This window comes from Pocillopora verrucosa, chromosome 8, assembly GCF_036669915.1.
Source record: "Pocillopora verrucosa isolate sample1 chromosome 8, ASM3666991v2, whole genome shotgun sequence".
In the NCBI taxonomy this organism is placed as follows: Eukaryota; Metazoa; Cnidaria; class Anthozoa; order Scleractinia; family Pocilloporidae; genus Pocillopora; species Pocillopora verrucosa.
In genome coordinates, this window is record NC_089319.1 from 23,583,823 (window position 1) to 23,655,911 (window position 72,089).

General features: G+C 37.5%; 3 protein-coding genes and 3 long non-coding RNA genes across 8 annotated transcripts in view; 4 read left to right on the forward strand and 2 right to left on the reverse strand.

The window, feature by feature from the left end:
• Positions 1-740: 740 nt before the first annotated feature.
• LOC131776678 (thymidylate synthase-like) lies at positions 741-7,411 on the reverse strand. The gene is given in 11 exon segments (XM_059092896.2): positions 741-761; positions 764-829; positions 831-881; positions 1,069-1,140; positions 1,360-1,434; positions 1,731-1,747; positions 1,750-1,830; positions 2,240-2,431; positions 5,213-5,425; positions 5,816-5,995; positions 7,295-7,411. Coding segments are annotated over 10 exon segments (945 nt in total). The 5' UTR covers positions 5,973-5,995; positions 7,295-7,411.
• Positions 7,412-12,479: 5,068 nt separating this feature from the next.
• LOC136283154 (uncharacterized) lies at positions 12,480-14,331 on the forward strand. Of its 2 annotated transcripts, none has more exons than XR_010718598.1 (2): positions 12,480-12,638; positions 14,144-14,331. It is a non-coding gene; the product is annotated as an uncharacterized lncRNA (long non-coding RNA). The 2 variants fall into 2 exon arrangements; XR_010718599.1 differs by having other exon boundaries at positions 14,172-14,331.
• A 1,101-nt stretch (positions 14,332-15,432) lies between these two features.
• On the forward strand, positions 15,433-18,904 carry LOC136283153 (uncharacterized). Its single transcript, XM_066171508.1, has 3 exons — positions 15,433-15,624; positions 16,502-16,560; positions 17,901-18,904. The coding sequence occupies exons 1-3, from the start codon at positions 15,441-15,443 to the stop codon at positions 18,057-18,059; spliced, it is 402 nt and encodes a 133-aa protein (XP_066027605.1). The 5' UTR covers positions 15,433-15,440; the 3' UTR covers positions 18,060-18,904.
• Positions 18,905-21,276: 2,372 nt separating this feature from the next.
• Positions 21,277-22,341, forward strand: LOC131776704 (uncharacterized). Its single transcript, XR_010718547.1, has 2 exons — positions 21,277-21,446; positions 21,701-22,341. It is a non-coding gene; the product is annotated as an uncharacterized lncRNA (long non-coding RNA).
• Positions 22,342-42,699: 20,358 nt separating this feature from the next.
• Positions 42,700-46,557, reverse strand: LOC136283088 (uncharacterized). Its single transcript, XR_010718542.1, has 3 exons — positions 46,444-46,557; positions 44,035-44,101; positions 42,700-43,575 (listed from the first exon to the last, which is right to left on the reverse strand). It is a non-coding gene; the product is annotated as an uncharacterized lncRNA (long non-coding RNA).
• Positions 46,558-62,122: 15,565 nt separating this feature from the next.
• The window catches only part of LOC131792565 (TNF receptor-associated factor 6-like), a 20,004-nt gene continuing 10,037 nt past the window's right edge, over positions 62,123-72,089 (forward strand). Inside the window, exons 1-6 of one of the 2 annotated variants that reach the window (XM_066171623.1) lie at positions 62,123-62,517; positions 64,214-64,265; positions 65,640-65,747; positions 66,321-66,482; positions 66,787-66,861; positions 67,767-67,844. In XM_066171623.1, the coding sequence (XP_066027720.1) occupies positions 62,252-62,517; positions 64,214-64,265; positions 65,640-65,747; positions 66,321-66,482; positions 66,787-66,861; positions 67,767-67,844 (741 nt within the window). In that variant the 5' untranslated portion in view covers positions 62,123-62,251. Of the gene's footprint in view, positions 62,518-62,540; positions 63,088-64,213; positions 64,266-65,639; positions 65,748-66,320; positions 66,483-66,786; positions 66,862-67,766; positions 67,845-72,089 lie in introns of those variants that run through there. The other variant, XM_066171624.1, reaches the window with a different exon arrangement.

A 72,089-nucleotide genomic window follows, 5' to 3' on the forward strand; every position in this document is an offset into this window, starting at 1 on the left:
GGGAGAAAGGAGTTTTCCTCAGGCACCTAAGGACCTCGTTAGCTTAAGACTCTGTGGGCTTAATTTAATGATTTATACCCCATCGTTGGGCATTGTACGGTAAACATACCTACATGTATGCATTAGGACCAAAGTATTTGCCTTAGCTCACCCAAATTTTCCCATAATTCTCTGGCTGACAGTATGATAGGAAACTTCAATGTTCATAGTATTAATCCTCATCAGAAATATTAATAGGATCAGCATGTACCTTGTTGATCAAAAGTAGTTTACAAAAAGGCAAGGGTGTGGCCTCTAGATACGCATTCCTGTATTAGACTTAATTATGCCTCTTGGCTTGAAATCAGCCACAGTTTGGGAAATGACCCCATGCTCAAGACAGTACAAAAAAGAGATCACTTTTAATACCAACTGTGCAGAAATAGGAAAGTGTACACTCTATTCTAGAAAAATACTGTTCGCAAATTGTAACATTTTCATTTTCAGTGTATGATTTTAAGTATCAAATAAGATCAGTTCTGCTTGAAATAGTTTGCAATATTTGACAAATGTCCTTCTTCCTTTTCTTTTCCTTTTCGTTTTTTTTTTTTTCAAGGACCATTCTCTAATTTGTGAATGAAGAAGTTTAGCTTGAAACCTTGAGGGCTTTAACAATCATGTATAATGCCGTATTCTTTTAACAAAACATGGTCCAATTAAGATTAATTTAAAGAGTAATGTATTCACAAGTGCATTGAACTTTAGACAGCCATTTGCATTTTGGAATAGTTGGGTGTGGGTCGTATCCAGTGATCTTAACTTTATCAAGCGAGAAGCTGTCAATATCTTGGGACATCATGTGCAATCTCTAAGGTTGGAAATGGGCGAGGCTCCCTTTTAAGCTGTGGAAACAAAAATTTCATGTGGTAAAATATCAGATGAAACAAACGTGTCTGTAAATTTCCTTTACAGATAGGGTGACAATCGTATTTGAGGCAATGGAGACTGAGATCAAGTTTTCACTGAGTTATGTTTTTTATTTGTCAAACACCATACAACCTTTCTTCCCTTTTGTGTAAATGTTCTCACCTGTTTCTTCAAAGCTTCAATGTGATTCAGGTACACATGTGCATCTCCCAGCGTGTGCACAAAGTCACCAGGCTAGAGAGAACCATTGATGGTAAAATTTATTTCAGTGGGCCGAAAAATTAAAATCAGTTGATGGTCAAGATGTTTGATTCTAGGTTTACCAAGTTGTCTGTGCTTGAAAGCTGGAGAGAGTCCCTTTGTCATGTCACAGGCCACATGTACAACACATACTTAGTGACAAAAAATTACAATATTTATCAACAAAATGCATTGAAAAGATAAGGATCTCACCTTCAAACCACAGACATGGGCAATCATGTAGGTCAGCAGTGAATAGCTAGCAATATTAAAAGGTACTCCAAGACCCTGGAAATGAAAAAAATCCATTATGCAATATAAGATTGTTTCTACCTTTCCCAAAGTGTCTTTTGATACTCTGAACATCTACACATAGCTCTAAATTAAGAATTAGGTTTGATCACTAATCATTCAATTCAACATTTTATTTAGTAGTGAGTCTATTCTGCAAAAGTGCCAGGTAAGGCACTCTGGTTCAATCTCCTCTCTCCGAGTTTGATAGATCTTGATGAAAATTTTACACAAAGACAGGACCACAACAAAGTAATTGTGATCTTCTCAACTATTCCTTGCAGATTACATACCATGTCCCCAGATCTTGATAAAGCTGACAGGAAAGTTCTCCATTACAGACATAGAACTGGACAAATGAGTGACATGGCGGAAGAGCCATGTTAGGTAAATCTGTTGATTGAAGGAGCAACATTTACAAATAATTATCATTTTTCTAAAGAGCACATAAGCTGAATAATCCACAGTATTATTTAAATTTTAAGTTACGGGAGGTTGAAATTGTCTCAAACATAATTATTTCTTTTTTCAAGAGATTTTACCAGAAGACAAAGCAGATTTTCTGTTAAGGGAGTCATGCCTGGTTTGAAATGAGTCTTAAAACAATCGAAAGTATCATTTAGATCAATTTATAAATAAATTCATTTTTTCTTTGTCTTTTATTAAGATTCCTCAAAATTATAGCCCTCAAACCCTAAAATTTCATCCCTTCCCCCACTCCCGAAAAAGCTGATTGGAGTTAAATTCTGATTGATTATCAATACACAGGTACGTATAAATAACACTGTTCTGTTTTTATTACCAACAGGATTCCAGGCTGACATTATAATCCGCCTGTTGTCAGGGTTATTTTTTATCTTGTCAATCACATCAGCCAACTGATCCACTCCTTGGCCATCATAGTTTGTATGCATGTTATCATAGGTGGCACCAAAATGACGCCACTGAAATCCATACACTGGACCAAGGTCACCAACTTCTCTGTGTTGCAAACCTAAAAAGTAAAAAGATCATAAACCTGGATGTTTGGTTTGAAAAATGGGCCAAGCCCCATCATAATACCCAACCTGTTTACCCTTTTAACCCCAAAGATCTGATTGTTCATTCTCTCCTCTAGCAGCTACACATTCCATTGCAAATTTGTTACAAGAATTGATGTTGGATCAAGATAACAGCTTCTACCTGATAAGTATTTTCATCACCTGTTTGCCAAATAATGTGTGAATATTATTGGGAAAAGTCACATAATTATTCATCACTTTTAAGTCATGCAATAACCTTATAATAATTATCATGACCAAATTTTTCCATCCCAGATTGTGGGATGGAAAAAATGAAAGTGTGGTCTTCATTGTATTATGATGCAAAGTGAAATTTAGCTATCTTACACTGACAGCTAACTCAATCTAGGATTTTGGCATTTTACTATTATATACTTCCACATCATTAAAATATTTAGGATCAATATTTTGCTTTTTAAGTATGGTACATTAGTTTTTAAATGGCAAGTATTAGATAGGATCATTTTGAGATAGTGGTTTACGGTCAACTCGCCGACGGACCAACTCGCCGACACCAACTCGCCGACGTATAAAATCGAGTAGAGACGTCGGCGAGTTGGTCGTCAATCCAATACAACTTATTAGAAGCTAAACATACAGAAAATTAAACGATATTTAGTAAAAAAACATTGGACATTGGTGAACATCAAACAGAAGCTTAAACATCGGTGAACATTGGTGAACATCACCAATGACTATAACAGCTTAAGACGCGAACGAGTTATTGTGCGACAACAACACCGTAAAGACTCATCATGTCAATCGCTCAGATTTTTAACGAAAACGTAGCTTTCTAGACGAGATCTTTAGTAAAAAGCATTTCTTTTTATTTGCAACAAAGTTTATAAGGATCTTAAGGCGAATAAAGCGAAGTAAACCTCACCAACGACTCTAACAGCTCAAGGCGCGAACGAGTTATTGTGTGACAACAACACCGTAAAGACTCATCATGTCAATCGGTCAGATTTTTAAAGGAAACTTGGCTTTATAGACAAGATCTTTAGTAAAAAGCAATTATTTTTATTTGCAACGAAGTTTATAAGGGTCTCAAGGCGAATAAAGTAAAGTAAACATCACCAATGACTCTAACAGCTTCAAACACGAACGAGTTATTGTATGACAACAACACTGTAAAGACTCATCATGACAATCGGTCAGATTTTTTAACGAAAACTTGGCTTTCTGGCCTCGTTTGAAAACAGCTGTGCGCCAGAAAACAAGGTCTTTAATCGCCTCGAGGCTCTCCACAGAAAACCGTCACTTTCGATTGCATTTTACAAAAGATCTCGTCTAGAAAGCCAAGTTTTCGTTAAAAAATCTGAGCGATTGACATGATGAGTCTTTACGGTGTTGTTGTCACACAATAACTCGTTTGCGTCTGAAGCTGTTAGAGTCGTTAGTGATGTTTACTTCGCTTTATTCGCCTTAAGATCCTTATAAACTTTGTTGCAAATAAAAAGAATTGCTTTTTACTAAAGATCTTGTCTAGAAAGCCAAGTTTTCGTTAAAAAAACTGAGCGATTGACATGCTGAGTCTTAACGGTGTTGTTGTCACACAATAACTCGTTCGCGTCTTAAGCTGTTATAGTCATTGGTGATGTTCACCAATGTTCACCGATGTTTAAGCTTCTGTTTGATGTTCACCAATGTTCGCCAGTGTTTTTTTACTAAATATCGTTTACTTCTCTGTATGTTTAACTTCTAATAAGTTGTATTGGATTGACGACCAACTCGCCGACGTCTCTACTCGATTTTATACGTCGGCGAGTTGGCGTCAGCGAGTTGGTCCGTCGGCGAGTTGACTGGTTACCGAGATAGTAATTTCAATGATGGTGAGATCTGCAGATATAAATTTATGTTAAGTTTTTTATTTATTTTATTTCAGTTGTTTTAAAGGGCATTAGATCATATCAAGATGTATATTGTGCTATAGAAGTATTAAAATTATTGTTATTCACAATTATTAAATTTCAAAAAATGAAAGTGTGGCCTTTTTTGTTTTATGTTGTAAAAGTGAAACTTTACCATCTTACACTAAGATGTATATTGTGCTATAGAAGTAATTATTGTTATTCACAATTATTAAATTTCAAAAAATGAAAGTGTGGCCTTTTTTGTATTATGTTGTAAAAGTGAAACTCTGCCATCTTACACTGACAGCTATTTGCTGGTAAATGAAACAAACTTGTTCCATTTTCATGTCGAAATTACCTTGTTTGTCAAGAAATTTCCTTGAGTCATTTGCATCCCAGATACGAATTCCCTTCTTGCACAACTCATTTGCATTTGTACAACCACTGACAAACCAAAGAAGCTCATCGGCAATTCCCTGCCAAAATACTCACTTTGTTGTTAGAAGGTGAAATACATTGTTGCATAGACTAAATCTCATCTGGACCCCAAAATGGAGTGGGTTCCTGTACCTGTGACTGATATTTTGTATCTCCAGATACAAAGTTATGTTCAGTGTTTTAATTGTTCGGTTTACTTATTTTATTTCAGTTGTTTTAAAGGGCATAAGATCATATCCATATGTATATTGCACTATATAAGTATTAAAATTATTTATTATTCACAATTACTAAATTTCAAAATATGAAAGTTTGGTCTTTATTATATTATGTTGTAAAAGTGAAACTTTACCATCTTACACCAACAGCTATTTGCTGGTAATTAAATGAAACAAATTTGTTCTATTTTCAATTTGAAATTACCTTGTTTGTCAAGAAATTCCCTTGAGCCATTTGCATCCCAGATATGAATTCCCTTCCTGCTCAACTCATTTGCATTTGTACAACCACTGACAAACCAAAGAAGCTCCTCGGCGACTCCACGCCAAAACACTTTCTTTGTTGTTAGAAGAGGAAATACATTGTTACGTAGACTAAATCTCATCTGGGCTCCAAAAATGGAGAGGGTTCCTGTACCTGTGAGTGGTTATGGATACTGGTAATTTAGAACAAATTACTCACTATACACTTGTTGACTGTAGTTTTGTATTCACAAATTGCTTGAGTAAAATGTTAACTCTCAATCACCAAAAGCTGAGATAATTTTGGTAGGAATGTTTTTTACCTTGTGATGTGCAGGCCAACAAGCTTCTAAAAGGTCAGATTTCTTGATCTATCACCACTTAAGATTTTCAAGCCTATTCTTTTCCTTGCAGAAGTAATTTCACTTTGAAAAATTTACTTTTATTGTTCCAACAATATTTTGTTATTGTTCAAAGGTGATGATCATGCATGCTCTAAAGCATGTTAAAAATTCTTTGACTAGTAAACAGTATGGCGCTGTATATTTTTGATCTTCCATCTCACCTGTTCTGTCATCTTTCTTTGACCCATGATCAATGATGTGTTGAATTAACTCCAGGTACTGCATTTCATCATGTTTTTGTGTCTTCATAGGTTCTTTCTTCGGTATGCAAGTTTCAGCATTGTCATTATTCATACATGTATCGGTGCCTGACAACATCCTGATGCAGTTGTATTAAAAGCCTTGTAGAGAGACAAGTCTGACTGTGAGTGAAATGTGTCAATCTGCTTAATTTGTACCCTTTTTTCCCAGCTTGAACTCTTTAACCTTTAAGAGTGACTACTGTCCTTTTTCCCCTTACAATGTCACCCCCAAAGCAAACACTTTTAAGGTCTTGAGAATAAAGGAAATGATCACCATATAAAGAAGCTCTTGATTGTTGAACAAATTCTTCTTGTCAGCATCTCAGGAAATATACAGAAAATAGTACGGAGAGTATGCATACCGATGTTAGGGTGTTAGGGGTGAAGTATATTTCAGAGATTTTCATCCACCCGAAGGGAAAACAAGGCTTCTCAAGCAATGCTTCCCCAGGCCTCCCAGCATACCATAAAATGTTCAAACAGTTATTCAGTACCCATTTATACTTCTTAGTGGAAATCTGCTTGCAGTCCTTTTATTTAGCAATGCAATGGAATGCTCCATTGACTGAGCTCTTGCATCATATGTCTGAATACATTTGTTATAAGACACAAATTTTTTGATTATTTTTAGTACATGTACTTTGTAGAGGTAATCACATGATTTCGAATGCAATTTGGAATAAATAAGCGCGAGTAAAATTTTTCGAAGACTAACAAAGTTGTACGAGCCCGTAGAGCGAGTGCAATTTGTAGTTATTCATTCCAAATTGCACGTGAAAAATCATGTCATTACGTATTAATGATATACATGAAAAAATACGAGATAGCTTATCACAATTATCCAGAAGCAAAGCGCGCGTATCAAGTGCAAAAATAATTTATTGAAACCATGCGAGTGACATTGTGCGTTCGGTCAAAACAACCGCGTGTCTTATTGAAGTTAGAATCGAGCGTGCAGGATAAATCAGCAGATACATTTAGCCATGCAAGAGATTCCAGTAATAAAAACGATATATGCTAAGTGCTGAATTATTGATGTCAGAAGAATGGCTACAGATCTGCTTTTAGCGAGCGCGTTCGTTTTACGTCCTTTGTCCCTTTCACAGAACTCCAATTGTTCGACAGCCGGGGTTTTCATAAGAAGCCGGTTACTGGCTGTCTATACTGCCGCCTGTAAGACCTTTGCAAGAAAGCTCTCGTGTTTGGGTTTTATGTGCACAGCCGCCGAGATACTTCACCATCGGCATTGCTTATCGAAGTTATCGAAACCCCCGACAACAGCATAATATTTTAAAACATTAAATTAATTTCCGATCTTGTCATTGAACTTCTCTCGAGCATTTTTTGGGCTCTCTACAGCGAAAATGATCAAATCATCAAATTATCAAACCTACTCACCTCGTACCAAACGTTTCGAATGATGAACTCACAGAATAATGTTCCAATTTGGCGGGAAAATAAGTAAGTAGGTCATGTATGAGGAATTATTATGTCCTATACTTTACATGCATATAATGTCCTATACTTTACATATAATATCCTACACACATATGTAGTGCAAAACAAGACTAGATACAGCCATACACAGCTATACAGCGCAATAAAGAGCCATAAACAGCTATACAGGGCTATGAACAGCTATACACAGCTATACACAGCTATACAAGGCCATGTAAGGCTATACACAGCTATAAAGAGCTATACAGAACTATACACAACTATACATAAATTGCCTTTTTTACGTGTTTATTTCTTTGATAACACACTTTTAAAACAAGTAAAAGAGAGAATGCCGTCAATGAGGGAATGCAGAACTATCACTGATATACGAGAAATTCAGAAAACTATTGTGGTTCAATTGCTGACATTTGAATTAACAACTAAGTATTGAATAACATTTTTCGTTTAGCTCTGCAGGTTTTCTACAATCACTTGAGCACTTAAGTGGTATTTACAGCCTATTCCGGAATAAGAATTCAATAAATTTTAAGAAAATCCATTTTATGGCATTTTTATACTCATCATGATGAAAAACTGATCCTTGAGTAACGTGTAACAATAAAATTATTAAAAGTAACGCTATTTCAATTCAAAGCCTGCAGAAATTATTGGTGTGCATAGCTCTGTTTAGGTGCATATAGTTCTGTATAGCTGCATATATCCCTGTATAGTTATGTATAGCCCTGTAAAGGTGTGTATAGCCTTGTATTGCTGTGTTTAGCTCTGTATAACTATATATAGCCCTGTATAGCTGTGTATATCCCTGTACAGCCATGTATTGCTGGGTATATCTCTTTATAGCTGTGTACAGCTCTGTATAGGTGTGTAGAGCCCTTTATAGTCCTGTTCAGGTGTGTATAGCTCTGTATATCCGTGTACAGCTTTGCATTGCTGTGTATAGCCCTGTATAACTATGTATAGCCCTGTATAGCTGTGCATATCCCTGTACAGCCATGTCTAGTTGGGTATAGCCCTGTGTAGCTGTGTATAGCCTTGTATAGCTGCGTATAGCTCTGTATAGCTGTGTATAGCCCTGTATAGCTGTGCATGGCACTGTATAGCTATGTGTAGTCCTGCATTGCTGTGTATAACCCTGTATAGCTGTGTATAGCTCTGTACAGCCGTTTATAGCTGGGTATAGCCCTGTACAGCCGTGTATAGCTGGGTATAGCCCTGTATAGCTTTGTATAGCCTTGTATAGCTGTGTTTAGCTCTTTCTAGCTGTGTATAGCCCTGTATAGCTGCGCATTGCTCTGTATAGTTATGTATATCTCTGTATAGCTGCCAGAAATTTTTGATCAGTAGAGCGTAGCGTACGTGAACATTTACGATAACTAAGTAATTCCGTGATATATAATGGTGCCATACCATTTAGGGCCTTATAAACTAACAATAAAACTTTAAAAAGAATACGAAAGTGAACAGGTAACCAATGAAGTTGAATCAATACAGGGGTGATATGATCAAATTTCTTGGTTAAAGTAACGACACGAGCAACCGTGTTTTGCACAGACTGCAAACTACTTATCATATGCTTAGGGAGGCCATACAATAAAGAGTTACAATAATCTAGTTTTGAACTAATAAATGCATGAACAAGAATTTCCGTAGTTTCCTCAGTGAGGTTGATTCGCTCCTGTGATTGAAGGGCTACTTTACGTTGAAGATTCCACCACTAACTGATTTTTGCGTACATGACCGTACATGGAATTTATTTGCACTTGTAGTAATATAGTCAACTGAAAAATTAAATTAATATGACAAAGAAGGTTATTACACATGTCGATTTCGGTTGAAGCGACGGGAAAAATATTATACTTACAATTTGTGTTCCATATGCGGCTAGTAAGCTTCGAAGTGCGATCTGTGGTGACACTTTTGAAATGTAAGTTGCGTAACGAACTTCTAGGTTTTTAAATAATTAGTCACCTGATCTATTTTTGCCGCGTTGCGCTAAGATAATTAAATATTCACAAAAAAAATGACAAACGGCTTGAGAAATGCAAATCAGAGGTACTTCCTAATTTTAGAAATGTTCCTTAAGTGGTAGTACGACGTTTTGCAGATCTTATTTACATGTTCCACCATATTACAGCATTCGTCAAATATGACACCAAGATTCCTAGCTGAAGATTTGGGGAGTATTTGTTCATCACCAACTGACACATATGAATTTCAGTTCAGTTTTCTCCTGATTGAGCTTTAGCATGTTGTTTGTCATCCACCAGTCAATATCCTTGACACATAGCTCAACAGATGTCTTAGCTTGAGCGAGGTCAGCAAAGCAGTCAGTTTTAAAAGAAATGTAAAGTTGAGAATCATCAGCATACAAGTGGTACTGTAGCCTATGAAAATTGATAATATCAGCAATCGGAGATGTATATAATAAATACAGCAAGGAACCTAACACAGATCCTTGAGGCACCCCATGTGCTAAACAACGTTGTGATGACTGACAATCTTCAATTTGCACAAACTGTTTGCGAGATTTAAGATACGAATCAAACCAAGCAAGGCCATTACCCTTTATACCAAAACGATGGGAGAGTCTAGATAACAGTATCAAATGGTCAACCGTATCAAAGGCTGAGGACAAGTCGAGTAGAAGGAGTATAACCGACTTGTTATCATCAACGGCACGCAGTATGTCATTTTGTACTTTTAGTAAGGCCGTCTCAGTCGAGTGCAAGACCTTGAAGGCAGACTGATACATCACATCTAGATGGTATGTCTTTACATGGTCAGTCAATTGTTCAGCAACGGCTTTCTCAATGATCTTTGATATTAGTGTCAGATTGGAGATAGGACGAAAATTTGAAAACTGTTTGAAGTCAGCATCAGGTTTCTTCAGGGACGGAGATAAAGCAGCGACTTTCAGTGCATTAGGCATTCTGCCAGTTGAGAGAGACAGATTGACAAACTTAGTTATCGTAGGTAGCAACACCGAGAAACAGCCCTTTAGAACCATTGCAGGTAAAGGATCCAAAACACATGACTTAGAAGAGAGCTTACACGCAAACACCTTTACTTCCTCTTGGCTAACCTCTCTAAAGTTATTGAACTCCACAGGACATGTTAGTGGTATTGGACGAAAGGGGCCCTACGATGATATTCCTCTGAACAAGTTTAGAGTGAATTTTATCAATCTTGTTAATAAAGAAATCAGCAAATGAATTTGCCAGAGCAGAATTATCAACAGAGGGTGGATAACGCTTCTCAGATGGTTTTTGAAGTAATTTATTAACAGTCGCGAATAATATCCTTTGATCTGAGGAATGTTCATTGCTGATTGAAGTGTAGTGCGCTGATTTCAATGTAGCAATTAGGTTGTTAACCAAACAGTATTGACGAACATATTGATCCCGGTCCCACTGTAGCCGCGAAACACGCCACCTCCGTTCCAGTCTTCTCTTTTCCTTTTCTCAGCAACGACATCCGATGTATACCACGGTGCAGATGGCCTTACAGTTACCAGACGTTTCTTTTTTTTGTTGGTCCAATAACTGTCGCAGAACCCTATCATACTGATCTACCATCATATCTAAGTCAGTAGCTTGATCTTGTAACAAAGGAGAATCCATAATGTCTTTACAAAAGGAGTCCATATTTAAGGAGTGTAATTTCCGGACGTTTATCAATTTTTTTCTAAATTGAGGTTTCAGAATAGATAACACACAATGAATTGCAAGATGATCCGAAATAACAGGATCCTTAACTTTGGTATCCTTAATAAGTGAGTCATCTGATCTTGTAATGACTAAATCAAGGGTATGGCCACTGGTATGAGTTCCACAATTGACATGTTGTTTCAGATCATATGACTCAAGAAGGTCTGCAAACCGCTTGGCATTAGCATTGTCAGGATCATCCATGTGGAAATTGAAGTCACCCGTTATCAATAAACATCCCGAAGGCTCAGCAGCAATTTGCTCTAGTAATCTAGAGAACTCTTCAAAGAAAAGTAAACAGGAGTTGTTGTCGGGTGGACGATAAATAACCAGGATCCTAATACACTGAAGACTTCTTAGACGGACATCCATGAATTCAAATGACTGAAAGGTGTCACACATTGAGGAGTTGATATCAAGATTGTCTTTAAATAATACACCAACTCCTCCTCCCCTGGAATGAGATCTTGGAACATGTAGGAACCTATAGCCGGTAGGACACAAATATCCCACTTCAACATCATCGGTATTTCCAGGTCGCAGCCATGTTTCTGCCAAAGCCATAATATCAATATCATTGTCCACAACATAGTCTTTCACTATCATCGCCTTATTCTTAACTGATCTTACATTAAGCAGGCAAAGCTGAACACAGCAGGAAATATAACTGCGAGATATAAAATCAGTTTGTCGTTGAACATTTCTCAAGTTGTCCAAGCCACACAAACGCGGTGAAACACGAGTGGCATTAGCAGGATAACAGTTTGTCGGACGTCGATTACTAATTACAACTGGAATAGCAGTGGGACCAGGATTAGTTGTAAAGCTGTTTATTACCCTGTATAGTTGTGTATCCTTGTATAGCTGTGTATAGCTCTGTGTAGCTGTGTATAGCCCTGTATAGCTGTGTATATCTTTGTATCGCTGTATAGATTTGTATGGCCCTGTATAGCTGTGTATAGCTGTGTATAGCTCTGTTTAGCAGGTAATTTAATGTTAACAACTGAGTTGAAAACGTAAATTGGCCACCGTAAAGAATAAAAAAGCTGACGTTTCGAGCGTTAGCCCCTCGTCAGAGTGAATTATCTGCTATACTCTCCCATCGACGCAGCACCACAGTTTCTTTAGAAACTTACCCCCTTTATAACTCTGTTTAACTGTGTGTAGTACAGCTGTTTATAGCCCTGTATAGCTGTTTATAGCTGTCTGTATTGCGCTATATAGCTGTGTATGGTTATATGTGTGTGTAGGATATTATACGTAAAGTATAGGACATTATATGAATGTAAACTATAGGACATAATATGTATTGGGGTGACAAACTTGAGCTGACCATGATCTTACCGCTGACAAGGTGCCAAAATGACCCTGGGCTCGAGATTAAGAGAGAGGTCAACATGATTCAAGATGGGTCAGCATTAGATTCCATCCACCAAAACCACCTTGGTCGAGAGGGACTGAGATGGAATGATGGAAAAAAATTACGAAGCTACGACAACATGCCGACTTATCCCGATGACCCAAGTGTATTATTTGTTTGGGAAATTGCGTCAAAACTTTTTACTAAAGAAATGGTAAGTATTAATTTATTGTTCGATTGTAGTATTATAAAACATTTTACGCAATTTTATGCAGATATTTCACGTATTTAAAAGGTGCTTAGATGTTACGTAGTTTTGGTGGATGTCATTAGGGAACATCCACTAAAACTTTGACCAAAACCATCAACAATATATTTTTTAAATTTTATCTATAGCCATTGTTAGATGTTCAGGGAGACAAAATATTTATACCACTAATTAGCAGTTAGTGCTCTGGCTAATTATTTTTTATGGTGCACAATTGCTGACCGACCAAACGTTCATAATGATTATCATAACTCTTAACACATAGAATAAGGTGGTTTTGGTGGATGTTTCTCTCCATCCACCAAAACCACCACAGAAATTTCTGCTACTTCCTTACAGAAGACTGATGTGACCTGCTATTTGGAGTACATAACCACAATCTATTTCTTTGTATGTAGAGATATTTTGGAAAGTTCTTGAGTCAGCACCTTTTATTATTGAAACCATAATCATAACATGGTGCATAATATAGAATACAAAAGGTTCTGGTGTGGTAATCATGTAATCTTGAAACAGGAGAGTTTTTAACTGACCTAAACTGATTTAAACAAACATTTGCAACAAAATTCCAGGTCCAGAAATTTCTTCCACTATTTCCGCCAAAATCATAACCTTTAAGTACACCAAATCAGCACATTAGTAATTGTTATCAGGGGTCTGAAAATCCTATAAATCTTTCACATTTATTTCAAGTAACCTTTAATTTCACATGGATGAATAAGTATACACTCAACATGCAGAATGTCTTACAGTTTACAAACTATTTCCCTTTTTATGGATAGACAGTGAAAGGCCTTTGTCACATTGGTGAATCAAACCATTGTATACCATGCATTTTGTGATAATTGTTTGTTTTTGCTCACAATACCCAGAAAAATGGAGGGGATAAATTTAAATAGCAAATTCTATGGTTAAAATTAAATAACATTGGAAGATCAAATTAACTTTGTACTGTTTAAAATTCAGTTTTGGTTTCTTGCTTATTCCAGCCTCTTGATATTCAAAAGCATTCCTTGTCATTTTTGTGTTCTTCTGTGTACATAACTTGAAAAATAAACACAGAGAAAGGAAACTACAAAGGATTAAACTTGAAGCTAAAGCAAAGTTTAAGTTGAGCCATAGCTGATCCAAATACTGAGCACTTTGTATTTTAACCCATTTAGCAGTAAAGTTTATCTATATGTCTGCCAGCTTGTCACAAGTCTTACCCCTCTCCTTCAAAAGTCTCTATAAATAAATTTTTCTTTGTGGTCCCTAATTGATGATTAGTATATTACAGCTCCTCAATTTTCCTCTCTCAAGTCAAGGTAACTCTAAATTTAACAAAGTAATGAACTTGATAAAACTCAAACTATAACTCAGCTGGCTGCTACTTGCAACCTTAATTTCTAGATATCAGTATACAATAATCAATATGTTATAAATAAGAACCCTAATGCTTAATTTTGCAGTGATCACCTTCCTCCTTTTCATTTGCAGACCAGACTGGAACCTCTATGGGTGTGTTTGCTTGTTTTGAGTGGGGATGGAAGAAAAGGAGTCATGCCGCATATCTGATTTATTAAATCGCATTTGTTCTGTTTATACATGAGTAGAACTACCTTGTTCTCTGAAAAAAATAAAATTTCTCGCATTTTTATCTATGCTTCGCAGTCAAACTTCCTTGTGTCTTGGACAAGAAATCTTATTTTCTTGAAAACAAAATCTTTGTTTCCAGCCTTCTGTAATAGGTAAATATAACAGTGTAAGATGAGTGACAGTGTATTTCTCAAGTTATTTTTTGGAATGTGACAAAACGGAAGTGTCATAGCGTGATAAGGAGCAAACATATGATTGCTTGATAGAATGCAAAAAATGCAGAATTGCATATATTTTCTCCTTTGTCAGCAGCATATGTTAGTGAAAAGTTCTTACAATTGTTAACTTCTAAACCATCTTCAATTTAGCCAAGATTGAACTGTTATCACGTTTGTCATAAAAGTATTCTGAGATCAATGTCATATGACCCATTCATGTATTTGACCTTTCAAATTAGCAAGCCATAGTTGACAGAAACACAAAGGTTGAGGATAAAAAGAAATTATTATATACAGTACTTCTTCTGTATCTTTTCGTTTCCTTTTCTCTCCAGCTGTTCAATCTATGCCGTGCTGGCAATTGAACACTTTCCTTCCCAAAATTAGGAAAGGCACACCAGTAAAAAACGAATTTTTGCTCCTTAAATATCTCATGCATCTTCCCCTAGTATTTTATGACTTCTGTCCGAGGAAGGAGGTGTAAGCATTAAATTAACCCGAATGATTCCACGATTGTGGTATCATCCAAGCCATGCCAGAGGACTTGAACTAGACAAACTAGTGAGAATGCACAATAGCGATAGCAAAGCTTTGTAATGCTAAAGAGCTATATCAAATATATATAAATATATGTTCCCGAAACCTTTGACAGCTTTAAAGAAAGAAAACTTCGTCGTCAATCCTGTTTCAAATTCCGCAATAAGTTTAAGCGCCTCATCAACAGAATTTACGTATCCTAAATTATCTGCATGTCTACCATCAATGGTTCGCGACTTAAAATTCTCGCTGTATGCTGTTTCTGTTTGTTCCTCAAGAATCATGGGATTTACAGCTTTTGATGTTCGGCTACATCACTTGCGGATTTCCGAGAATCTTCGGTTATGTTTTGCAAGTCATTAAATATTCCATCTCAGTCCCTCTCGACCGAGGTGGTTTTGGTGGATGGAATCTAATGCTGACCTTCAAGATGGCGGACAAAATGGCGGACAAAATGGCAGAAAAAATTACCCGGATCAGAAAGGAGAGATCATTCCCAGAAATTCCGGGAGTTCCAAACAGAAGCGAACTCATGAAGCCGCTAATATTCCCAAATAGTCAACGAGCCTTCAAAATATTTACTTACTTGGCTACCCTTGGTGAGTATTTAAAGAAGTTTGTGTTTCGACAAGGAGGTTAGGAATCGCGCTTGTTTTTTACTTGAAGAAACCACATGAATCAAAACAATAATTGATAAAATTTCCACACAGCCCCATACTATTATAAAAACAAATCTGTTTTCCCAGTGGCAATGTATTGTTTTTGTCATTGTTTTCTCTATCCAAGAACTGAATGCACAATGTAGTATGGGGCTGTGCGGAAATTTTACCCAATAATTTCATGAGTTTTCAAAACATATGACTGTAAGCGGAGGAACTATGACATGGATGTCTATCATAGGAGGGAGCATTTGTTTGTGGTTCCATAATAGGTAAAAAGAAAGAACTAGGCATGTTGGGCCCTGGAGCTCGAGATCTAAAACCTTGAAATTTTCTCCCTCTTTTGTAACCTTGTGTAGCACAGTAAAACTTCCCTTCTATCTAACGGCCTGTTTGGCTTCTCACTGATAGTAAGAAAATTCATGAGGCACTGGTATTTCAATCCCTACCAGTTTTACTTAATATTATACAAATCTACCCCCCACCCCCCCATTAGATACAATTTCATTAGCTCTTAACCTTACCTTTACAACCCATTACATCAATATGTATATTCTCCATAATGTTCTCTATACATTTCCTAAGGCACTGACAAGGAGCATCTGATTAAAAATTAAGGACTTCTTTTGTTGGTGATCATTTTCTCTATTATTGTGAGTCATATTGCTTGATTCAGGGGTGATATTGTAAGGAGAAATTAGATGCTAGTCACTCTTAGGGATCCAAAGGTTAAAAAGAGAACATTTTTAACCTGAACGATCTAGAGCTTTGTGATGCATTTAGTGGTAATTGTAATTTTTTATTTTCATCCTATCAGGAGCTGGCTTGTATTGTGTATTTATACCCGAGTATGAAGGAGATCATTGCTTTGTTCCAGTAAGTTCATGTTTTGCAACTTATAATTATCTAAACAGAGTAGGAAAGATTGCAAGTTTCAAGCTCTGTAAAGAAATAGAGAAAGAAAAAACATCTTCATCTTACTTATTTAAAAGAAAAACAACTGTAGGCCTATTCTACAATGATAAGAAAATGGAGTGATGATGATGATGATAAAAACAACATAAGAACAGATAAAGGATTTGATATATTAAAGTTCACAAGGCAATCAGGCGAACAATCTGATGTGGTTTGATGCTACTCTGGTTCAAAGATCTAATGAATGTAACTGAGAAGTTACAATTCATAGATCTGAAGGAGTGTCACTACATTGGGTGTATGAATTGTAACTTCTAGGTTACTTTCATTAAATTTTTAAACAAGGGTAGTGTCAAACCATAACAGATAAAGGAATTTCCAGTAAGGAGACCTACACTAGCTTTCCATCAGAAGTTAAGGACATCTTATGATGTTCACTGTTACAAAAAAACTTAAAAGTTACCAAGTAGTTGTAAATGAACCCTTCACATCATCTGTCCCTCTCCACAGCTACATCATTCATTTCCTTGAGCTAGTAGGGAGCTTAACCCTTTCACTCCCAAGATCTCACTAGTAATTCTCCTTACCGACTGTTGTACAATTTTTATGATTTTAGTTCTGAGAATTTGTAACTGAATCAACTGATAATCCCCTAATTGATATTTCTCCTTATTCTTATTGCCTGCTTGAAATCATATGGATATTGTAGGGAGAAACTCTGTCTTGGTCTATGAATTGTAACTTCTAGGTTACTTTCATCAAATCTTTAAACCAGAGTAGTGTCAAACCATTTCAGATAAAAGATTTTTCAATAAGGAGACCTACACCAGCTTTTCACCAGAAGTTAAGGACGTGTTATGATGTTCACTGTTGAAAAAAAAAAAAGAAATAAAAAAGTTAAGTAATTACCAGTATTCTTATATCATACCAAGAAGTGGAACATCAAACCCCTAAGATCCCCTCTCCCTCTCCAAAGCTACATCATTCATTTCCTTGAGCTAGTAGGGAGCTTAAGTATCACATATATGACAAACATCAAAGGGCTAAAGTGAGCATCTTGCTGTCTACTGAAGCATTTTTTAATCCAAAATTGAAATATTTGCATAAACTGTAAATAAGAGATTTTTTCTATTTTTATGCAGCATCGATATGGAAACCTGGTAGAACTAGAATCCTCTTTTTTTCCTGCAATCTGCTGGTAGATATGTTCCGCTTAAACTCACCAATGTTAATCTCCACATCACAGCTGTGTGCTTACAAGTTGACACATACATATAACTCTTGAGTATTTCATTTTTTAGATACGTGAATGGGTACAGAAACAGAAAGGAAAATTTTTGAAAATCCGTCCTGAGGATGAGGAGTATGTTAAACAGCGGACAGCGGAGATGGCAGAAAAAGTTGCCATCGCAGCAAAACAAACAAGTGGGGAAGCAGGGGGGAATATTGGAAAGTCGTGAGTAAAGAAACTATCCAACGGAAATGTAATTGATTGTTAGAAAGTGAACACACTAAAGAGACCTGCAGTATTTAATGGGAAAATGATGCCTCTGGCTTTCAAGTGAATTTGCACAGATTTGAGGACAGATTTTTATGGACAGAGTACCAGAAGTTACATGTAAAGGACACAGCAGAACTACGAGTTGAAGTATCTTACTCGGGCCAGTTGACTTTAGAATGAACAGATGCCAGCTTTAAAAAATAAACAGAGCTCAGTCCAGAGTATTTCTCTCATAAAAAGCATTTACCTATTAACCCTAAGGGTGACTAGCATCTAATTTCTCCTTACAATAATACTGCTGAATTATTCCTCCAAGTTCATGAGAATGATAGGAATGATTACTAACATAAGGAGCTTTGATTGTTAAACAAATTCTCCTTGTCAGCACCATAGGAAATGTATAGAGAGAAGTATGGAGGGTGTGAATTTTGATTTTAGAGTGTAAAGGTAAAAAAGAGCAGGTTTGCTACTTAATTGGCTGAACACATAATCGATTATCAACCAACAGAAAAAACCTTTGGTGATTTGGTGATCATAGATTACTTATTTACTATGGTAAATTCTCTCTTTTTATTATTATTTTTAAGTCACAAATATTAAAAGGTGTGATACTATTTCTCTAAAAATGCAATCAACACTCACCACAGAGTGTACTCACCAGAGCATTGAAGGAGATTTTTGAAAAATTGCTATTTTGGGTGGTAAAGTAATTGCGCTGAAATTTATTCTCGAACAAAATAGAAGTTGGTATACTTTCTGTTCTTTGTATTGATTTGGTGGATTAAAAAAGGGTGGTTTGTTGTGTCTGAGCCCGCAATTTACACTGAGTTTGTCACAAAGGAGAGGAAATTTACCATCTGTTTTTGACGTTTTTTCTTTTTAATCGCTTTTAACGTCATCCCAAACTTGGCCAGAGCGAACAATTTCTCTCTTGAAGAACGATATGCTCAGAATTAAGTGTGATAAGGAACATGTAGTTTATTTTAAGGTGAAGTAAACCATAAATTTGTCGAAATTTGCGCGGCGCTCGAATGAACTTTTAACTTTACTTTTCACAGATAGTTTTTGAGCATATTGCTCTTCAAGGACAATGTGGGCGATGGAGCCGCAAAAAGCGGCATAAGACAGTCAAAACAAAGAAAACAGAAACGACTCTAATGGGTTTACTGTGCTACAAACATAGTTGGCTTACTTTCCCGGCTCTCGAAATAGACAAGATATTCTTGACTTTTATAAAGAGATATTTCTGCTGTACAATAATTTCTTTATTGACCATTCTTGTTCGGTCTAGTTGGCTGGATATGAGCCTCGTTCTTTTTTTTTCCGTTTCTGTGACTTCGTCTCGGTGACCTCACGTTTGGTCAATAACGCATATTTTTATGACACGTACATCGAAATGGTGCCAAGAAAGAGTACGTGTCACGTTATTGATGTTGTGGGTGCGAAGACAAGATGGCCGAAATCACATGAAAAAGATTTCTGTTAGTTTTCAACGCAAACAGCCGAAAAACTTTTTCACCTCTTGGTTACATACGTACCACAAATGAAAAACATCGTAATCGTAGAAACTTTAAGAGGTCATTCTAATTTCCACATCGTTGAAATCAACATTCATTGCCTCAAGACCGAACACTTGTAGACCCCTAGAGAAATACAGTAAAGTTCCACTCATTACGATAATTAAATCATTGTCATGCCACCAAAATTGGTGTTATTCAAAACTAAGCGAGTGATTGTCGCTTTCGAGTTAATTCCATTTTGTTAACCGAGGTTATTAGGTAAACGAAGAACACAAGTTCGAAATTTAAAAAAAGGCAGAAGCTTTAGGTAGAAAATACAAAAATATAATACCTTCTAATATCACAGCGTTGAAATTCATTGAATAACGGCAATTTTAGACATTTAGCCGGTAATTGATATCATTTTTTCAGAATGCGTGAATATTTTGATGAAAAAAATAACGGCGGCTTGAAGTTAAAGTTAAGTTATTGCGCACGAGATTACGGAGGTTTCGTTTCGTTGTCAAGTTTGCCCCAAACTTTTTCAGCACACCTTTACTAAATAATTGACCTTTCTTCTACAAACTCGGAAAACGGGTTGTTAGAACCCGAATCACTAGACCACACATCCCTCTTGTTTAAGATACGCTTGCTCACTGAAATTGAATATACCCCTTCCGAGTTCCAATCTTAAACAAGACTGTTAGGGCAAACCACTCAGTCAATAATTTGTTCAACATTGCACTATCCGAATATTCCTTTAAAACACCATGGAACGCATGTTGAATCGGCTGTTACCCTATGCCACCGTGAGTCTACGCCTCAAAACATCGTCCTGTTTACCCCGATAAAATAAAAAAGATAAAAAGCAGATCAAGGAGCAATTAGGGATCCTAGTTTACGAAGGAAATTGTACATCGTGACAATATATTAATGAAGCGAGGAACCGAAAGAACCGTAAATATCTTGTCAACAAAACCAATATTGATATCCAAATGAGTTCAAAGTTATTACGGTTAAAGCTGTATCGGTTATAATAAATGAGGCCTTATGCTCATCTTCGCCGGGACAAGTATGAAGCGATCGCGAATCAGGGCAATGCCGACAGGACTGCTACGAACCCTAATAATTCCGGCTGACATAACTGATTTGTTAATTATTCTGGGAATAGAAACGTTATCCTTTATGATGCTCGTCCAATCCAATGGAAAAAACTGGTTCCCACTGAGATCTTTGGGTGTTTTTCAAAGAACATTCTGAAAAGGTGTTTTTAAAGTGACCTTCTACAACACTTTTGTGTTCAGACATGTTGATGTTGTTTCATAGTAGAGCGAGCGCGTCAGTTTGTTCAAAGTGACAGAAACGTAAGAGTATCCTGAATTCATTTTGCATTGGCATGTTCAAATAAAGCAAACAATGAGGAGTAATATTTAGTTTATGATTTCTAGTATCAACGTACATATACCGCTATCTAATTTATGAGACGGTTAGCCTGGTTCATGCAGGATTACAATTTGACTACTAGTAACAAACATACTTACGTGAACTCAATATCCATCAGAGCAGTTCCTTGATATGTCAGAAAATAAAGGCGGAAGAAATATTAACAATAAAATCAAAATCAAATAGTTTTCCTGTCAATTCTATGTGCGCTTTGACGACAACTTACAGACTTCCCTTTCGGACGAGAAAATTCGAGTTGGTTACCTTTAATGCAATGCACAGAAACCGATGTCAATAAAGAGTATCAACTCATCCATGAGTTCTATATTCCCGTTTGTCTTCAACAAGAAAACGTCGATCGGAGAAAAGCACCCAGTGTTGGACTGAACACTCATTTTCAAAAGGTGAGCCATTGTAAGTAATTCATGAAGTCCTCTTGATCAATAACTTTACGGACTGAAACAACGACTTAGGACAAAGGAAATCGATCACAAAGATGATTAAATTAAAAACTGAGCGCGCCGTTAACATAGAATTCTTAAAGAGTAACATGCCCTAGATGTTCTTCGCTGCGATTGATTGGGATCGATTCCGGCTTCATCCAAAAGCACGTTTTTATTGTTTATGTCTTCATGTATTTTTATTTTGATTCCTTCAGATCAAAAACAAATGACCATGTTTTTCAAGTTCGTTGTGGTTGTTTTGTTAGCCGCCCTGTTCATCGACGAAGCTTCAGCGAATACCTGTCCTCGTTGGGTGAAGCTTAACAAGAGTCCAGTCTGTTTCGGGGCTCGGAATAACCAGTATGGTCGTTTTACCCACCCTCGGAACATCTTCGTGAGCTCCTTCATGTTGGTGCACCGTACAGGATCGGTGACTTGTAATAAAAAACAATACAGCTACTGGGGATGTGCTTCTAATCACCCAAGTCTAAATGTCGTCTTAACGAATCATCAAAATCAATTATTGGCCCCAGCTGTTACCAATGGTGGAGGATGGTACAACCTGGGAGGTTACACCTCCTCGTCTTCTGCCCTCGTGTTCTGTGCTCCTAAGAAGCCCCACTGTATCTTCGCCAATACCGAGCTGCGCCTGTGGTACGGAGAAGATTTACGTGGCAGTACAGAGGGCGACAACGGCGGCCGAACATGCGCAGATGTGTATGGTCTGTTGGTCTAAACTGTTCGTAACAAGAAACCTCGACCATTAGACTGAATAGATCAGTAGTTGCTAAAAAATATTTTTCTTTGTACTTAGCTATCGGAATGAAGAAAAATAAAATCATCGGAGTTGAGGAGACTGGTATTTGTTTTATGACTATAAAAAGCCTATTCATTAAAATAACTATAAACTTAGAGCGGAGTGCTTCCAGTTCTGCACAGTTTCACTTAAAACTTTCAGAGAAAGTCCAAATCAGTGAAGCTTTGTATCATATGACCATTCATAAGTGTGATCCAAAAAAAAAGAAGAAAATATTTGCAAGCATAAATTTAGTCAGCAAAACTGACCTAATTTTCTCACATTTATTTTACAATTGGATCGGAATATCTTCGAAACAAAGTCGACCCCAAATATTGGTGACAATCTGCAAATAATAGGTATCCCCGTTCAGGAAAAGTTTTCGAGCTGTGAAATTAGTGAAAGGAAAAATCAAAAGGCAAGTTTTGACAGAGAAGCATCAATGATTTGTAGAATTTTTAGGTTGAGATACAGAGATACAGAGATACAGAGATACAGAGATACAGAGATACAGAGATACAGAGATACAGAGATACAGAGATACAGAGATACAGAGATACAGAGATACAGAGATACAGAGATACAGAGATACAGAGATACAGAGATACAGAGATACAGAGATACAGAGATACAGAGATACAGAGATACAGAGATACAGAGATACAGAGATACAGAGATACAGAGATACAGAGATACAGAGATACAGAGATACAGAGATACAGAGATACAGAGATACAGAGATACAGAGATACAGAGATACAGAGATACAGAGATACAGAGATACAGAGATACAGAGATACAGAGATACAGAGATACAGAGATACAGAGATACAGAGATACAGAGATACAGAGATACAGAGATACAGAGATACAGAGATACAGAGATACAGAGATACAGAGATACAGAGATACAGAGATACAGAGATACAGAGATACAGAGATACAGAGATACAGAGATACAGAGATACAGAGATACAGAGATACAGAGATACAGAGATACAGAGATACAGAGATACAGTCGAACCCTGATGTCTCAATCCTTCTAATATTTATTTATGGACTTATTTGATTACTCATCTCATATTCATACCTACAATACTCGATCATCCAAATCGCAGCTCTTTAGTACAAAGTACTCTAGACTTAACCTACAAAAAAAAAGGCTTTCTCGCGTGTTGGTGTCAAAATTTGGAATAAGATACCAAAAGAATTCAAAACGTTATCAAAACATTCCTTTAATAAACAAATAAAAACGTCTTTATTTCAGATACTAGATAATGAAGATTCTTATCTTGATGTTGAAAAGATCTCCTCTAAACTTAAGGACTGCATAATTAAAACAAATTGATCCGATTGCTTTCAGTACTAATTTATCTGCTTCTATACTTTATTGAACAACTATTGATGTATTTACCAGTTATGCTTCTCTTTATAATTTAACAATATCTAACTATTTAGTTTTTAATTTTCTTTATATATTGTAAATGTTTGTTGACGATTGACCCGCCTCGAATAGCAAATTTGCTATCTGCGGGTCAACATAATCTAAATTATTTTGTAAAAAAAAGAAAAATAAAGTGTGTGTATAAAGTGTGTGTATTACGCGGGTCTCCATCACTGGAGACTCATTCTTTTGTTTTGGTGTCTTATTGCAACTAGGATTTTACAAGGTTAAGATGTCTATGCAAATATGCCTGTTTATCGCTGACTGAGCGGTAAAACAGTGAACCAAACAAGCCGGTAAGTCACTTTTTTTTTAGAAGCGTAAAAAGCCCATATTTTGGTAAAGCTCAAAACAGAGTAGTGAATCAAAAGAAAACCCGTACTGTTCTAAAAATTAAGAGTTTTCCTTTTCCATATTTTTGTTTTCTTTAACATAATTCTATGAGCTTTTCAATTTTCTTTCACCCATTTTGCGAGAGCAGTTGTTTTATCTGTTTTTCTGCGCGGGAAATTGGCGCGCGGGCGGCCAAATTTGATCCCCTCGCGCATGCTCAATGTTTTGACCGTTGTATTCCTTAGAGGTTAAGTAGCAGCTCTTGCCTTAATATTTGGGTATGGGATTGCAGGATCATATAAACCATCTCCACTCTTCTCTGACCTCGAATCACTTTATTATCTCTATTTTGACAACTTGTTATAAATCGACAGTCTTTCTCTATCAGTAATCATCTCGTTCAGTCTAATGTTCGAGGTTTGTTGATCGCAGTTTAGACCAGCAGACCATAAACATCTGCGCAAGTTTTGCCGCCGTTGTCGCTCTCTGTGTAGCCACGTAAATCTTCACCGTACCACAGGCGGAGCTGGGTGTTGGCGTGGATACAGTGGGGCTTCTTGGCAGCACAGAACACGAGGGCAGAAGATGAGGAGGTGTAACCTGACAGATTGTACCATCCACCATGATTGGTAGCAGCTGGGGCCAATAACTTGTTTTGATGATCTGTTAAGACGACATTTATACTTGCGTGATTTGGATAACATCCCCAGTAACTATAATGTCTTTTATTACACGTCACTGTTCCAGAAAGATGAACGAGCATGAACGAGCTTACGAGGATGTTCTGAGAGTAAGCAAACGCGCCGAACTGACTGTCTCGGGCTCCGAAGCAGACTGGACTCTTGTTTAGCTTCACCCAGCGAGGACAGGAATTTGCTGAAGCTTCGTTGATGAACGCTGTAGCTAGCATGGTGATTAGAGCGAACTTAAAAAGCATGGTGACTTGGATTGATCTGAAGAAGAAGGAAAACAGACAATTGTACACATAGTTAGTAGAAACAGAGTCACTTCGTGAAAAAAAACTGTTGAAATCAAGGGTTTCGACAAAAGTCAGTTATGCGCCGATCAATTCAAAGCCTCAACATCTTCCCGGGCATTTGATTGTCGAACGTGCCGGGGGGGGAAGGGAATCGGGCAATTTGAACTTTGCCTGGCTGGAATGAAATTTTGAACCGGAAGTGTGAAGTCTTTCCGATGGAATACGAGTGCTTCATCTTGAAAATGGACGTGTTTGAAGGTAAACAGTTTACTTTCGCGAGGTAATGGCTCAGAAGATCGTCCCTGATTTTGAATCTTACAAAAAAATGGATCATCAATCCAGCTCTTGGGTGGGCCATTTGAACACAATTTTGGCCTCGAGGGAGGAGAAGGGGGTGGGAATTTTATCAAACCAATCTTCAAAAGTTCAAATGCCCAGGGGGTTGCCCGAGAGGATGTTGAAGCTTTGGGATGATCGACACATTACCTGCAGTAATGACCACTTACTGACGCCTGTTTAGCCTGCGAACAGAACTTCGCGTTCTGGTTCCACCCTCGCCCCCTTTTACAGGCACAGTCGCCTATTACACCCCTTATGCTTATGGCAAAAGTTTTTGAACCCCTGGTTAAAAAATGATCAAATATGAACTCTTGGAATCAATCAAATATCTCAGTTACCTTTTGCAATGGGCGCTGAAGGAACAGAATAAACGAGAAATTTTAGTTTTTACGCTGTAGGTTTCGTCAGCTGCTTGTGATCAGGAACGAAAATCTATACACAGTGAACTGATGACTGATGCGTGCTGTATTTATATGAAACATTGAACATTATAATAGTGTTTAACAGCTCTATTGTTGTAGTGACTCCAATTTTAACTCGTGGCTGTTCAATGGTATATTTTACTAATTGATGTTGATCTTCCACCTTCGTTAAAACGTGATAACAATTTACTTTTGTCTCATTTTTTTCGGCTATCACAGGAAGGTTTGCTGAATCTGCTTTTCAGCTGTAGTTTTCACTGACAAGAACGTTGGATCCACTTAAATCAAATGGCATTTCTTTGATGTCCTTGAGTAACAATTGATTCGGAATGATTTTCAATTTTAAATAAAGCTGGATCAGAATCCATCAATTCTATTAACTTGAGTGGGTAGCTTGGTAATGAGCGGGGGCCTACAAGTATTTCTCTATCTCACATTAGTGACTAGATTATAAAACATCCTTCCATGTTTCGAATCAATTTGTCATTGGAAAGGAGATCTCGAGTGTTAACTTGTTTTTGGAAAGGAGCCCTCTCTATCCTGTTAAACTGATGCATGTTGTATTTGGCGCAACTTATGTATTTAGTTGTAAATAGTACATAATAGCCAAATCGACATGTCTAATTGCTTATGATTCCAATCCATTTGAATGTTTAGTTACTGCTTATAACTTTTACGACAGGTCATCATTCAATTGTGTACCTTGCTAATTGATGTTGTTCTCAGTCACATCTTCGATAAAAGGTTACTTTGGTCATATCGTTTTGGAGTTTGGTGGTGGTTGGTGTTTTATGGACAGCAGAGTTAACTTTCTTCTTACAAAGTTAATCCTTTGTAGCTTTTGTTCATAGGAAGAAGAGAAGAAGAGAAACTTTAAGTGTCTTAATAATGTTTTTGAATAATTCTCATAGCTGTCTGACCACAGAGGCTTTCTTCATGTCCTGTTCATATTTTGATTTTGTTAATGTTTGATATGCGAAAAAAATCATCAAATTTTCATGAACAGTTCGCAAGAATCTGCTTCACAACGAATGAACCCTTAATTACGTGTCCAAGGTGTTGCTTAGCAAACTGACTGGAACATAACCTTGTCCCCATAGTTTTTACTCTCCCTCTCTCGCAAAGTTGACTAGAAGACACACGTAAAGTTGTCCTATTCAGATTGGTAAAGGACTTCGTGCTTTTTCACTTGTGAAAATCTGTATGGTTTGCTTCTCGTTGCCACAAATTTTTCTTTAGCACCTGATATTCCATTTCTAGTTTTTTTTGTTAATTTCGTATTATATTTGTCTCAATACTCTTCTGTTTCGAGCTTTTTTACTTTAACAAATGCCCCAGCTGGAAAATTGAAGTGAGACGAGAACTTTTTTAACATTATTATGATTCACGGGATTAATTTTGTTACAAATTCTCCTTAATTTTCTAGTCTTCTAAACAAATGTGGTCGGATATGGTCAGTATTGGTTTTAATTTCATGGATGTAGATGTAGAACATATGACTTGTAGAGGGCCACTTTGTTACGAAACAAAAGATTACAGTTTATAGTCTCTTGTTACGAAAGTATGTAGGAAGCGAAAGATCTTAGTCGATTAAATTTGAAGCATCAATGGTGGAAGATCTTGCGCAGCCCTCAAAGGGGAAATCGGGGCCACTTTTACGAGGGAAATAAACCGCAGTTTATTTAAGGCGCGAACTGAATCACTTTTATGAATATGACATAAAAATTAGCCGCAAGACGCTTAAATGGTTCATTCATATGTCTCATGCAGTTGTGCGAGCGGTCGGGAGCGCGGTAAATCGCACAAGCGCCGGCGGGAAAAAATTGAGTCTACGCTCTAATTTCGCTGCTCGAAAATCCGATTTCGATGGGAATGTGTAATTTTTGGAGATTGTCACCAATTTTTGGGTCAACTTTGTGACATAAATATTCTTTTCTTTTTAAACAAATTTGATAAGATTTGATCAGTTCTGCGAACTAAATTCACCTTTCCAGAGATTTCCTCTTAGATCATACGAATAGAGCATAAGTTCGCTGATTCCGTCTTTGGCTGAACTTTTAAATGAAACTGAAAGCATTGAGCCTCTAATCAGCGGGGTTTTATGGTAAGAAAACAAATACCAGTCTCCTCACCTCGAATAATTTTATTTCCCTTATCAGTTGTAATCATGTAGTACAAAGATAACATTTTTCAGCATTTACTGATATATTCATTCTAAAGTTCGAGGTTTTTTAGATCACTGATTAGGCCAACGCATCATACACATCTGCGCAAGTTTTTCCGCCCTTGTCGTTCTCTATGAAACCACGCAAATCTTCTCCGTACCAGAGGCGGAGCTCGGTGTTGGCGAAGGACAGTGGGGCTTCTGAGGAGCACAGAACACGAGGGCAGAAGACGAAGAAGTGTAACCTGCCAGTATTCTGATTTGATGATCTGTGAGGATGACAACAAGTCCATGGTGATTTGGAAAACAACCCCAGTAGCTGTATTGTTTTTTATTACAAGTCACCGATCCTGTACGGTGCACGAACAGGAAGGAGCTCACGAAGATGTTCCGAGGGTAGGTAAAACGACCATACTTGTTACTTCGAGCCCCGAAACAGACTGGACTCTTTTTAAGCTTCACCAAACGAGGACAGGTGTTCGCTGTAGCTTCGTCGATGAACAGGATGGCTATCAAGACAACCACAACGGACTTGAAGAACATGGTCATGTTTGATCTAAAGATAATAATGAAAAGGTAAGGTATGAAAAAAGGGATGCTTTCAGTTAAGGCCGCGATCGATCACGGCGAAGAAAATCATGATTATATTACTTTTGAGTATTCTGTTTTAACGGCACGGTTTTAAATTTTATCACCTAAGACATCAAATAATTTTGTCCCAAGCAGTTGTTCCAAACCGTAAAGTTATTGATCAAGAGGATTTCGTGGATAACAATTACTTACCTTCTAAAAATGAGTGTTTAATTCAACACTATGTTCTTTTCTTCGATCGACTGTTTCTTGTGGAAGACAACCGGGAATATAGAACTCATGGATGAGTTGATACCCTTTATTGACATCCATTTCTGTGCATTGCATCAAAGGTAACCAACTCGAATTTTCCTGTTGTATAGCGATGTCTGTAAGCTGTCGTGAATGCGTTCATAGAAATGACGCGACATTAAGCGATTGTTTTTAATGTTAATATTTTTCCCCCTTAATTTTCTGATATATCTGGAAACTCTGACAGACAATGACGATGACTCCCTGGCTCTTGGAAGGTAAAGTACAAATTCTGAGTATTTCCAATTTCTCTAAAGTAGGTCACCTGAAATCAAATTGTAACCCCGAGTACCAACCGTTTCATCAGTTAGAACGTTGATACTGAAAGTCATTAATTATACATTTACTCCTTATTGTTGTCTTCATTTGATCATACCAATGCAAAATGAGTTCAGAATACTTATACGCATCTGTTGCCTTGAACGAACTTACTTCCTCGCTCTGATGAAACAACACCAACGCGTTTGAAGATAAACGTCAGTTTGAAAACACCCATGCTGAATTTCATTCGAAAAACAATAAAAGATCTCAGTGGCAACCAGTTTTCTATTTTGTATTAGATCGGCATAGAAAGACTAACACTTCTTTTCCAAGAGTAATTATGATAAGTCTGAATTTACGAGTAACAAATTATTTATGTCAGGCGGAACTGTTAGGGTTCGTAGCCAGTCCAGTTTGCATTACTTGTAGAAGATAAATACAGGGTCTCAGTTACGAAAACTAACACCTACGCTGTAAACTGTAATTACTTTTAACTTATTTCCGTGTCCAAGAGTTTCGATGTTGAAATATTTTGTACTCTCGGTTCCTCGCTTTATCAGTTTTTTGTCACAAGATATAATATTCTTCGTGAACTGATATCGCTAATTACTCCTCGAGATTCTTTTTATATTTTTTCTTTTCTTAGGGAATACCGGACGACTTGACATGGAATAGACTTACGGCGGCTAAGAGAATATAAACTATTTGTACTATCTTGCGGTGGCTTGATATTTGAAGCAAATAGGGAACAGTTAAGACGCAGTCTCTCTCAAAGCGATTCGGTGTATTTCGGTTTAAAAAATCGATTTCTTTCAAACTTTGCCCATGAATCTGACTTAGTAGCTCTTAGTTTAGCCCAGTTTCCATGTTCCAGATGGCGCTCAATATGGCTGTGAGCCGTAATTTCCCACGCAAAATAAATTGCAATCTCATGATTGGAAACCCTAACCAAGTTTACATGCAAAATTTAAGCGAAATCGGTGAACCTACCTGTTTGACCTGCTCCTACATTTACGGACTACCACTCTCAACAACCGGTTTAATATGCCTTGCACGGTATCTCAGGGAATTATTTACGACAGTGCGATGTTGTACACATTATTGACTTAGTAGCTCGTAGCAGTCTTGAACCCCGAAAAAGTATATTGCATTTCACTGTAGAAGCGCCTCTTGAACAAAAGGGATGCGGTTTTCTGGTGACTTAAGGGCTTGCTTCCCTTTTACAAGTTTATACAGATAGGTTTTTTTATTATTATTATTTAGACATGTTTTTCTTTTTTTTTTTCCCGAAAGTACGAAGGCTTAACGAGAGGATTATAATATTGCAAATAAAATTCAATTTACTCATGCTCACACACCAACAGACACACAAACTACACACACAAATTGTAATGACGATGAATTTAACTTACAAAGCTAGGGATATATTATTTAAACAAAGTATAGCTGACATCGTAATTGATAGTTACAGATTCAACACCATACGATAAAAAAATTCAGCTTCCTCGATCGCCTCTCGATGACCATGTTTCACCTAGAATATTAGCAGCAGATGTAAAGAGGACGTTTCGTTGAGCGGCATACCTTAGACAATTCAAGAAAAAAAATTCACCCATTCGGAGTCAAGATCGCACTCGCAAATAGGCGACGCACAACTATTTATTTTAAAACGGAGATATTCTCGAAGACAAGAAAACCCAAGGCTTAGGCGAGTGTGATCAACAGATGCACGCCTTGTAAAAAACGATCATATGACTTATTGTGAATATGCGGTACGAGAATTGACCGTGTTTTAGAATGGTGGAAGAAATTTATTTAGTTAAGTTGTATAGGAAACGTTTAGGGCAAACTTGTCTGAGAACCTTCTACATAAACGGCGAAACATCCGTAATCTCCCGAGCCGCAATTTTTTTGTTCCGGTCAAAATATCCACGCATTTTGAAAAAAAACAAGTTTAAAATGGACTAATATAGCTGGTATCAATGGATTTAAATACTGAAAGTTCAGAAGGAAAGTTTTTCTGTATTTTTAGCCTATATCTTTTGAATATTCTTTTAAATTTGAATGTGTCCCTTCAAGACGTTATAATCTTGTTTAACGATAGTAAATCAATTCTGATGCGATTATCCTTCCTTAATCCCGAATGATACTAACTTTGATGCATGATTCAAATATTTCAATGTGTGAAACTTCAATGTATTTTTCTGCCGGTCTACATGCACTCGGTCTTAGGGAATTGTTGATTTTAACGTTTGTTAAAATTAGAATGACCTCTCTTAGTTTCAAAAATTGTTATTTTTACTATTTGTGACGCGTACTTGGCTAAGAAATAAAAACTTTTTTCGGTTATTTCTGTCGAAAACGAAAGAAAATTTTTTTCATGTGCTTTCGGTTCGTTTTGTCTTCGCGGTCAAAACATCTGGTGACACGTTCCTCTACATTGGCGCGCATTTCGGTGTACGTCTCATAATATCAAAGCTAAAAACCAAAGTTATCACAACAGCCAATCAAAACACAGGAAAAGATTATAAGAGCCAATGAAAACTAAAACTGAAAGCCGCTAAGCCACAAGAAGTGCGGGAAAACGCGAGTGACCCAGCCGCGATTGGTCAAGGTTTGAAGCGGCGCGAGTTCTCTCAAAGCGAAGTAAAGCAAAGTCTATGGTCTGTGGTCGCAAGCCTTATTGGTCTTCAGTGAGGTTAGCTGTTTGGTGACACCAATAACGGTGATTATAACAGGACTTCTGCTAGACTTTGGCTCGTTCCCGACGCTCTGAGGATCTGAGTCAGTTTAATTGCTGAAAACAGAAGAGAATTTTTTGTTCAAAATTCCGCTTTGGTCGCTCCATTGCTGAATATTTGCCTTCGATCACGAGGTTAGCTACGCCTGGGTCTTCAGGCTTCAGCTGTTTCACATGGGACCAGAAACGCTTGCTCGAAAAAGGTTCAGGCCATTCGTTGTCCACTTTTAAAACATGTTTATGTCACCCTTCAGTTACGTCATTCTTTATTGGTGCAACCCCTCCTAAAAAAAACCTAGATCTGCCCCTGTTATTGTTTTTCAGCATTTTGAACTGAAGATTATGAGAGGGTTTATCTTTTGAACACATTTACGCACTTACAGTTCAACATCTTGCGCTAAAAGATTGTCACTTCTGTGTTCATTTATTTGACATTTACCTTAAAGAACACGTGATATTATACGCAATAAAGATCTCCGAAATAACTCGACGGTACAACTATTAATGGATGATAAATAGCGTACGTTAGTCGTTCACAGCTATTGAGCGGTGACTGGTATTATAAAAAACTTAGCTTTTTCTAGGTTTATTTTTGGTTACGAAGTGTCTAGACAGCCAGTTTGCACTCTGTTCCCCTAAAGTTTTATGTTACAATGTAATATAAAAAGCATTTCACCAAGAGAAAAATTTTTCATCTTGATTTGCCGTCCATCCAAGAATTTAGTCCCATCTTGCAAGTGATTGTGTTGTGTTTTCAAGCTATTTCCAGATTTATTTATTCTTGTAATATTTTCCTCCACTGAACTTGCATTTATTGATTTTGGTGTAGAATTATCTTTTTCTTAGTTGTTTTCCTGTTACAAACTGAAATCTGATTTTTATTATTCTCTGCATTCTAGCTTGATAGACAATCGTTTGAACCAAATTTGTACCCGTTTCTATTCAGAAAAAAAATGCTTGTTTTCAAACCCTTAATCATTATGTATGAACCAGCAATCCTCCTACTTGAATGAAAAACCTTTTGAAATGCAATGAGCTTTTTTGTGTGTGACCATCTTGAGCACGTTGTCCTTCTTTGACAAAATCCTTTTGAAATTTAAGGTTCAATTTATCGTCTTTGTTGTGCGTAGCCCACATGAATAGATGCGTTTGAAAATATTGAAATCATTTGACCAACTCTTTTAGAAACTGACAATCTTTTTTATTTTTATTTTACCTAAGTTCTTTTTGAAGACCGATTACAGCCGATTAGTGAATAGGAAAATTAAAGAAAGATTGACGTGTTTAAGAGATGTTATTGTGACTTGGTCTGAGAGGGCACTTTGGAGATTAAAACCATAAAAATTGTTCCTGTCTGTCATTTTTAGTACACTTAACCCGGAACCTTCAAAAAGTCGATATGCTGAATAAGGGAAAAAAGTACGTATTTGATGACCCACGTTTTTTCTATTCTTTTATCCCATATCTTGAAAATCGATGATTGTGACAGATAATGATGATAATAACAGGGATGATGATTATCACGATGATGATGATGATGATGATGAGAAATTTCATCAAACTAAATCCGAGAGCTGTTAAACTGAAGAGAAATGTAATTATTGGCACAAAATTAGCTTATACATTAACATATTTACTATACAAGAAAAAAACTGATGTTTTTCAAAAGAAAAGACAAGGACATTATTTCTAGGTTCAGCCCACGTCATATGAATCCTTTTCAAAATCGGTTACGAACAGCTTCCTACGGTCGACATCCTACAGACTGAGAAGCACATTTAAGCACGATTCATCTTTTTTTTAATCTTTACGTAAGTCAATTTCTGTCTTCCGCTTAAATCAGTCTGCTTTCTTTACAGAAAAAATGAGTCTGTGTTTCTTTTTAATTTCGCTTCTGCATTCATCATGGGCAACCCCTGAAAAAAAAAATACTGAAAGAAGGCTAGCAGGAAGTTTAACTCTGGTTGTTTATGAGGCTTGCCGTAATAGGAGCGGGCGTTAAACAAAAAGAGCCTCTTAAAAAGATGAAGTAGCATCTCCTACAACATTTAAAATTCCAGCCCTTGAAGAGCATTTACTGTACGCTTTGGCTAGAGATATCATTGCTTTGTAACTTAATATTTCACAAAGCTGTCGCCATTACCATCTGTACAGAGCGAGTATAAAGGAAACCATGCTACCCTAGAACAACACAACTTCCTTCACCATCAAAATGAGAACAAGGACGCTTTCGTTGTCTTTTGCAATTCTGGTAAGTATCAAAGCTTCCGATCTGACAAAGGGCTAACGCTCGAAATGTCTGCTTAGAAACTCTTTGCAGTGGCCAATTTACATTATCAACTCATTTTGTTAACCAAATTATCGTTTTATACCCTCCACCGACACAGCACCACAGTTTCTTAAGAAACTTATCCCCTTTATTATACTAGTAAATACACCATCAGCTTGAGTTAATCAAAGAACAGGAACCCAGAATGTGAACTAGACCAGGCGAATCACCCATAAAAATAGATGGTATCTTTCAGTGGTTTCGGAGAAAGTCTGCAACCACGATCTTACTAGAGCATTTTTCATTAGCGCGGCTTGTCTCACATATATACGGCTCTTGCTTTTTTGCTTCCTTTTTTCGGTTTGTACTTTTCATCATCTGAACATTTCTACCATAGGAAAATAATCGATTAGTTGTTCAAACGATTCGCCCAACAAGACCACATGACACCTAAATCTCGTCACATGAAACATAGTGAGTGACACTTTATATTTGACGCGTGCATTTAGCTCAACTTCCGCTTATGCTGATTTTCTTTATCAGGGATGTGGGGTGTCGAATTGTTTGCTTATGTAATCAACTTCCTCTTCTAATAACTGACTTCCACTTCCCCATCCCAAATTATTGCTAGTCAAGAAGCTGCATGTAGTAATACAACTTGTCATTCACTAAAATTGTCTAAAATGGTTTATACTACATAATTATTGGAAAATTGTCGGGTAATTTAACCAGAAACAAAAAGCAGGTCTTCTTTTCGACTTCCGTCGGTTTATCACCGTTCTTTTAATTCAGATATTTTGATTTCCATGTATTTTGGAAAAACCCGTTCGTCATCTGGTGTCAAAAAACTCTCCAAATGTTGTCACCATTTGGCCCTTGATGTACACGGTACTCTACAAAATAGGTAAAAATAGAAGCTATGTTTCTTGAAAAAATTCCAAAGTTTCTCAATTGCAAACATTTCATTTCTGTTTCCTCTTCTTGGTTTATACCCACCGTTTACGTTTATCTTTTAGTTTTAATAAGATGAAACGCAGTTTTCAATTAAGTTTCGAAAATAGACTAGTTCGTTTTATGTATTCGTCTAGAATACTTCTTAATCAATCAAATTAAAACTTATACAATCGCGTTTTTGTCGTTCGCCTCGTTTGACTCGTGCGATAGTCCTTATTAGCTCCTTGTACAGTGCGCTTTCATCCTGATTGGACGACGATGTTCTTAAATTTGGTTTTGGTCAATCGGAATGTGAACCGTTTGGTTCTTTATCAAAGACGAACACGTTATGTCTTATACACTTACTTCGTAACCAAACCTTATTATACAATTTCACTGCCCAGTAATTGAGTGTCTGGGCGCTAGATTAGTAATGTTTTTTATAGAAAGCGATGGACTGTAATCATTTACTGTAACTGTACAATAAATGACTCATTTTGAGCCTTACCACAGGTGCCTTAAAGGCTCCATATAACAGTACTCTACTTTTCAGATAGCAATATTGGAGAACACATATGGCGCAGAGTGGATGAAACCCAAACAGTACTCAGGCAATGAACCAGGTGGAGATTTCCAAAGTAGTCGATTGGATTCTCCGCATGAACGCTGGCATGTTTTTGCCGACAAAATCCTGACGAAGACGAACTCACAAAGAAACGATGTAGGATCACCTAAACAGCATCCCTGCGTGAGGCATTTTTCACGAGTCTATATTGAAGGCAAATTGATCAAGGAGGCGCAATGTTACGGTTACTCCATGCTTGGATGCAGCGGCACACATCCCGTGTATCATAAGTGTGAGCCGAAGTATCAGTATTACAATGATTTGAAAAAGATGTTTATAACCGATTGTAAGTGCAAGTCAAAACAGACACAGAGAAAAAGAAGTTTTCTTTCAAAAGACTAGATTCTTCTCAAAAAACGAGGATAAGTAACTCCGATGTAACATGAAATAAAAACCACTTGTAATATGGAAGCAATACTTTTATAAGTGTCATAGCGTTTGACTTTGTACATGAACAAGGAGAAATCCTCGCTCATGTTCCTTTTTCGTCTCCTTTCCCGCGCTAGCTCTATAAAAATGCCATACGGGTAGCGATAAGGACTTGTTTTCACTATTACAAAATCGTACGCTCACTGGTAGATAGCGCTCCCCGAGTCCTTGATCCTTTGTTCACCTGTTCCAATGGACATAAGTAAAGAAGGGGGAGGGCTTTTTCTTGGGGTAGAAGAGCAAAGAACACGTCATCACAGTGAAATGGGCTGCGCAAAAAATTATTCTCCTTTGTCGGATTCTCGAATCATCCAATCAGGATGAAGGAACATTGTACGAGGAGCAAATGGGAACTTAGAGTGTGGCGAAGTCTATCGCGCGAGTCAAGAAAACAATCAGCGAAAAAAAAATTGAAGTTTGTGCGCTATGTGGAACTCTGCGCCTCACTCGCAGAGTTTCAAGTGGCGCGCTAACATCGATTTCTTTCGCAGTTCTTTTTTTAAATAACTTGCGCGACGGACTTTACCGAAAAGAAGGGACTGCTCGTAGTCTAATGAGGGCTCAAAATTTGAACATGTAATGAGTCTGAAGCGCGAGAAAAGGCAAACGACGAAGAAGCGATTGCATAAGTTTGAATTTGATTGATTGAGAAGTATTATAGACGAAGACATAAAGCGAACTAGTATAATGACGTTTTGTAGTAGTCTATTTTCAAAACTTAATTGAAAACTGCGTTTCATCTTATTAAAACTAAAAGATAAACGTAAACGGTGGGTATAAACCAAGAAGAGGAAACAGAAATGAAATGTTTAAGAAACAAAGCTTCTATTTTTACCTATTTTGTAGAGTAACGTGTATATCAAGGGCCAAATGGTAACAACATTTGGAGAGTTTTTTGACACCAGATGACGAACGGGTTTTTCCAAAATACATGGAAATCAAAATATCTGAATTAAAAGAACGGTGATAAACCGACGGAAGTCGAAAGGAAGACCTGCTTTTTGATACTGGTTAAATTAACCGATAATTTCTCAATAATTGTGTGGTGTAAACCATTTTAAACAATTTTAGTAAATGACAAGTTGTATTACTACATGCAGCTTCTTGACTGGCGATAAATTGGGAAGTGGAAGTCAGTTGTTCGAAGAGGAAGTTGATTACATAGACAAAAAATTCGACACCCCACATCCCTGATAAAGAAAATTAGCATAAGCGGAAGTTGAGCTAAATGCACGCGTCAAATACAAAGTGTCACTCTCTATGTTTCACGTGACGAGTTTAGTGTCACGTGGTCTTTTCGAGCAAATCAGTTGAACAACTAGTCGATTATTGTCCTACTGTAGAAATGTTCAGATGATGAAAAGTACAAACCGAAAAAAGGAAGCAAAAAAGCAAGAGCCGTATATATGTGAGGCAAGCCACACTGAGGGAAAATACTCTCGTAAGATCCTGGTTGCAGAATTTCGTAAAAGCACCAGAAGATACCACCTATTTTTATGGGTGATTCGCCTGGTCTAGTTCATATTCTGGGTTCCTGTTCTTCGATAAACGCAAACTGCAAACTGGTGTATTTACTAGTTAGATAAATGGGGATAAGTTTCTTAAGAAACTGTGGTACTGTGTCGGTGAAGGGTATAAAAAGATAATTTGGTTAACAAAATGAGTTGATAATGTAAATTGGCCACTGCAAAGAGTTTTTAAGCAGACATTTCGAGTGTTAGCCCTACGTCAGATCGAAAGCTATGATACTTACCAGAATTGCAAAAGACAACGAAAGCGTCTCTGTTCTCATTTTGTCTTCGTTTTCCGTAGGATGATGAAGGAAGTTGTATTGTTCGAGGATAGCATGGTTTCCTCTATACTCGCTCTGTACAGATGGTAATGGCGACAGCTTTGTGAAATATTAAGTTACAAAGCATGGGATTGCCCATGATGAATGCAGGAGCGAAATGTAAAAGAAACACGCACTCATTTTTTCTGTACAGAAAGTAGACTGATTCAAGCGGAAAACAGAAATTGACTTAGGTAAAGATTAAAAGAAAGATGAATCGTGCTCAAATGTGTTTCTCAGCCAGTAGGATGTCGACCGTAGGAAGTTATTCGTAACCGATTTTGAGAAGGATTCATATGACGTGGGCTGAGCTCCGCCCTTAATTATTCACGAATTTATCGATCGAAGGTAAATAAACCCGATTCATTTTTGTAATAAGGCTTTGATCATGAACTTTGATGTAACAAGTTCGAACTTGGGATTTGTTTGTCTTCCGTTTTGTTTATCAATTCGCGAGTGGACTGAACCCTAAGGAAATTATGGCAAAAGGTCTGGAAGGACTTGGCGTGATAATTTGGATGTGTTCAGTCATGTTTATAAAGATATTTCTGTTTTTTTTTGGCTTATTTCTCTAAGAAGGATGAAACAATCTTACAGCCCTTTCAGTTTCAATTAGAGCGGGGGTACAATCAAAATTGCGGTGTCTCGCAGGTCTGGAGGGACCGGCGTTATAATTTGGATGTGTTCAGTCACGTCTATGATAATATTTCAGTTTTGTTTTGCTTATTTCTGTGAGAAGTATGAAAAAAAAAATCTTATAATCCTTTCAGTTTCAAATAGGGCGGGGGTATAAACAAAATCGCGGTGTCTCACAGTTACAACGCTTTCTGCTCTTATAGTCACATGAACATTCTCAGTTTTTTCCCTCCGTAGTGACTAAGACAAGAATGATTTAAAATGACCTTGAGTGATGTACTCAATGATCTTAAATCTAAAGTAACTTTGACTATTGTCTAAGATGGCCGGACATGAAAATAACCTTGACTGATGTCTAAATTAACCAAAAGTTTGGCTAAAAAGATCCACAATATTAGCAGGTAGTAGCACAGTGATTTAAGGTGTTCTAAGTGATCTGAAGTGGCATACTATTAACCGAGAAGGTAAGCACTCAGCTTATTCAATTCTGTTGTTGTGTTGTATATTGCTGGCAATTACGTTTTCAAATTGTTCGAGTGAAGTTTAAACGTCATTTTAGTCAGTGTAGGTAATTTTCGATCATTTTAGGTCAAGTCATCAATCAAGGTTATTTTAGGTCATTTTAGACATCACTCAAGGTAAGACGAAAGAGACTGGACCCAGCCCCAGAATACACATCCATGGGATCGGATGATCCCATTTGCTCGTGAAAAAAAACAATGAGAGATCGATACTAGTTTACGAGAAAACGAGTTGTTACCTTAGTTTCTATGTGAGATTGAGCAGAGTGCAACATTTGGTGACCCCGATGTGACAGAGAAGGCTATCAAGATGTCTGAAGTCGTCGGAGAGGATAAGAAATGTGAAGAGTGAACAAGAGAGTGGCGTAAACACCGGGCAGGTTGTGCAGAAGTCTGCCATCAAGTTAAATACAAACATACCTACGTCTAAAGAGACCGCAGCGATCACAACGTTCAGGAATGAATTTAAAATATCGGGACAGATTGGAGATTCTCGTCAGAAGGACCGCCTGAGTTTTACCAGCTTGAAGCGGGGCTAAAAAGAGGATGAAATTTTCGAGGCCGTCATTCGAGCAATCAACCCAGGCCTCAGATTGAGGAGCTACTTGGAAGGTAAGCCTGTTTTAGGACTTGCCAGATTACGTAAAATACTCAGGTCGCATTACCAGAAGAAATGGGCGACGGAAATGTACCAACTACTTAGTTCTGCGGTACAGGAAGCGGGGGAGATCCCTCAGGACTTTCTTTTTCGCCTCCTTGACCAAAGACAAGATGTACTCTGCATCCCAAGAAGCAGGATCTGACTTAAAGTATGACCCTAAGCTGGTACAATGCATATTTCTGAAATAAGAATGATAACATCAAAATGGAGATAAAACCCTGCCTACAAAACACCTAAAAAGTATAGGAAGAAGAAATTTTTGAGAAATCGAATCTAGCAGTTAGTAATGAAACAAAAAGAATGCAGAAGCTAGTTTCCCGCCATGGCCAGCTCACAAACCGAACCCCCACACAACTTGTAGCTTAAGTGACCACCCACACAGTGGCAGCGGAGCCTCGGTTGAAGATAAAAACCCGGAAGAGCCAACAAAAGTTAACCTTTTTACCGAAGTTACAGAATTGAAAGCAGAACTGACCGCTATCCGGGAGGGTATGGAACAACAAAGTCGTAATAACCCCCACCTACAGTACAACCCAGCAGAACAAAGGAGGGTCCGCCCTGGAGTGTGCTGGAGTTGCGAAAGACAAAGGAGGGGTTTCCGTTGCAACCATTGCTTCACTTGTGGATGTTGGCCACTTCAGTTACCAATGCCTAGACCCAAGCGGAAGGGTCTATAACTCAACAAGGTAGGTAGTCAAGATGATCAGGAGCATCCCATAATTGGCTTTAACGTCATTTAAGAGTTCGTTAAGAGCAGTAGCTCCAACATAACCAGCCTTCTGCTCCAAATAGTTGATGACTCATTCCCATCTGTGAAAGAACATGAAGCAAAGGCACCATTTAATTTTATCCAGACTATGGAAGATGAGGCTGACACCAGCATGCTTGATTACCTGGCAAACTTATTTGATTGTTGACTGACGGACTGACTGACTGACCGACTAACTGACAGACTGAGTGGCTGGCTGACAGATTGGCTGACTGACTGACTGACTTATTGACTGACTAACTGACAAACTGAATGATAACAGACTGACGTATTGTCTGACTTTCTGACTAACCGAGTAACTGACTTATTAACTGACCATCTGACCGACTGACTGACTGATTTACCGATTTACCGACTGACTTATTGACTGACTGACTGACTGACTGACAGACTGACTGACCAGCTGACTCATTGACGTTCAAGCCCTAGCTCTTCTCCAAATTCACTATATTCTAACGAAGGGCTACCTCACACACTTTAGTTTTCCTTGTTCAGCCGTTTCAGCGTTAGTATCTCATACAATTGATGCTTTACTTAATAGTCGATGATTGTTTCAACTATTACGCGCATTTTGAACACGAACTTTCATCCACTATCATCAACTATCATCAACTATCATCGACTATCATCAACTATCATCACATATCATCAACTATCATTAACTATTATCAACTATCATCAACCATCATCAACTATCATCAACTATCATCAACTATCATCAACTATCATCGACTATCATTAACTATCATTAACTATCATCAACTATCATCGACTATCACCAAATATCAACTATCATAGACTATCATCAACTATCATCAACTGTCATGGACTATCATCGACTATCATGGACTATCATCAACTATCATGGACGATCGTGGACGATCGTGGACGATCGTGGACGATCGTGGACGATCGTGGACTATCGTGGACTATCGTGGACTATCGTGGACTATCGTGGACTATCGTGGACTATCGTGAACTATCGTGGACTATCGTGGACTATCGTGGACTATCATCAATTCCAATAAATTTCATTATTTTTTCACTCAAATGTACGTGAAGCATTTAATGATATCTCCAGATATATTAGATTCAGAACATAAAGATTACATCTTCATCTTCGACTGAATGAAGAGAGGTGTTTTGTGGCAGCTAAACTTCAGGTAAACACCGAATTCATAAATGGCGGCCGCGCGGAAACGCCTTGTTTCGAATATATGAGAATGAAACTCAAAAGGCCTTTATTCAGTATCACTAGGGCGTCTTCTTCGGCAAGTTCGTCGGATAGCATTGTTATTCTCACAGAAGATGATATTTCGGGGGTTTCACTGGAGGGGAGAATTCCTTCATTACTGAAGAAGGTTTTTGGCTGACATGTGGACGAGATTCCCTCAAAGGTTTCAAGGTTGAAGATGTTGTCGAATCGAGACGATTCGACTCGAATCGAACGACTCGTCATAATAAATGACGAGTTGTACCATGCCACTCATTTTCACTCATTGCTCACGTGCACGCCCCTCAACTTCCGGTATGTTAACGCACTATTCGACTTCCGGCATACCATGATAACTTCACATACTGCTTACGCCTCTCGACTTCCGGTATGTTAACGCACGATTCGACTTCCGGTGTGACGTCAACGACCGTAGACGAATCGCAACGGTTTGGGTGTATTGGACATGTATGTGATATGCTGCCTGTGTACAACTGTCCAATAAATGTGGAGGACTCCTTGGGTGAGATTCCTACTTCTCCCTTAAAGTGGTGTGATGTATATAAGAACTAAACAGTTCACTATTTAAAAGAAGATTACTTGGCACCCATTTCGCAGCAAATCTCTGTGCAGTCAATGATCACCCTTGTTGAAGGGTACTTTGCCTTAAAATCCTCTTGCACTGTCTCATCAACAAGTTTCTGGATGGCCAAATATTTAGCTGGCCAAGTTTTAAGTAGCAACAGTATCACCCTTGGATCAAATGTCAAGGTAATGACCATGGTGGCCAGTACCATAGGAAATGGGATTCCAGGAAATGCAAAGGGAACAGGGTGGGGAATATGACTGACATTGTAAAAGTGTAAAGAGTTTACCACTTGACTAGCTCCAACTAAGCAAGGGATCAGTAACCACTCAACCAGAATTCAATTTATAAAGCCCATCTTTTACTTTAAAACAACAAGGTTAATAACATGTTATGGGCTCTCTTTCTAGATTATTAATGGTTGTGTATTTCAAAGTGAAAAGTTGTCTTGTAAGCAGAGTACAATTCAGTGGACATCAGGTAAAAATCTTGAATTTAAAACATGACATTAAACGTCATCAGTGGAAAAAAACTTGATGTACAACTGTTGCTTTGAAATTTGCAAACAGTAAGCTTTTCAAACTTGATTGCTGCAGTTTCTGGTGATCAATGTAACTGTAATAATTGGGATTTTTCTGTACAATTGTATTGGTTGTATATTAAAATGAATCCTACCATAGAAAAATTACATTTGAACTTGAAGAAAGAAGAATTGTTTATCAAGGACAATGATCATGAAGTTTATTGTCACTTCTTTCTTTCAAGAGAGAGCAAGTTGTAATGTGACTCACTCTTTCACATTTGTGTTGTGTAACTAGCCAAAGTCTGTAAAAAGCTTCCTTTTTTCAAGTTTACTTTAGAGAAAAAAAGCTAAAAATATTTTTTGTGGCAAGACATACATACATGTGACATAATAATATTGCCCAACGTCATGGGTGCAGGCAAAAACAAATAATTTTTTGTGTGATAAAACCTAAGGTAGATTTTTCTAGTTATTAGTGTTACTTTTCTTGTTTTCTTTAGCTTTAACCTTCTCATTTGACGTCTATTTATGTTGTTCACTTCAATGTCATCTTCTTTGGTTTTCATTTTTTTTGGCATTCAAGTTTGACTTGTTGTCTTCTGGTTTTCTCTTTCTTTTCCTCCTTTTTGTCATGTGTGTCTCTTGATTTCCCTTTAGTCACCTTTTTATCAATTCTTTCATCCTCTTCTCCATCTTCTTAACTTTCTTTCCAGTGTCCTTGTTATTATCATCAACTAAATTAAATTTTAAAGTATTGTTAAACTTGTGTCATATAATTAAGTTGTATTTCTTCAATCAAGTCCTGGCTATTGACCACGTTATTTTTGTGGTCACCCTGATTATAGAGGTTCAAACAATTGATGACCTGAAGTTTGAAATGATGAGGATATTTTTGAATTTCTTTAATTCTACCAAAGTCAATTAACATTCCTGCCCAATAGTGGGAAAAAACTTAGTATTTCCTGTGTACATTTACTTGTAACTATCCAATTATAATGTAGAGCACATCTATCTTTCATTCTTTTTAAATAAGATGAAAACTGGGTCATTATGACTTTAATTCAGTATACAAACTTTCCTGGTTACTTAACTTTCAGTGGTAACAGTGTTGTTTGCATTACTCTGAAGCATTCACACTTGATAAGAGGTGAAAAGCACTAACAAGGCTAGAACAAAAACCAATCAAAACATACCTCTAATCTCAATGGTTGAGTTGAAATCCTGGTCAGTTTCTTAAGGGCCAGTTCCTTTGAATGACTCCTGGAAGGAAATAGGAGAAGAGTGGAAGCATCCCTGACCAAAAGAATTATTGATTACAGAAATAGACTATCTACATTTGTCTTTCTCTAGGAAAATTTTAATGTCTAAGTTTTGTCGAACAAATGGGAAGTTAAGACTCCACAGCATTTCTTTAAGTTCCTTGATTCTATTGTAATATTAAAGTAAAATATCTTTGAAATGATACAACACTACAACTGACAAGGATACTTAAGTGAGAAAAACACCTCTTTATTCCTAATTCAATGAAACAAGTGTAAATCTGGACTATCAGTGACAATGGCAGAGCTCCCACAGAGGAACACACCTTCCAACCCTGTAGTAGAAGTTGCAACCTCCAGAGTACAAATGCACCTTTTGGTACCAAATCTAGTTATAGAACTGCAGGTGAGACCTTGCTCTTGTCACACTACCACAAAGGAACACACCTTCAGCCTCCATGGTATAGAAGTTGGATGCTCCAGAATACAAAAGCTCCTTCCACTGCCATATCTAGCAATAGAACTCCAGGCGAAACCTCGTAGAGGAACACACCTTCTGCCCTTATAGTAGAAGTAGCAAGCTCCAGAGTACTTGGGCACCTTCCACTGCCAAATCTAGCTGTAGAACACTGAGTGAACCCTTGCCTTAGTTGCACCCATGCAGAAAAATGCACCTTCCGCCTCTATAGTAGAAGTTGCAAGCTCCAGAGTACAAAAGCACCTTCCACTGCCAAATCTAGCTTTAGAACTCCAGGTGAGATCTCACAAAAGAACACACCATCCATTTCTATGGTAGAGGTTACAAGTTCCGGGTACAAAAGCACCTTCCTACTCTAAATCTAGCTGTAGGATTATCTGAAATACATTGAGTTTAGGAACTTCAGGTGTGTTTTTCTCTACTCGCAAAAGTACACAAAGGGACAAATGTCAATGCCCTCCCTTTTTTCTTGGGAGATTTCTCTTATATATACATTTGTACATGTGTACCTATTATTAAGGCAATGCTTGGAAAATTGCTCTTGGATGTGGCATTGACAGAAACCACTGTAAATGTTCTCAACAATAAAATTAAATATAATCACCAAATGCATAAAAAACTAGCCAGGTAGACTTTGAAACTGTGTGAAGGGAAAAAAACTGACCAGCAGAAAAAAAAAGCACTCAAGAAAGGGAAAACATAGAAAACAAGGGCATTTAAAATAAATGAACAGGATCTCCAACTGAACCCCAAAAAGTCTCTCCTCACCAGACTCATCTACTAACCATGACCTATAATCAAATTAAACTCCCATCTCTTGTACCCACCTTCCCCTCTTCAAGTCCCAGTCCACACTCTCTTCTCCTTCCCCTTATCTGCTCTCTCTCTCTCTTTCTCTCTTCCCCTAAGCTTCCCTTCCGTTCACCGGCCCATCTGTTTTACCCACTCCCTTCTCATTTCTCCTTCAGCCCTTTCCTAAATGCTAAAGTTCTCCTGTCCATTTTATCTTAAATGCAAAATCTTTAAGTTCAATCTTGCACTTCAACATTTTTATAGTTTCTGAAAACATCCCTTGCGTATTCTGGCCTTAAAGCAAGGACAGGGACTTTTTCTTTCATAAATAGGCATTCAGGACTTAGATTTCTCTGCATCCCTGTTAAAGCTGGTAAATAACCAGGATCAAGAACAAAAGAAGTAATTCCTCCAATTGATTTTTTTTTTGTAATGAAATTAACTTGTGTGATATGCCATTTGTTGTGTACCAGTGGTATACTAAAAGTAAATTCATCACTAGCTGTAGATGCTTTAATATAACATGAATGTTCATTATAACCATTCAAAATATCAAGGGATGTACATTATAGGCATTAAAAAGGATCCTATAAAGTAAAAGTAATTTATTATAGTATTTCACAATGATGATTCTCAATTATATTATTTTAATGAGGGCATATGGAATTAGTGAATAACAATATAACAAAGATAATGGTCACTTAATTAATCAGGCTTGTGTGTGTAAGCATCTGTAGCCAAGCAGCTGCAGGCAAATCTAACCCTAGCTAAGGTTACCTATATCACCTAATTCTGACATTTTATTACTGGAATAAGCCTGGCCTAAATTACACTGACGAAAGAATTGCAATCTGCAGGCAACAGTACTGTTGATACACACAAGTCATCAGGTTATCATATCTACATGTGTATATATAGGTGGCGTTAGCTCTTCCTTCAATGTGTTCAGTTACATGTTACGATAAATGAAATGATAAATGTGGCTATGTGGATGAAGCAGTATGAAAAGTTAGGGGAGATGAAATAGAGTGTTAAAAAGCCTCCACTCGTAAGTACAAGTCATGTCTACTTACTTTTTCTGGGACTCTGACATAAGTTTGTCCATTTCCTGTTCAGACTGGAAGTAAAGGAGAAAGATTTCAACTCAGTTCTAGAAAGAATGTTCAAACACATACCGTAATTTCCGGTCGATTACCCGCACGGCCGATTACCCGCACCGGCCGATTATTGCATACGGCGAAAAAAAAAGTCAACGGATTACCCGCACCGGTGGATAACCCGCACGTTGTTATTCAACTTTTTCGGTGGCGAAAACGTGACATTAAGGCGATACATTTCAGTCTTTCGATTCAGACATGTGCACAATTCTGTGTCAATATTAGCTTATACTTTATTGATTGATTATTGCTGCTGCTCTATTACCGATTTCATCGGCAAGAGTTATTACTCTAAGCTTATAATCAAACGTAAAACTGTGACGTGGGCGTTTCACAGCAGGCATTTTAACTTAATTGGTGACTCGTGGATACACTTATCGCGAATGATCGAGGTTTATAATTCTTATTCAGTCAGTTACCTTTTTATAGCATGTAGGAACGTAATGAGCAATATCCATTGTTCATTTGTCGTTAAAATACTTTTTCAGCGCGAAATTAGTTAAGTTTCGCACCTATTATTTTCAACATTCTGGTGATGCATTTGGGATTTAAAATTACTGTCGGCAATTTCTCAAAAAAATCGATATCTCCTGTTCTACTGGGCCTAACAAGTCCCTTAAAACGGGAAAATTCTCTTTAGCTCAAGCTAGTGAAAACTGGAAATTTGTTACTGATGCGCCGGATATCCTTGGATTATTTTTGTCACCATCAAGGTTTTGTTTTCACGCGTGCCGATAAAAATTTGTTTGTCACGCAACTAATTATGCGTGAAATAAACTCGAGTTGGCATCATGTTTTCGTGCCGCTTTGTGGCACTTTTGATACAATAAAATTCATTTGAGAGGTGGAAACGCAGGTAGGTAAGAAATTTTTTCAATTCAACTTCCAGAAGAATTTAAAATTGTCACATAACCCGCACCTCCCTATTACCCGCAGTGGCGCGGATTTAATGCAAAATCAACAGATTACCCGCGGGTAATCGACCGGAAATTACGGTAGTTCATTTTAGAGTGTTACCCAACATACAGTGATTGATGAGTATTAAATATTGTTCACATGACTATAAAGTTCTCTGACTGGCATTATCAAATAACCTGCAGTTTTTGATTGCAAGAAAAGAAACATGTGGTTTGAATCTTATTCACAGGTTGAAAATACCACTCACCGATACTTAAATAGGTTAACTGATTCAATACCTTTTCCACTAGGTAGCACTTCTCTAGGAGGTTTAACAGCCTCTGTTGGAAACACTGTCCTGTTTTCCTGTCTCTCTAGGACAAAGAACAATGGCTGCTTGTGGCTACTCCCAAGCAAGTCATACACCTCCTATAAGTAAAAGGTTCAAGGTAATATCCTGAAAGTAAAAACTATTTGTAACATTTATCTAGTTCACTTGTTGGATACTTTTAAAAGTTTGGTCGTGGGGAATTTAAACCTCTTGAAAAGGCAAGCTGATACCACTGGGGAAGTTTGAGAAGGGTAATCTTCATTGGTCTGCAATTCATTGTAGAGTTAATACAAAAATTACATATATGAGCTACATGGGGGATGTGCAGCAGCACTTTTTAAAGGCAAATCTCCTTTCCCATGTTGTAGTGATTTTTATAATTTTCATAATTTCCTAAAATAGCAAAACATCTGGATCATTATGTACGTTACTTTAAAGCTGTATTTGCTTGCAAGGTTATCAAGCACTTGATAGGAACCTTCTCTGTGAAAGGTTTTTTTGCACAAACCACTGGGCATGTAAACTTTAATCTTTACACCATCTTTTGGTCCTTTCTGACACAATTTTCCCACAAATTGCGTATTTCTTCAGCTTGCATCAGAATCATAATTGTTTTCCATTCATTAAATCTTAGTAGCTATTTGTATCTTGAAAATGACAACACAATAAGAGTAAATGTATACCTTTTAAATATTTTATTTATTTCTTCTTATTAGGTTTTTCCAGATCTCACTGAGTATGTTTGTTGGCTGTGGGTGTTGAAATGTATGTGTAACCCCATTGAAGTAAGCTGCAAAAGGGTTTGCATTATTTGACAGCTAGCATTTTTAAACAACACAAATACAGTCTTAATTATTTCATATATGAAGCACTTACCAGATCATCTTTGGAGAGGCTTAATTCTTTGTCTTTTCTTTCTGATGGTTGAACTGTTGCCCTCATTGTACCTTGTTGTTGGTTCCCCTGTTGTTAATTAAGAACATTTATAGTTAAGATGTAGCTGATACCAAATTACCCCAAAATAATTTGTCTCTGACTTTAAGTGATATTGAAAGAAATTGTAGTTGGCTCTAAAAAGAAGTCAATTTTGTCATTATTTGGAAGAATCAAAATATGTTCATTGATATGCTGGGATTTGTAACATTTCATTTAAATGAATGTTCTCAAATGGTTCATCAAGGTTGATGCAATCAAATTCTAAGTTACCATTCAATCCTTTTCTCCCATCTTGCTAACTAGTTTAGTGCATATATCAGAAACCTTTAACCTGTTGCCCACTAGCCAATCAATCTATAAATGTAAATTGGCCTCTGTAAAGAGTTTCTAAGTTTGCCTTTCAAGTGTTAGCCCATCATCAGAGGGAAGGGTATGGTTGACTTTAGGAATTGACAATTTATTTTTGGGATGCAAGCTTGGTTTAATTTATCTGAGTACAACTTGATCCAAATTGTGGTCATTTTTCTGCAAAATGAATATGTTTTTCTGCCTGACAATTATGTAAGCATGGGCTATCAAAATATGTCCAGTAAGTTACTCAGTACTGTTGACAACAATTTTTGAGCACAATTTTTAATTACATGAGATTTAGTTTATGTAACACGTATCAGACAAAATTGTACCATATTGTAATATCACCTTATACATAAAATCAAAGCACTGTCCAACAAAAAGGGACTCCAGGAAGATCTACCACCAGTTTGCATGTGCAATTTCCACAGTTTCTGTTGCCCTTTGCACTGCCTCACTTATTTGGGAAGAGTCAAAAAAGCTGTCTGTAAAAAAAACAAAAATAAGGTCATTATTATAGTAGCTTTAGCTTTGATTTTCCTTTTTTGTATGCACTCTGAGGAAATACTGTTGCATCAAGGGGGGTGCCTACAGTAACCTTCTAGATTAGTTACAATTTTCAGTTAATGGCTCAGGCTTTTTCAGAGTAGAAGGTATCTTAGAGTAAAGCAAACTCAATTTAATTTATTACCTACATATCTCTCCACAGGTGTGGGTTGGCTTGACCCCCTCATGGATGGTGTACACAGAATAATCTGAGGTAAACCAATAGTTTGGCCACCAAGTGCCTCCATGGCTAGAACAGAAAAAGTTGTTTAATTTCCTCTAAATGGTGAGACTGCCTTGGAGTCTAGACAAATTATGTAAGAGGACTTAATATCCTTTTTGGTGTTTAGTTAAAGTATATCCTTGAATAAGCGCCCCTGCCCCTGAATAAAAAGGCACCCTCTAGGCCTAAATGTCAAAGAAGCCCCTCCTCAATTTCTCAAATTAGCAGGAATACAGGGAAAACCTGTTTCTGTGACCAATTTCTTGATAACTCTTTAACCTAATCAACTTCAGCAGAATCAGTAAAGAAAAGTACTTTTTTTTCCTTCATTCACTTCTATTTATTTCCATATTCATGTGCTTGCAGAGTTCTTTTCAGTGCATTATCTGTTCTTTTCATTTTTGTCCAATTACCCCACCCTTAGTAAATGCTATAACCTTCCCAGGCTCAACTAAACTATTCTGTAGTCTTCAGAGACCCGTAATTTCATTGATTATGAAGTTATTGGGATGCATTTGAAGAAAACAGTTGATAATGAATGATAGCTCAATCAGAATGTAATCAACAAGCTTAACACTGTCAGCACCATGCACAAGGTTCACTTTGTAAGTTCCAATTGCATTGTCATCATACCTCTTGGCCTATTCCTTGTTGCCTTTTTAAGCAAATAAGTCTTTCCCCTAATAAAAGGTATTAATACTGACTTAACATCTATGGATTGTAGTATTTTATTTTCTGTTTAAGATTAAGTCAAAATAAAGATACAGTTTTTTGAAAGGAAAACTTACCTCAAGAGATAGGGTGTGTGAAGCCATTACAGTCATAATCACAGCTATCTGAACGCCTCTTTTAATGTGATAACAAAGCTAAAAGGAGAAAGAATATCTCATTGTTTAAAACATACCTTGAAAAAAGTCAGGAAAAGGCTGACCCTCTGTGGCAGTACAGACTGGGTACAGCAAGGTCCATACAAAAACAACTAAGGGACAATATTCCTCAGTATGGCTTGAGCCAGTGATGTTAGTCAGTAGATTATTAAATGATTCATGGAAAATAAATGTTTATTTTTCCAGTTTTCGAGAAAAAAATAATACACAGCTTATTCTGTTTCCATGGAAACTGTCCATCTTACAAAATGCCAACCAAGTAAGAACCAATCACACACACAGTAATGAATAATTATAATGAATCCAAACTTGTTGCGTACTGTATATTTTGAAAACACCTTTAGCAAAATAGTTATTTTCAGGTTTTGTGTACCTGTTATATTTACTAGAGCTATGGTGTAATGTGAATTAGCTTACAGCTTTGAATGGGATTCCAGTGAAGGAAACTCCAGGACAAATATTTGCAGTAGTGAAATGAAATATGGTTTGGCAAAAACCATCTGTACACAATCCTGCAAAGGTAAAAGTTAACGTCTACTTTAGAGCTCAGCTGATCACACTGCCACTAAGAGTATTATTGTATATAGCTATCACTCCCAAACCCCACCCTCACACAACCATATTTAGGTCAGTTTCCCCATCTATGCTCATAATAAATAGAGGCACAAGTGAAGATAGAACTGAAGGGATTTTAAGAGAAACTATCTAATGGTTCGCAATGGGTGATGTTCTTAGAATGGACATTAATGTGTGAAATCAAATGCAGCCAGAAGCTATATGTACAATGTAGATGGTACTAATTGTATCATGGGATAGTAGAATGAAAAAATTTATTTCTTGCCACAACTACTAATGATAGGCTACAAACGTACCCTGAAATTTATCTTATACGCTGAAACATATTGATTCCCTGGTACCCATGAGTATTCAGTTAAGTCCAGAGTCTGAGAGCTTGAAAGTCACTAAACCCACTGCAGAATGAAGGGGAAAACACAAATTAGTTGAGTATCAAATGAAAGAGAGAAGAAAGGAAATTAAAACATGAGAAAGCTGACCAAGCATTGACTTCAATTATTTTTCATTGAATTGAATTTCAAACAATATACATGAAGTACTGGATGCTAGTCGCTATGATTTGAGGTCCACCTGACATGATAATTGTAAGATTCAGTGGTTGAACTGAGGGACTAATGTTGCTACTGATTGGATGCAAGACTTGTGGTCAGTTTGGGTTCAAATCCAGTATCTGGAAACTATAAAGTGGTATACAAATGTTTTTTCATTGTCTTGCTGATTTGAATTTAATTGTCCCCAAATGAAATCTGAAAGCTAGAACCTTAAAATCATATGTGATATCAACATAGAAGTTTATGAGAAGTTACATAATTACATTCTTAATCAAAAGTTAAGAGAATGGTACCTTTCTCTGGCTGCAGACTCTGTGTGGAAGTTGAAGGAGCTTGTGCACCTGGACATGAGACAAAAAACTAATTCATTCAATCTGAAACTAGGTATGCAGCATTCAGCAATTACCAACTCAGTAGACATGGCTACAAACCTCTCATCCAACCATTGCAAGTGCTTTATTTACCTTAATGAGTGCAATTGGAGAAATGCGTCTAATCCTTCTACAAACACTGCAATATTGAAGTTTCATCCATGTCAGTAATTAAAGCTACAATAACTGACTCTTTGTGATCTTGACCTATAGCTATGGCTGAAATTTTTGTCAGATATGAATGGGGATTACGGGAGTAAGGACACTGAGCATTCAAGTGCTAACAAGAAGAGACATTTATTGTTCCTTTCACTGTCATAATGGCAATCACTTGTGGTTCAGTATTTACCTTGATTTGTGGTGATGATTTCCCTTTGTCCCAAGTCAGATGGAGAGTCACCCATTTGGTTCCCCCCTACAACAGTGGCTGACAAGAAAATCCTAGTGCTGGCCTGTTTGTATTGTTTGCGGTTTAAATCTGCAGATAAATTGCTGCCACCTTTGTACAGCTGATGGTTTCCACTTGGCTTTGCTTTGTAATAATCAAGGTATCTAAAGATAAAAAGCACAGGTACTAAGATGACTTATTAATAATATGTATAAAAGCAATCAAACCAGTGAACTTACAAGAGGGTGGCAAAGTGGGGAGGGGGGGGGGGGTCCAATCACACATCACGCTGAATTTTTCTGTTAAATCACGCATCACGAAGAATTTTTTTAACCAATCACGTTAAAAGGAGAAAGCACGCTAAGATAATACTATAAGATTTCAACCTATCGGATGTATTATCAAAAATCATTTTGTATCCAACGTTTTTTATTCTGGAATGAATCGCGTTTCACTCGTCAAATTGCTTTTTTCCAGACAAATAAAGACGACTTACTTGCTCCGAGAACGTTCAATCGGGCTTCGTTTCGCAATATCAAATCGTACTTTTCAAGTATTGAACATAGTAAAAACAAATTAAAGAATCAGGATATTTAACACAAGAGTTAAGCTTACTTACTTATTATTCAAGTTGGTTCGTTGAGTATCCTCTTCATCCAACAGCTTGTTGTTTGCCTCACCTTCGAAGTTCTTTTCGTGAGGATTTTTTATTTTTTCAATTCAACATCTGAAGTGTTTGTCTGGGCATGATTATAGTCATCATAGTTTGTTGTTTAATAAGTCAGTAGTCGTAGTTTTGACACTGTTTTCGTAGTTTGAACTCATTTAAAGCTCAATAGGTATCTCGCGAGAATTAGTATGAACTCTACTAATTTGGCTGTCTTTCAATTTGCGGTCACTCGTGGCCCCAGGAGTCTTGCGTACAAATTGAGTAGACGTCAACACCACCTTTACTATTTTTTGATACACGGGCAATATTTAAGTCAAAGCTTTGACCAATTCCCTTCCGTACGGCACTGGATATAACGTGGCTTTTGAATTCGTTTCGGTCTTTATGACGACCTTGGAAAAATTTTGTGCACCATTAATTGGTACACAAAATTTTTCCCTGTGTTCTGGCTCAATACTTGCTTTACCATTTTCTCGGACGGCATAAATTAACGAGTTTTACCCTTTCAGCCGTTTGGGTCGTTTGGCTCGACATTTTTTCAGATCTTTCATCCAATGGATTCGGATACTTTCTAGTCTTTCTGGATACGATGGGAAGCACCACCACGACCAGGCATTGAAGGTCATAGTCCTTGTGTAAATTTAAACTATATTTACTTATGCCTATTGTGTTAAGATTGTTTGCACCTACCACGAAGATCAAAGTCATCAAAGGTCAATCAAAGGTCAGCAAAGGACGGAAAAGACCAGAAAACAGTGTCACGGCTGTCACGGTTTATTGATCTTTGTTAAGACTCTATTTTCTTTAAATGATTGGTATCCTTCTATGTCAGAGAGCGTTTACTTGTCACTTAATCTAAGTAGTAAGTCTTGTAAATCACGTGTCACGCGCTTGTAAAATAGCAAATCGCGCATCATGTTGTACTGTCCGGTCCCCCGTCACCCCGCAAATTTTGGGGCTATGAATCATTCACAAGCTCCCTGCTCGCCGTTGAAATTATAGAAAACTCGTGTCCGAGTGATTGCGACTCAAGTTCTAACAAATTCAGTAAGTCTCGCCGATTTACGCCTGTTTCTCTACATGCCGTGTTAGCCATTTTCAAGTTCGCTCCACGTTCCATACGCTTAGGGTTAGACTGTTACCGGTTTAACCTTATTATTTTAGAAATCGTGCAAGGTCATTTTAGTTCATTTTAGCTCATTTTAGTCATTTTAGAAATCACGCAAGGTCATGTTAGGTCATTTTAGTAATCATTCAAGGTCATTTTAGTAATCATTCAAGGTCATTTTAGTAATCATTCAAGGTCATTTTAGGTCATTTTAGAAATAACGTAAGGTCATTTAAGACATCACTCATGGTCATTACAGGTCACTTTAGGTCATTTTAGGTCAATTTAGGTCATTCCTTGTTTTAGTAACTACGTTTTCATTAAAATCCTAAAATCCTAAAATGGCGCCAGTATACAATGCATGGAATATTTGAGGTCAAGACCCGAGCATTATTTTCTCATATTTCATTTGAGAGGTTTTGTAAACATTCCATTTTGTGGTTACTGCGTCTTACATGTGGCTTCGCCATATGTTTTGTAGAAATCAGTGAATAAGCGAGTGTAACAACAGAATTCTTAACCCAATTTTGATTCAAAGTTTCCTGGTGTTACTAGGTTTTTTTTTTTCGGCGTATCCTAGTAGTTCGACATTCACACACAATATACAGATGAGATCTCTCCCTTTGTGATTTCTGGTTTCCCGTTCTCGTCGTGACACTACGGAAGAAAGCAGGAGACGATAAACATCTCCCAATAATTTCAGGATTGCGTGTTATTAAAAACAAAAGTTTTCCTTGCAGAACTATCTTAACAGGTGTGATCGGCGCATCATGAAACTAGCAACCGGCAAAATTTTATTCTTCGGAGAGAGAGCATATTACCGTTCAAATTAGCAAATTATGTAGATCCGAATAAATAATCGATATTATTCTTTGTTACCATTTAATTATCGGTTGAATGTCGTGCTCATGAATACCTAATGTGCAAGTGAGAGTGATCAGTGTTACAAATGACCTCATTGCAGTCATTTTCAGGCCTCTCCCGACTGTGATTGGCACCTTTTGAGCGACTTTTGGTGTGAAGAGCAACTTTTTGTGGTTCTGGCAACTTCGAGAAATTTCTACCTTTTGGTGCAATTTTGAGCAAAATATTGATTTAGAGAACATGTCAAGCGTGAAAAAGTCAACGATTTCATGAAAAACTGACACATAATATGTCCGTTGACAATGTTTCGTAGGTCTATTGCGATCTTTATCTGATGTTATAATGGATAATTAACTAAAATGATGTAACGCAACATAGATGTATTCTTTATTCAAAACAGCAAGATTTTTCCATAAGGTTGAAACAAAACCATCTTATATTGTCCACTACCAAACGCTACAGTATATACTTTTGAACTGCTCTGTATTAGGTACCTGAGTAGTGCATTGCATATACTTTCTCAAGAATGAACGGAACAAAATTTCTGGGTAAGGTGAAACCAAAAAAATAACATAGACTGCTTTGATATACCCTATAGGGTATTAGAAACATCAGAGGACTGAAACACATCAACATAGTAATCTTGTTTGATTTTGAGATATTTGAAGCAGTGCATCAGTAGTACGGTCATTACAAAATACAGACTGCAGACTGGGTACAAACTGCAGACTAGGTGCAAAATGCAGACTTCAGACCGGGTACAAAACACAGACTGAGAATTTAAACTATTTAACTGCCATTGCATGTGGTTTTTAATAAAGCCGCCACAATCGTTCCTAATAGAATTTCAAGCCTTCATATGGTCTGATTTTCACATATTAATTAATATTTGCATAATCACTAAACAGATGAGAGATAAAATCACCAGAAAAGCAAAAAAAAAAACAAAACAAAGCAAAACAAAAAAAGGCCAGTCGCGAAAGCAACGCTTCGCTTTTCCCTGTAAAAATCTGTCAGTTCCTCATGAAAGCCAATAAAAATTTAAGGCACATATGTGAAAATCAGTGTGGGTACACCCCTGAACGTTGAAAATATATCAAGTCGAAGGAACAATTTTGGTCTCGGTCCACATTTTTGTCAACAAAATGAACACTTATCGGTTAAAAAGATGAAACGTACGCACCGCTTGCGAAGCTGTCAATTGTCTCTCGAATATTGCTCTTGTTTAATTTTCATCACTGACATCTTATTTACGTCTACATCTACATCTACTTTTATTAAGTTGGTAAAATCTATACAGACATCACACCAATCAACTCGCACACGAGGTGAGAAGACTGTTCGAAGGCTTGAAATTATACTAAGAACGATTGTGATCAAGAAACGGGCAAGGAATATTCCAATGGACCTTTTTACAGTTCCCAGCGCCATATTGGACATGTAACCGCGCACACGTGAGAACGAGGCTGGTGTTGACTCACGTTAAATCTCTGTGATCGCTTTTAGTGAAATTCGTACGTAGGCAGTAAAATTGTTCGATTTTTAAGAAAAATGGATGGTCCTAGCCGAAATCTCGATAAAGCTAATCATTCTCCCAAATAGAAAGGAAAGCAGTGTGCCGCTTTTGGTTGTTCAAATGCATTTAATGGCCCCAATGATTTGCCTACGAGCTTTCACCTCTTCAAGTTTATGCACAGAGGAATATATGCTAAGTATTTATCGTTCTATACTTATCTTATTCTCTGTGAATATTATGGATGAGGGTGACTATTGCTGCAAAATTAGTACAAATTTTCTATTAGGTACCTGAATTGTTTTAAGTTCAATAGAGTGTTTTTTATTCCGGCAGTAAGTCAATAAGTTCAGTACTGCTCACCTGTTTATTACATGGCTTGCCTAAAACACTCCTAGCAGAGAAACTCTTGGAAAGTAATTGCTTTTAATAAAATAACCAAGACACTGTGTCTTCAGAGTTTAAACTTATTATGGCAGACCCAGAAAACTGACACAAATTTGGTAGCAATTGTGACAAAATAAGTTTTCAGTAGTTGTTGTTTTTGTTTTTTATGATAGCATAGTAATCCACTACGGATACCACATGAAACTCTCAAAAAATATTTTGTTTGCATTATGTATCAATCAATTTTTGATGCTTCAAACTGGAAAAAAGAAAAAGTGAGTTTCACCAACTAAAAGAGTTCTCAACACAAAGATGAACTATAACACTAAATTTTATTTTTCACAATGATCGTGAAAGATGCGGAAAAGCGATTGCGTGATGCTCGGTAAGTTGTAAGATGACATGTTTTAACATATCAGACGAAAACACAGAACTGCAGAGCGATGCTGGGTAAAATGCAGGCTTAGGGTAAAATGCAGACTGAAGACTGCAGGCCAGGGGTAAAATGCAGACTGAAGACTGTTAGCCAGGGGTAAAATACAGACTGAAGACTGCAGGCCAGAGGTAAAATGCAGACTGAAGACTGCAGGCCAAGGGTAAAATACAGACTGAAGACTGTAGGCCAGGGGAAAAATACAGACTGAAGACTGTAGGTCAGGGGCAAAATACAGACTGAAGACTGCTGGTCAGGGGTAAAATACAGACTGAAGACTGCAGGCCAGGGGTAAAATACAGACTGAAGACTGCAGGCAAGGGGTAAATTACAGACTGAAGACTGTTAGCCAGGGGTAAAATACAGACTGAAGACTGCAGGCCAGGGGTAAAATACAGACTGAAGACTTCAGGCAAGGGGTAAATTACAGACTGAAGACTGTTAGCCAGGGGTAAAATACAGACTGAAGACTGCAGGCCAGAGGTAAAATGCAGACTAAAGACTGCAGGCCAAGGGTAAAATACAGACTGAAGACTGTAGGCCAGGGGAAAAATACAGACTGAAGACTGCAGGCAAGGGGTAAATTACAGATTGAAGACTGCAGGCCAGGGGTAAAATACAGACTGAAGACTGTTTATTTAGAGTCCTGAAGCGCTTCTAGAGAGTGAAATTGGTATATTTCAAAGAGAAATTTGGAGTTACTTGGACTGTGTCCGGCCGTGTCATAAGAAAACAACTGGGGTTTTTAATTACACCCTTATCTCGCACCCACAAATTAGCATCAAATTAAATTTAAAGAATTTGCACGTCTGACCTCGTAGCGCAAAACAGAGTTACGAGAAACAGGTTTTTATTGTCCAAGTAATCGATGTGTGATGAAAGTCTTTCGCTACTATCGAACCCCGATTACCTGGACTCGTTGGGACTGGACGAAATAGTACGGATAATCGAGAACATGAATATTACTGAGAAACAAAAACTGATTAAATTAAGAGAGCGAAATTCAATCGTAAAACAAAACATTTACGAATCGTTAGGAAAAAAATGTGGTCTACTCCTCGCTGTCCGTTGTGAATACCTCTACACGTGTATCGTGTAGAGATCTTCGGCATACATTGAGGATATCAGATATCTGCTGCCTACTAACGCCACACTCAGCTGACGAATTGGGTTCTTTTTCTCCTATCCCTAATCGCAAAATTATAGAAAGGACGGATCGCCTAAGCTTGAAGGACAAGATGATGGTGAACGAACATTCGTCATGTTGACTACCTTGTTTATCTTACGTAGCACGCCGAACGAGTCAATGGAGCGTGAAATCTCACTTAGCAACAAAGCAACTCTAAGCCAATCAGACCTCATTCGAATGTTCTTCGCTGGTTCCGACGCGTGCGATCATTGTACTTGCACTTTAAAAGCGAAACAAACTTTATAGGTGTGAAAGAATATGGCTACGGATCTTGAATATGACTTATAAATATTCATTACTAAATTGGGACCGAGGAAAAGTCCGGATAATCGAGGTTCGACTACTACTTTCAAGGCCGAACAAATAATATACAAGCTACATGTGTGTTAAAGCTACCTAATGTTGCTCAGCAGAACTGATTATTCCTTAACAAAGGGATTTTATTTAGCTGGCTGTGAAGTACATATTCAAACACTTACGTTTCTCGTTCTTACCTCAAAATAATATGTCAACGCCAAACCATCTGAGGAAGTGAAGTTCGACACATCAATCGCCATGAAGATTATTGCGAGGCTCTCATGACTTACGCGGCCTCGATCCACCTCACTCTTGAAGTTTTTCCGGGGAAGTGGGTTGTTTCAGAACTGAATCTACATTTTACCCCTGGTCTGCAGTCTTCAGTCCGCATTTTACCCTCAGTCTGCATTTTACGCCCGGGCTGCAGTCTGCGGTTTACGCTGACAGCTATCATGGTGAATTTTGTTTCTTTCTCAGATTCTGGAAGTAATACATCTGTGATGCTTTCCTCAATAAGGGTACTTTGAAGAAAGTTCTTGTTAATATACTGCATGAGCTTTTGGAAATGTTTGTTGAAGAATGACAAATATAAATTCTTCTGTTGTTGATCTTTAATGCAGAGCTTGACCTAGTTTTGCTAGTCATCTTGTTTGGGGTTGTTTTAAATTGAAGTATGGGCAATTCATATAGTTGCCTTGATTTTGAATATTTCTGTTGCAACTAGAACATGCAAAACAGTAACAGTAATCTGTTTCTCTGCTAAATTTACAGTAATTGGTTCAACCTCAGAGAGCTTTTCAGTGAATGGGATTGTTGAGTTTACAGCAAAACCACAGAGGGCAGTATTAACTATTTTCTCTTTTGTATAATGATATTCCTTTTACTCTGAGGTTGTTAAAGATATAGGCATCTTTCTCCTCTATGTAACATCCCCATTATCCTCCCAAAATATAGTATGGATTGATCCTGTTGGGTCAACAAGGACAGTGGATGTGTTCTTCAAAGCTTTTTCATTTTGTCCCTTGAATGATTTTTCTTTGATCACTTTGGTAACTATTGCTTTAAGTGTCACTAATTACCTAATTGCAATTCTTTCAGTATTTTCTATTGTTATATTGGTATAGGTACTTTGTAACATGGTTTAAAGTCAAGCCTAGTGCAATGTTTTTTTGGAAGGCTGTGTGTTTGTTGACAACAATATTGTTGAATGTTTCCTTGAATTTGCACTTGCTTAGCTTGACTTGGCTCTTGTTCTGCATTGCAGTAACCAGTGACTCTACTTTTTGAAGAGAGAAACAAATGGCCCTCAGCATGTTTTTTGAAAATGTCTGGAATTGAAAATTGATATATTTGACTTTACCAGATATATGTTAGTGCGCTGTCATACTAGTGTGTACATAACCAAGCATACCTGATGATGCCATGGATAATAATAAAATTAGTGGAAGTTATTTAAAAGTAACTGCTTTTCAAATTATTTTTGCGATATTTTGTGAAGAGGATTTTAAAATTAATTGTGGTAGACTGTCAGTACTTGTTGATATAGAAACAGACTCCATGGATATGCTGTGATGATGACTTATGATTTTTACACCCATTTTGAAATCACTTGTGTTCCCTGTAATCTGGTTGGCTCTAATTGGTGCGATTTATTCACAAATCGCACCATTTTTTGCTTTAAATCGCATCTTCTTCCTAGCCATTGAGGAGACTACACTAAAAACAAAACCACCAATCAGATTTCAAGGCTTGTCTAAAGTAACCAATCAAATTACAGGCAAATGAAGGATAAAGAGTGACAAATTTTGCAACTTTTGTTTCCAAAACTCTTATTTTTTCTCCTCAAAAAATGGAGCTACGCACTCGTTCAATTTTGAAATCATGCATATGATTTCAGCCCAAATTGCACTCCACTCAGTTCAGTTACCATTAGAAATAAGTTAAGTAGATAGATATCTGTCAGTGGAAGCAACTTGCAACAGAAGAGAAGGAAAAGTTTGAGGTACATAATTAGAGAAATATAATATGTTTCAATAATTGTTATTTAATTTCATCTCCAGTGCCAAACATGATTGCCTTTGCTTTTGCACAATTTGTTCTTACAATACATGTAGGTGGTCAGACTGAGCATATTCGCCTCTAGAATTTTTATTCGCTTTACAATGTTGTAAGAATTAACTACGAAATCGGCTGAAAAAGCTAGTACTTTTGGGCATGAAATTGACACAGCAACCCTTGTTAGAAGTAAGTAACAGTCTGCGTTTGATCATGCCGATTTATTAACCACCAAAGTTTACTAGGGGGCTCTAATGAGGGCGTGTTTGCCACCTGAAGCCATACAACCTATAAGCTCGTGATTGGAGTGTTAGCCTTGTGTTAAAAAGCTACCGTGGAAAGTTCAACCTCAAATAAAAGTCTTCCAGCGAACGCCACCGTGAAGCTTGGAAAAGTGTGCAAGCAACATATGTGCGGAATTCTGTGAAGTGCGCGGATGAGTTGGTGTTGTTGTCTGCTTTCTTCCATTTGCCCTAACCTTAAACTTGGCAACACGATAATCTCATTCGGCAAAATTTCCGCACAGCCCCATACATCATTATACATCCATATATGGGGCTTTATTATTCAGTGTATCACCAGTAAGATGTACATGCATAATTAAGTATGGGGCTGTGCGGAAATTTTTCCGATAACCATAAACAAAAATGACTTGAAATAGCCGCAAATATACACACATGAGCCTTTAAATGGCGCTTACGGATGGGAATAGTGCTTGAAAAAAGCATGATATGTCGATCAGTTGATGTGCACATGATGCAGCTTCCTCGATTGAAGGAAACAACACTCAGCCCAAAGAGAAATTACGTTTCATTTTCGATAGGGATCGATAGAAAGATTGAACACTAAATTCTCAATTGAACGAATTTTCATTTTCGTTTTGGGCATGCGTATAGCCGTACCCAAGGTCAAATGGAAGCGAGGCACAAGATACACGAGAGTCAACCAATCACAGTGCTTGTTTTGTTGAGTGAAAAGAAGACCGTCACTATTAACATTGGTGCTATTGGTGCTAGGTTTCTTAATGCGGTTATGACCTCAAGGGGTTTGCACTTCATTGTGGGATATGGGACTCCCCCGCTTTCGGTTTCGAACCGCACTTCCTCGCCTTCAAATACTTCTTGTGAAGTCAGAAAGATGAACCAAATACTATGAGTCGCAGTTTTCGTGTAGAGGAACAGTCCTCTCTTTATCCTCGTGATAGCTCATTTGCGCCAAGTTTTGAAGGTTCAGCAGCAACCGAGTTTAGGTATCCATCTGTTGAAGTTGAGCCGAGGTCTGAAGGATATGACGAGTACTTTGATCCACCTTTAGAAAGCAAATATGAATGTCCTATTTGTCTTCTGGGGCTGCGAGAACCAGTGCAGACAAGCTGTGGTCACAGGTTCTGTAGAGGCTGCATAGTTCGGTCCATACGGTAAGTTCTATCAAAGTTTTACAGTTGCATATCCTCGATGCGCACCTTTAAGCCCCAAATTAACGTAATAAATGAAACACATTTAAGGGCTGGATGAGGTCGGTTTAGCAGTTTGTACGATCCCAAATGATATCAGCAATAATGCCGTATCTTGCTGTTAGTCTTGATCTTTCCAGGGAACTTGTCTTGTATTTAGTGGCATACTGTAACTCCTCGCGGCTGAAGAAAATCTCGAAGAGCGCTTCCGTTTTTACCAGTCATCCCACGCTACCCCAGGGAGCTCGACACGAGTTTTAATATGTTCATGTAATAATTTTCTCATCCTCGTGGTAAACTAAAGATCCTTCGTGACGCATGCGTGTGTATGTCTTAATTGTTCTCGTATGCCTAATTGGGTTGGAAATTTTGAATGTGACAATTTAGCAAACACAGAGGAGCAGCATCCCAGTTGTTGCATATTGGTCAACCAGTTACTTACTAACAGATGTCGGGTACACATCACACAACAGTGACAGCGTTATGGGGTGTTTACTCCAGATTTGATCAAACAGCTACAAATTGGAAATCCAGGTATGCAGAAATGAACAAAGACAGACAAGAGTATTTGAAGCAATTGGAGAAAGCCAATCCTCATTGGAATGTAGCATTTGTATCAACAAATCCCTTATGATTGATATGAACATGAAACGGTATTCTTACGATACGTTGTGGAGGCAAATGCAGAATTGATTGTTGCAGTAGCTTATTTGTGGATAAAGTTTTTTTTTTCGTAGTGTATCGTCTTATGTGGAAGGGTTTTCATCACTTTAGATAAGGGATGGTTAAAGTATTTATAGATTAGTACTCATGCATGGCATTGAGTAATTTGTGTGTATGTCACAAGTCATTCTTTGTATCCTCAACAATATCCATTACAGCCAAAACTTATAAGGAAGGGTAGTAGCATAACTTGTAATATTTTCATGTTGCTAATCACTTATTGTGTCACATCTTATGGTTAAAGTTTGTGTGAATCCCATGTATGATCTACTACCTTTATTTTCAATGTTTTGGGTTTTGGGGGAAATTTTCTTAGAAAATGAAAGAGCTGAGGTTTTGTTTTTTGTTTCATTTTCAGACTTCAATGAGAAAATTTGATATTATTATATTTCTTATGTATGATTCATCTTCTTCCTGCCAAGTCTAACTAAAAATGTAGATGTTGTTCATCAAGGTGAACTGTTTACAAGGGGAATTAACCAGGAAACATGAGTCATGTTTTTTGAAAAGAGTATTGTAGAATGAAGATGATAATTTAAAGTAAATACTGAATTGTCTAGGAGAGTGCTTAAGAGGGCATATTTTGTTTTTGTTTCATTTTTATTCTTTCAGGGGAAAAAATCAGGTTGTATTTTATATATATATTACATGCCCTTCTTGTGAAGGCTAACCAAAAACCTAGATCTGTTCATTGCAGTGAAATTTTTATTGGGAAAAATAACTTAAAAACATTTTTGACAATTTTAAGTAGGGTTGATGTAAGGTTTGATTTTTAACATTTGATATACCTTCAATAAATGGATCTGGCTTGTTATATAGTAAATGCAATTTGATTTCTTTGTTTTGTGCACTAGAACTACAGAACTACAGGTAAAGATGCTATTCCTTGATAAGTCATAGCCTTGCTAACAGCATTGTTTTTCACTACTATTATTAGGGACGCTGGTCCCAAATGCCCTGTAGATAATGAGCCACTAAGTGAATCACAGGTTTGTACAAATATTCTGTGTTACTGTTTTCATGATAGAAATATGGTGAATGGTTGGATTGGACCGTGCATACTGTAGTTGGATCACTTTACAAATTGACTTATCAGTCAATTTTTGGGTTATGTATGAGTTGATGTTTGGTTGAAAGGTAACCAATAAGTGGCTGATGGTTTTGTCCACACCCTTCCAGTGCTTGTTGAGTGTTCTTTTGGTCTGCAAGATACTGCCGATAGCTGGTTGAGTGTCAAACCCTGTTAATTCTTGAGTTGATTACAAGACACTCTGGGTTGTATTGGTTTGTCCAATAAGACAAGTGCAAATCATTTAGTATCACCTAATAAAACTTTACAAAAATTGTAACGAAGGCTTAAATGCTGATCATTTTACTGCATTGTTAGCTATGCTTTTAGTGCCTGTCTGAGTTTTCAGTCAAGTGTATCAAGCACCTGATGCATGAACAGTGGTGTAATTTGTATCCCAAGTGTTACACATGACTGAACATAATTTGAAAGTCTAGACAGTGGGGACCAGTGTGAATGACTACTGCTCACTTCGAGCTCAAATCTTGAATATTCCTGCTGCAAAGGACATTCTAGACTCACTCCTCTCATAGCACCTTTCATGGTGGTTGTCTTTTTTGTTGTCTTCTGACAAGGTAGAATGATGATGCATTTAGAAAACCTTGACTGCCATATCTTACTTGGCATCTGACAAGGAGGTTGAATTGCTTTGAATCAGCCGAGCTGTGAAGTAAGAAAAACACCCAAAGTGATCTTGTTGTCTGGGTGACACTGTCACAAGCTGTTCATCCAAGAGTTGCCACTGTTTGGCTTAAGACTTTTTACAGCAAGAATTCTTGACGTAAAATTTACAGAACATGAAAAATGTGGCTCAAGTTTACCTCATGAGCAATTTGCACCAACTATTTTCAGACAAGTTTTGTCGCCAAGTTATACTTTGGCTGCTGCTACTGTGCATAATTTTTTCATCAAGCACTCAAAATATTTGAAACTGCAGAATGACATAAAGGCCCTGCAAGACAAGGTGAAATTTAAGCCATTTGACACCTGGGATCAGTGAGATATTGTTCTTCATATGAATAACCAAATAATAACCATCAATTAATAACTTTCCCTGCAGGCAAATTATTTTTTTAGAGTGCTGTTAATTGAAACACACTAAATATTTGATTCAAATGATGAGAGAATTTTTATGAGTCAAGAATTACAATGAAATGCTGTAAATAAATACCCAGCACAGAGGTTTGTGTGTTGAAGTGCAAGATGATTTTGCTAATTGCTTTAAACCATTTTAGAAATGTTTTCTGTGCCCACAGGGTAATGTATAATGAATTCAAATGATTTTTCTGTTCAGCTTTATCCAGACAACTTTGCAAAGCGGGAAATGTTGGATCAAGATGTCCTCTGTCGTATGAAAAAGCGGTACGACTGTACTTGGAAGGGAAAGCTGGGCAAGTTAGAGGTATTAAGATTGTATGAGCACAAATTCTTGTGATAATGGACCCTATTATTAATTATCACTCAACAAGGCTTGTTTTCATCAACTGTGTTTGGGAAGTTACCCTAAAAATTTAAGTTGATGTTCAAGGTGTAATTTAAGCGATGAGACTGTTTTATAATGATGGGGAAGAAATGATGAACTTCTGTGTGAAGCACATTGTATTAAGATAAATAATCATTGTATGCTAGTAGCAAGAATTAACTCTTTACACCCTAACATCAGTATGTATATTCTCCATATTGTTCTCCATACTTTTCCAAAGAGGCTGATAAGGAGAATTTGTTTAACAATCAAGATCAAGTGCTGCTTTAGTTGGTGATCATCTCCTCTATTCGCATGACTCTCATGTTTGATTCAGGGGTGATATTGTAAGGAGAAATTAGATGCTAGTCACTCTTAGGGGCTGAAGGGTGAACTCTCTCCTTCAGAGCAGCTTTATGTTATGGTTCTTTATTAATAATATTTGTTGCCCATTAACAAAGCACAACAGATTCTTTAGGAACAACATGCATTAAGTCTCATTTTGAATTCTAGGAACATCTGAATAAATGTGATTTTGTGGATGTGAAGTGCCCCAAAGAGTGTGGAAGAGAGATGCAGAGGAAGGAAATTAAAGCACATCTGGCGAAGGAATGTCCAAACAGAACAATACCTTGTAAACACTGCAAAAAAGACATAAAGTGGAATGAATTAGAGGTTTGTCCTGATTAACAGGTGAGGGTGGCCTTGCCCCTCATATTCTAAGATCTAGAATAAAGTGTGGCGGGTCTTACATGTAGCATTGATAAAGATGTTGTTTTCCAATTTTTTTTTTTATTGGTGAGAGAAGACTTCATTAGTCACCTGAGTACAGAGAAAAAATAGAGATTGACTAAAATGACTAGAATGTTTTGGAAGAAAGCTAACATGTAACTGAGGTTGAAGATTCTGAAAATTGTGTGTTATTGTAACAACATTGAGGCACTTTGTTGAGTTGGTCCCTAAAATATTTCCCTTTTAGGACCATTATGGGAACTGTCCAAAATTCCCTGTGAAGTGTGATAGCTGCAAGAAAGAAAACATTGCAAGAGAAAAGGCAAGTAGAAACATGAAAGATGATTTAACTCTCTACTTCATTTTTCTAGGCTCATTTGTTGTAAACAATGTAACTCTAGTCTTTTGCATTTCACTCATTTAACCACTTGTTATGTATCAGCACTACTTTTTCTTAATGTTCAGTTGTGGGTATAGTGACCTCTTTTAATCAAAAGCCATATCTTTTCTACATCCCTCTGCCTTCTGTCTCTTCCTATCTTGTAACTCCATCCTTTTTACCCTAACCCTGTTCCTTATGTCATTTTATTTTAAAGATTTAAAGACAGCTAAGTAGACCATCTTTCGTCAGCAAAGTTATTTACTCTTCCTGTACTGCCTTTTTGTACACCTAATGTGAAGGATAGAGAGATACAGTATATTTCATTCAAGTGAAATATCTTGCCACCAGGTGTTTGCAATATTAATAGAACCCTCCCCCTCTTGTAAGTGATGGTTTTGACACCTAGCTAACCTTCAGCTAATGAGTCTTAGCATTAAGCCTTTTGCCAATGGGGCAAAACAGCATGACAAGCGCCCAAGAAGCCCCTTTTGACTGAAAAGCAAAGACCAATGGACTGAGGGATTCAAAACCTACCCTCCCCATCCCTGCTGTTAACAACCCAACCTCTTGTAGGGTAGTCCCAAGGCTATGTCAGGGTGCTTGCCTTGATATTAAGCCCCCCACATTTTTAGTGGGTGATGCCACCTTTGGGCCAAAACTTTGCAGTCAGATGTTTGCAAACCTGCGGCTTTGGGCTCTCAAACTCTCTCCAAACACAAAGTATTCACCCTCTAGCAGAGCTCTGGCAAGGCATGAACCTGACAGTCAATTATAAAGGACAGTGGTCATGTCTTTGCAAATTAGAGTAGAAATGCATCTATATCATAAGAATTTGTGTTCTGTAGTTGCAAGAACATTTGGACAAAGAATGTCCTGCAGTGGAATTGAAATGTCCTTTCTACATCGTGGGGTGTGCATTTGAGGTATGTGAGTTAAAACTGTTTTGATAACACTTTCTGCGTCTTTCTCGAGTACCTTGAAACCTGTTGTAATACCCATTTTTAGATGGCTTGAACTTGAGGCCAAATTTTGTCTTCCTTTTTTTAACATTAAGAATATGAATTGAATTGAATTGAATTGAATTGAATGAAATTGAAACTGTATGTAGAGAATATCCCTTTTTTTACTGTACACTGATACTTAAATAGGATTACTTTAGATTTTGCACTTCACTGAATTTAAGGAAGTTCGAAAGGGGTTGTTATACGGAGGAGAGAGGATCCAAATAAATGTATCCCACACGCGATACTCCCGCGAAATTGCGTGGCGTAAGTGAAAAACAACTCAGTAGCTAACGGCGTGATTTCATTCAGTCGGTAATGTATGTACTGTAAGATTTTACACCAGTAACTAAAGGTGTAATTTGGCTTAGTCGGTATTGTGTATACTGTATTATAATAAAATTCGCATATAACGTTCGTTCTCTTGGTTGAAAGAGCGTGTTCTATGAGAGTATAGAGCACAGAGCTGAACTAAAGCTGTCACGCCATATACCAAATTGTATTATGTCCGACTTTCTCCGGGACTTCCTAGTTTTTTCTCTCTAATTGAAAGGGAAATTTCGGAACAGGCGAGTCGGCAATTAGCAACAGAAGAACCAAACAAATATTTGTAAATATGCAAGGCGCCGTAATTGGCGTTATTATAACGTGAGCAGAGACGAAAATCCTCAAAGAGTAAACGAAATGGACAGTCCGAATGTTCAAGGTTTTGCACACTCAGTTAAATTGCAAGCTTACGTCCGGTAATAAATATCAAACACCGCTGACATTCGTGTAGTATATACAGTTTCGTGTTCGAAAAAACAAAACAGAACAACAAAACAGGGATGATGAAAAATGTAGCCAAACTGGCGAGACTGTTAAAAACTCGAACTAATCATGACGGTTCATGCTGAGATCCAACGCGGCTGGTTCAAGATTTTACTGGCGTAAGATTTTATGCCAGTCAGTAATGTGTGAAAAATGCATATTCGAAAAAAGAGACTAGAGTCCAAACTCCGCAGAAAATATATATTAAACATACTAAATGAACCACAACATTTGACTAAATTAAAAACTCCGAAACTTCTTAAATTCCAAACCAAGGAGTAACAAATTTACGCGAACGAAAGCTCAAAAACAACTAAAACTCCGCGAAAACAAACTAAAAGTACGCGAAAAATGTCCACGTCAGTTTTCCAATGTCAAGGTTAGAGTTCTTTAACGTGATTGACCAATTTGTGAAATCACGCGCACCGCGCGTAAATGCAAAAAGAATACTTAGGGTAGAAAGGAAGAGAAAAATTGTAACTGAATAGTTAGAAAAACGAAAGAGATTTTCTACATCTCCCCCCCTCGATCAATTCCTTTAAAAGGAGTCCTCTTGTTCTTGAAGAAACTGATCGACTTCTCGTCTTCTAACTTCTCCTGTGATAACGGCACTCCTCCTCTGCCTTTGCAAAGTATTTACCTCTGGAACTTGTTCCATACCACCAACTTCTCGATCTTCTTACGGAAACAATTTTTGTAAGGGTCGTCTCAGGCGTTTTCGTTTGCCATTGCTCGAAGCAACTTCCACAGTAGCTCCTCGAACGAAACCATCGTTTCCAGGATGCACCACCTCAGTCTTTCCGAGTTTCCAAGTACTACGATTTGACTTCCCCTCTTCCATCACGGTGACAATATCACCTGGTGCAACTGATTGTGCGACGCAGGCACCTTCATTAGGGGTTACTCTGAGGAGAGATTTTCTTCATAATGTATGTTCTGAAGTTAGTTACTAAAACAAGGTATGACCTAGAATGACTTTAAATGTCCTAACATAACCAAAAACGACCTTGAATTATTTCTAAAATGTCCCAAAATGACCTTGAATGATTTCTAGAATGACTTAAAATGACCTAAAATGACCTTGAGTGATTTTTAGAATGACCTAAAATGACCTTGGGTGATTTCTAGAATGACCTAAATGACCATGAGTGATTTCTAGAATCATCGTATAATGATACAGTTAACTATATGAAAAATACAATCGGAAAAGATAATCTTTCAATTTCCTCCTAAACATTGCTAGGTTATTACAATCAGTGATAGCCGTCGGAAATGAGTTCCACATAGTTACTGATCGGCACAGAAAAGATCGCTGCCCAGCAGCAGATTTGTATCCCGGAATATCTAATTTGTTCTTATTTCTAGTATTTCGATCGTGTACAGTAGCCCTAGTGACAAAGCGGGGACAGAGATATCTAGGCGCTAGTCCATTAACACATTTAAACGTGAGAATGCCAACAGTATATTTCAACGTGCTACTAACAGGAAGCCAATTTAAGTCCCTCAGGACAGGTGTTATGTGTTCGAATTTTCTCGAGCCTGTGACAACTCTTGCAGCAAAATTCTGGACACTTTGCAGTTTGGAGACGTTCTTCTTTGTTGTACTGGACTGTTGTACTAGGCTAGCAGAACAAGATGAGACAGTGTTCGTAATATGTTCATCTAAGTTTAGCGTAGCGTCCATTTCTATGTCGAGATCCCTCGCTGAGTTGGATGGAGTAACTTCTTTGCCTAGTAAAGTGACATGAAAATCTTTGGGGAGTCTTAGCAGCATCTGGCGATTTCCCATCACTAAGAGTTTAGACTTATCAGGGTTGATGAGGAGACCATTATAACAGCACCACGTAGCGATCTTAGTCAGGTCTTCGTTTATCAGCTGCACCACTGCGGCAGCATCTTTGACAGGAAACGACAAGTACAGCTTTGAGTCGTCAACAAATGATTCCAATAAGCCATTTTCCGGGATGGTAGGTAAATCATTTATGTATAGGTTAAAGAGGGCCGGCCCCAGTATCGAGCCTTGTGGAACTCCATGAGTGATCGGGTCGAGGTTCGAGGTCTGAACCAATCCTGACGTACTTTTGGCACCCGGTTAGATAACTTCTAAACCATTCTAATGCGGTACGACCAATTCCAAGAGCCTGTAGTTTGGAGAGAAGTCTGCAGTGGTCAATACTGTCAAAGGCTTTTGACAAATCCAGTAGGACCACAAGGGTCAATTTCTTCGAATCCATTGCTTCTAGTAACTTATCCGTCGTCATAACGTTTAGTGTTTCGCATGAGTGTATTTTTTATTGCCACTTTGATGTTCAGTGAGGCGCCTGTGGTTATTCATATAGGTGGCCAGCTGGTTCAGAGCTACTCGTTCCTACACTTTAGATGCTACAGGCAAAAGTGAGACTGGGTGATTATTATTAGCAATCTCGTGGTCCCCTTCTTTCAATAATGGAACGACCTCAGATTTTTTCCAGGCTGACGGGAAGACTGAGGTCAATAAGGAACGGTTAACAATAACTGTAAGAATTGGAAGAATACATGGAAGAGCATCCTTAAGTACAGACGTTGACACTTTATCGTGACCCGGGGCTTTTTTTGATGGTAAAGACATCACAATCTTCTGAATCTCCCTACTAGACACTGGATGGAAACAAAATTTGTCCACTTCTGAGATTTCATTATCTGGAACAACGGCCAATAGAGGGGCCAGATTGTGGACATTCAACAGGGACCTGGAAGCCTCGGAGGCTCTATCACCCACAGAAGTGAAGAATTGATTGAACTCGTCTGCAACCTCCTTGTCTCTCGTGTATACTTGCCGAGTTGTTTCCTTGCAAGGAATACAACTTCTAATAACCTTCCACTTCGACCTGGTGTTCTGAGAGCGCTCTAGTTCTTCCTGTATGTATCCTTTTTCCGCCCCTCCTAACTTAGTCTTCACTTCTTCGCGTAAATCACGGTATAACTTCCAATCCAAAGGCATACCAGAGCGACGGGCATTTTCTTAATAAGTCATCTCTGCTACGCATAACATTTTTTATTTTTGTGTCGACAAAAGGGCAGCAACGGGGTCTGATCCTCACTGTTTTAATAGAGGCGTGACTTTCAAGCACGTTGAGAAAATTTGTGTTGAAGTGATCAAGCATTTCACTCACGTCGTCAACAAGGGCGGTCTCATGCCATGACACTTGTTTGAGATCCTCGACAAATTTATCACGATCGTAATTCTTGTAGGATCTTATATTCACAGAGCCAGATGGAGACTAAGGCAACTTAAGTTTCAAAGAAGTATACACTAGAAAGTGATCGCTGATGTGAGATACGACCACTCCACTATCTTCTACTATATTGTTACTGGAG

Coding starts and splice junctions, on each gene's coding strand:
- LOC136283153 (XM_066171508.1), top strand. CDS start 15,441: ATGCTGACCTTCAAGATGGCGGACAAAATGGCGGACAAAATGGCAGAA. Junction 15,625..16,501: donor TACTTACTTGGCTACCCTTG/GTGAGTATTTAA, acceptor TCATCCTATCAG/GAGCTGGCTTGTATTGTGTA. Junction 16,561..17,900: donor GAGATCATTGCTTTGTTCCA/GTAAGTTCATGT, acceptor TTCATTTTTTAG/ATACGTGAATGGGTACAGAA.